This window comes from Rhyacophila brunnea, unplaced genomic scaffold (genome assembly GCF_057557595.1).
Source record: "Rhyacophila brunnea isolate RB1 unplaced genomic scaffold, BYU_Rbru_1.0 scaffold_14, whole genome shotgun sequence".
NCBI lineage: Eukaryota > Metazoa > Arthropoda > Insecta > Trichoptera > Rhyacophilidae > Rhyacophila > Rhyacophila brunnea.
Window position 1 is genome coordinate 23004987 of NW_028232796.1, and position 72089 is coordinate 23077075.

The window sequence follows — 72089 nt, forward strand, 5'->3', positions numbered from 1 at the left end:
GCGATAGCAGGTAACCGTCTCGAGTAAGGAAGAATCCGGGTTAAACTTACACACGTGTCAAGAATACGTTGTACGTCTAATACTGAAAACTGCCCTCGGTGTATGCTTTTACGCTCATTCAATGTTGGTGTAATGACACACACTATTGCACGTGCATAATGCGTGCTTCATTTTCGTAGGACACTCACACATTCAAAAACCCTGCTTCGACGTACGGCGTATTGAATATAGCCAATCGGTATTCTATTTATTATCTGTTCTGTGGCACAGAAATATTCTTTATAATATTATTGTTTAACCTAACTTTGAACCAACCTTTTTAATGTCATATGTTTGATATCCAAACAAATCAAACGTATTTAGCTACATATTTTTAAAAAAATACTGAGCTTGTAAATAAAATTATTTTTAATATAAATTATAATGTATAATTCTAGAATTATGGAATGTTGAAAACAGTTATCTAGATAGAATAATTTACAATCGTGTATTTACTGTAGATTATGTCGACTTCTATACTTACTAATGTAAATGGAGCATTTTGATCATTAGCTATTAAATTATGTATCATATAAATCATAATGTTATTGTCTTCAGATATTTATAACACACATTCGTTCATTTAATTCGAAAAAAATGTAAATAATAAAATATTCTTCCCAATTCAAGATGTAAATACTACAAATTGACCGGTTAAGGTGCAGTTATCCACTGCTAGAATTTATGGCAATTCAAAATTTAAATGAAGATTGTTTTCTTAATATTCCATTTCCAAATTTTAAATTAAAATATATTAAATGGCGATAGGTGTCTACCCAAATTGGCGGTAATTCATAATTTAAATATATGTCGAATTTCTATAATGATACTTACAGTCGTCGATGGTCTGATTCCCGCCAAAACGGTCGCGAACAATACAATAAATCTGATCTTCATGGTATACCGACTTGTCTAGTTCATGGACAATCGTACAAGAATGGACTTAAGGACAACTTTTTATTTGCTTCAACCCAATGCTAACGGGCAGCACAAAATTGTGTTTTTGCTAATTGCTTTTCAAATGCAAATTAACACGTTAATTAAAAAATTAATTAAAAGAGCCCGTAAATATTGGGTTAATATACCCTCGGCCGAAACAAAACAACCGCTAAGTGGGATTACATTAGCCTATATACATACTAAGTATACATATTTATAAAATAGTTATCTGCACTTCACCTTCACCTCGGCATCTTCAAATTTTTCATCATTCTACACGTGTTCCCTAACTAAAAATTCCCAAAAAAAAATCAATCTAAAAAAATCGTTTTATCAAACAACTATCCAGAATAATTATATTCTATAACATAATATCGTATAGTGCGATAACAATGTTAACCTATTTTCAAATGACGATTAATAAATCAAAAAAATCAGGACACACTTATTAGAAAGAATATAATTTAAAATATTTACAGCAAATGGGACTTGAACCAATGCATCACGATGGCTGTGATTTACAGTTTAAGCTACTCACTAATTACGACGAAATTCATTTTCGATTTCATTTACATACATTTTCGATTTTCGACAAGACAATTTCATTTCAAATTCCATTTATATTGACGATTATCATTTTTTGTAATTTTTCAACCATAGAATTAAGAATATGTACCTTAATTCTTTGCCAAATTTAAGTTGCAGCATACTTTTCACTTGGCTTGAATTGAGATAATGATAATTACAAAATAATGAATTGAGTTGTCAGTAATGAGCATTTTAACATAACGGTATTGTAACTCCTATATAAAAATTCTAAATAAGCAAAACAAAAAAATCTAAAATAGGTCCTTCTACGACTATTGTTAACACATGAAAATTATAAGAATCGGTTCAGTGACGTCCCGAGACAAAATGCCGCCCCTAGGCAATGCCAAAATGCCGCCACCTTTTTTTTATATTGTACTTTATTATCTTCCTTTCATGACTCCAATATCTAAGAAATGTGTTGTATGGATACATTACTAACAATATATATACAACTAAATCCAATTTAAACGCCATATCTGCTTCAATAGACAAAATTGCGAGTCTACGGTTTCAGATAGGTACATTTAAAAATACACTTGACAACTTCCAAAACTCGCGAGTGACTGGCAAACATATATGGATAAATTTTAAATTAGATATACACATGTTATTGCTGTTCACCAAGAACGTGACGTCCAAGGACGACGGAAGTAAACTAGACATCGCGAACCAGATAAAAAAATCCTGTTAAAACTTTTATAGTACCTACCTAATTAATACATTTTGTTTCCAACCAGTTAGCTAAATATTTTAATGGAAGATATTTCCGTTATCACCAAGTTTATGTAGCTATTTCTATATATACTTAGAGATTCTCTTCGATTTGCCACTCTTTGGGTAACTGCCGCCCCCAGGCGACGCTAAATCTGCCTACCCCCACGGGACATCACTGAATCGGTTACAGCAGAGTTGTAATGGGACCGGACTAGGTCAGTCGGCGACCCGGGTCTTTTTCTAGGCTGGAATGCCGCAGCACAGCCATCGTCAATATTATTATGTTTTACACAATATTTTTGCATGACTTCAATTTAAAAAAACTTAATAAACTATATTTTAATAATAAATATGACCATAAAATATATGTTATAATAAGATGGTGACATAAATAAAATTCACGTTTTATATATTTTTTTTTAAATTGAAGGTTTATCTTTGAATTAATGAAATAAAAAAATCTTTTGAATGTTTTCAGCTACATATTTAATTAATAGAGTTGAAATTGTAAATTATCAAAAACATGTCTCAAATTGCAAACTTCACATTTCTCCGCTAGGTGCCTCTGGTAGAAAGGCTGAGTAAAGACATCACCTTAAGCCGCGCCGCCATTGAGAGTGAAAGCAAAACATATGCTACCATAATAAATATACCCATAGCATGCACAAAATTTTATAACAGGAGCCGCCACGCTTCGACGTTATAACCAGGACTACGAACCGTTATTTATTTTTGTTTCAGTTTTCGTTTCGGTTCAAGTAAAAAAAATATATCGGTTTAGTTCCGGTTTTCGTTCCGACAAAAATAAAGGTTGTTTTTTATTAGGCGGCCTTAGTATTTACGTAAACTAATGGATAAAAATGTGGTATGAGCCATACGTCAAAAATTTTGTTCAAAATGAAAGTCAAGATCTTTTGAAATCTTCATGGAAAAAAATCCGTTGTCGAATTACTTAACAAATTCCACCTAGAATCAAGATCTATATTTGTTTGTATATTTTCCGCTCTTCCGGTTAAAGTTTTCTCGGGCATACCACTCTCAAACGTTAGATCCTTGCAAGAAAAACACCAAGGTGGGACCGTTAGTTCCGAATATCAATTTTATCTATATATTCCTAGTGAAAAAATCTCTACTTCTCGAGATTGTCATTAGATAAATTTTCGAAAAACGTGAACTCGAGATATCTCGATCACAATGCCTAAAGTTTAAACGGGTGTAAGTAGGTACTCATCGCTTCAACCACCAAAATACAGTACCAATAATTTCTTAGGACTTCAATTTATTACAACGTTTTTAGTAGGTCGTATTCTTATTTATCTGGTGGTTGTTTATCCAATACAACTCTTGCAATCGAATTGTAACTAACTTCCCGACTGGCTAGACATTTAAAACTTTTAGAATATATCAGAACATGATGCCAATGCATTTTTAAATGCTTTTAGCCATCTTTAAGTAGAATTGAATTCATTTTCAGTTAATTATGTTTTGTATGAAAAGTTATTTCGGAAGAAATCCGTAATCCAATCCACTATTATTGGTTGCTAGGGGTCTGGAGTCCTAGCAACCAAATTATTAATATATACGTGCGTTACTATGGAAATCAACATGAAATGTCAAAATGACATTTCAGTATTATTTCTATCAAGTACCTACAAACTTTTTTGATCGTTTAAGCTAGTCAAGTCAAGTTTATATGATTCAACAGAAAATTTTAAAACGTATGTAAAAAGTTCTTTTTTTCTTGTAATTATTTTTGTATTAGACCAATAAAGTTTACACGTTGCATTTATTTATTTATTTATTTATTTGAAAAAGACACGTTGAGTACATAACAAATTATTAATTCAGGACGTTCACAACATGACATTTAGAATAAAAATTACAAGTAATCAGAAAAAATCAGAAAAAACAAAGTGGAGGAAAAAAAAAAAGCAAAAATAGTTTTATACCAAAGAAATAAAATTTAAGAAAACAAAATTATTCAACCAGAATAAGTTGTGATTTTGGGGCTCCCAGTACATATTACCACAGGGAACATTCAAAAGTAAATCCGGCATTGGCATCGGGCTTTAAAGTCCCTGAACTAGCCACTGTCTGTTGTATACTTGGATGCCAAAAATAATCTAGTGCTATCTAGTGTTCCATAGTAACGCACGTATATATTTATTAATAATTTAGTTGCTAGGACCTAGCAACCGATAATGGTGTCGAAATAACTTTTCGAAATAGAATCAACTGAAAATGAATTCAATTCTACTTAAAGATGGCTAAAAGTATTAAAAAATGCATTGGCATCGTGTTCTGATATATTCTAAAAGTTTCAAATGTCTAGCTAGTCGGGAAGTTAGTTAAAAATCGATTGCAAGATTTGTACCGGACAAAGAACCACCAGACAAATAAGAATACGAGCTAAGAAAAACGTTGTAACAATGATTCAATTGATGCATGCCATTAAATTATTATATTAAATGGTAGTTTTTATTATGCTTGCTTACGTTCCAAAAATAAACAAATCGAAATGCAACACGAGTACTCCTCAATTATAAAGTTATTTGATTCAATCACAAAAACCTAATTGTAGGGAAAACGTAAAAGGGGGGGGGGGATTGAAAAAAAGAACATTTAAATTTTATGTTTCTAAAAAAAACGTTTTATTAAAAAACAACATTCAATTTAATTTTTTATTGAATTGTTTTATTAAAAAAATTATTTAAGTATATTAGTTTGTTGCATTTTTGTTTTTTTGTTATGTAATTCTCTTTTAAGACTATATAAACATTTAAAAGTGTCATCTTGAATATCAGCAAAGCTTGTAAAGTAGGTTTTTAAACCCTCGATGAACCTCATTGCTTCTTCTTTTGTTGAAATATCTACCTCTTCTTCATCAGACAAGTCTGCTGGTGTTAAATGACTGTCAACAATGTCATCAACTCAATAATCGAACCGAAAGCAATATGAAATAAATAAACCGCGAACTTGTAACTTGTAAGACTGATGACAGAATAATGACAGAAGGAGTCAGTGTTGCCATATTTTAAAAGTGGAATTATAGTACAGAGCCTCCAAAATTATAGTATTTGGAGATAAAATATAGTACGCGTTGTCATCTGTTGAAAATGAAAATTTTCCCAATTTTTCATAGTCGGCTCGTTTTTATTAGGAAATATATTTCGCCGCGGGCCGCAGGTTCCCAAATTTTCATGGTCGGCTTGTTTTTTTTAGGAAAAATATTTCGTCGCGGGCCGCAGGTTCCCGATTTTTCATAGTCGACTTGTTTTTTTTGGGAAAAATTTCGCCGCGGGCCGCAGATTTCCAAATTTTCGAAGACCACTCGATTGCGAAATGGCAAATGCAGAATTATAGTACTTTTATATAAAATTATAGTACGATTTTCAAAATTAAAGTATTTTGGGCGTACTATACCTATTTTATATCGTACATAGTACGCAGACCAAAATTATAGTACAAATACTATAATTATAGTACGGTTGGCAACACTGGACGGAGTGTATACAAAACACAAACACGATGCCAAAAGAAAAGATGGCGACCAATGGACCAATCACCTTGTAATGCGCCGAACTCGGGCCAATCACAGCGTCGCTCGCCGACCAATCACCGTGCGCCGTTCTAAAGACACGGAGTTTTCCCTCTAAACACCATACGCCGTTCGAATTTCACGACCCAATTATTGTCAAGCGCGCGTAACTCGCATATTTTGAATATTTCCGACGTAAATCGCGGGAAAGAAAAACGTAAATGCGGGTATTAAATGTACTGAAATACATCGGGACTGAAAAAAATACACGCAATTGCCGGGAAAACGTGAATTCCGGGCACGTAAAAACGAGATTATACTGTATAATATGTTATCTGTGTGACATAATTTTAACAGGGGAAGCGTCTGATATATTTTTGTGTATTGTATATAATATTATGTCTAAAGGTGGCATAATATATTTTGTTACAATTGATGTCAATAATACTATATTTTAATGAAATTATCTTTCTTCTTTTGGCACGGGAGCTGCTTTCTACGGCTCAAGATTATTTCAAGGGATAAAAATAAATAAAAGCTTTCCAACTACCATCGCAAGTTAAGTAAAAATATCATAGGTATAATATAATAAAATATAAATATCTTCCCTAGAATACTCTATCAAAAATAATTATTATTTAAGATTCGAGATGACACATTATCATATTAATGGCTTATTTTTTATGTACAAGTACGTATCTGTTTGAATGTATAAGAGATAAGCATATTGTTTTAAGATTTTTGTATAATTAACAATGTGTGAATGTTTTGTGGTAATTGATACAAAATGTGTGCATACGTGCATTTTCGGGATAATAGAGAAATGAAAACACATTAAATATTAACTTTTTTATACTTAAATAAAAATAAATAAATATTATTGTTCGCTTATACTTATAATTATTAGTGAATTGCCATCAATTGGTCTATCGATATTTGGCCTTAACTAAAGAAGCGGCGTGCTTCGCTTCTGCTTTCATCTGGTCGAATATGTCATCCAGCTTCTCCTTTTTTTTTTTACAGCAGCACGTTGGTATCTCCCCAGATATCCGCAGAATTCCCAGCTAAACATATAAACAATAGTAATTAATAATAGCTTAATTAATTTAAAATCCTAAATCGAGGGTAAAGGCGAAGAGTGCCTTTTGTATAGTGGAAAACTGAAAAGAACAAATAAGAGTGCACACGTAAACGCGGTGACGTTTGATGAGGGTAGACAGATCATGCTTTGCATATGGGTGGTACTTTATAATGGGCGGCAAATACAAATATTGCAACTATTCAATCGCGGTTTTCTAAGAAGCAAAAGATGCAGTTTCTTCATTAGTAGTATCGAAATCTTAGTTTAAAATAGGCTGTAGGTACGATTATTATAAAAAAAATTACAAGATAAAAAGAACTTTTTATATACCTACCACGTTTTCAAATTTTCTGTTGAATCATATAAACTTGACAATCCCATGTATTAACAAAAACTTTTTATTGTACTTGATAGAAATACTGAATAAATATTATGGAATATTGAAATGTCATTTTGACATTTCATATTGATTTTCATAGTAACGCACGTATATATTAATGATTTAGTTGCTAGGACCCACTTAGCAACCGGCAATAATACGAAACAGAATTAACTAAAAATTAATTCGATCCTGCTTAAAAATGGCTAAAAGTATTAAAAGAATGCATTGTCGCCGTCTTCTGATATATTCTAAATGTTTCAAATGTCTAGCTAGTCGGGAAGTTAGTTAAAAATCTTCAATCGTCCAATACAAATCTTGGACAAACAAGAAAAAAAATGTACTGGACACACAAGAAAAAATCTGTATCGGACAAACAAGAATACGAGCTAATAAAAACGTGGTAAAATAATTGAAGCGTAAAAAATTGTAATACAAATTTTAAGGGCGGTTTATCGCACTGGAACATTTTTTACAAAGGTACTTCCAAGCCTGTAAGCCCCACAGACATCTACGTATTTAAAATCACCACTTTTTGAGAGTAGGTTTCGTAGAAAATAATGCTCTAATCTTCCGTAGATGGCGTATTATGTCAATTTTAAGATTTTTGGTGAATTTGTCGTTTTAAGATAGCCGAAAATAAATATTAAAATAGATACTTATATCAATGGCAAAGGGTGAAGATATGATTCGACATTAATAGTTTACACTAGACTTTGTCAGTTGAACGTATTTGTTTTCTTTGAACTAAAACTACAATCTGTAGATGGTGTTCATTAGTTTTTAAATTTCAATTAAACCCTGCCTAATACAAGCCATAGTAAATAATAGTCAAAAATTTTCATTATCTATAAAATATCTAAAATGATGTATAGTTTAATGGCATATAGAAGAATATTTTTTATCGATTATGGCTTGAAGTAGGCATGGCTTAATGAATTTTAAAAAAACTGACCAACACCATCTGTATACTATGTATTCTTAATTCAACGAAAGTATGACTGAAAATATGTGCATTATTTTTGTCGGATCGCCCATAGCATACCTAAACTATTATGGTTTGGTTTAGGCAGGGTTTAGTTGAATTTTAAAATCTAACCAGCACTGGCTGCATACTGTATGCGTAGTTCAATAAAAACAAATATGTGTGACTGACAAAGTTTAATGTGCACTATTTATGTAAAATATTAACAGCTTACATCCACCCCTCGCCACTGATATATATTTGAGTTCCCTAGAGTAAAAACTCACATATTTCAAAAATCGAATTTTGAGACAATCCCAAAAAAATACCAAATCAATATTTTTTTGTAATTAGAAGAAAAACATTGAACTCCTTTGAATATTAATGAGTGAGTGAATCGATTTATATTCTTTTTAAATTTACATATATATAATACTCCTAAGGCTGCAAACACACAGCACACTATGAGAAATAGAGCTCCCTAATTGGTTAGAAAGGCTTTGATCATTGAAAAATGTGAATTATGACACCAACAGTGAATTTTGTCAACGATTTTCACATTGTTTAAATGATTTTTGATAGCCACTATTTTTCTTTATTATAGATTATTAATGCCTTTAGAATCACTTGGTATATTTAACTCAAAAATAACAAAATGTGAGTTATGACTCAATGCGACTCATTTATACTAGATCGTACTAAGTAGGTATGTACCTTACAAATTTACAGACAGATGGTTTGAGACTAAAAATTAAATGGGATAGTATTTTACCTAGGGACGACATTGCTTGAACGGTTACAATTTTGGAATTTAAATACGTAAATAATAATGTGACTTTACTATTGCCGAATATGTACACAAAAATTAAAAATAGTAGTAAAAATAAAACGATCACATATACCTACATATAAATACAGACGCTTTAAAAATCACATAATTGTACTGTGATCAAACCGGGAATCGAACCCGAAGCTTCTAGATGACAATTATTTACTAAAAGGATCTTCTCACCTCATAAATCAAACTCTTGTCGAAGTTCTCCAAGAAATCGATGAATGGCTCAGATAAGCTGCACGTGGCTATCGCGGACATCAGCTTATCGGAGTATGAGGGCGATTTATACAGATTCTTTGCGGCCATCTCATAAGCACATGGGAAATCATCACCTTCTAGCTGCCATAGCTCACCGGCAGGATAGACGATTCCTTTATCACGGCATTTGCGTGATTTGAACTGTAAGCGAAACCATTTTTATTATTATATTATATATGCATAGTTTTCATGAAATATTGGTGCGTCCTACACATAATTTTCTGAGCATTATTTTCATAAAATAAATCATAATTAAAACATTTCTCCAAAAGATTTTATGACTTACTTCCAAAAATTTTAAGGACGTAAATTTGGCCCTGGACCAGCCAAGAAATCACAAAAATAATGGGAAATATGCAAAGACGGGAACAGATTGTACAGACATCATATTTTACCATTTTCTAGTATATTGTGTATGCATACATATTATTTATATACTTCAACATAATGCTATGCATGTGGCGGAGAAAAATACAGGATGGAAACCACATCAGCTGGGATTTTTTTTAAATGTGTATTGAAAGGAAAAAGTCGGTTCAACCAGCTCTTAGGCTGATCGCTTCGTCCGACCTGGTCGCCACAAAGGCCAAATATATTGTTGCGTTAAAAAATGCGGCATTTTGTTGCGGACGTGAAGATCTCTTCATATAGTTATATTATATTAAGTCCATATTGTTTTAGCTTTATTTTTTGTACAATATATTTGCATCATGTGTACTCCGCCATCCGACCATCATAGTCGAGTGACAAGTCCAAACTCAAAGATCTTGGCAGCGAATCCACCGTGGACAGTCAAAAAAATGCTGATAATTAAATTCAATGATGTATATAGTGCAACTTACGCGTGGGAAATCGGCAGAGCATCCAGATTCATAGAGTGCTGTGTAACCAGCAGCCATCACTGCTTCCACGAATACCTCGGCAATTTCGTCAACAGCTTCTGCTATACCCTTTGAGTCTTTTTTTCTCTCCCATGCTAGTGTTGCTGACACCATCTGTTAATGATTTGATATTATATAAAAAAAATCCTTATTCTCCAAAATATTAAAGAGAAACCTTTCTATGTGAAGATTAAACTATTAAGTTTTTATTGGTAGAGTTAGTGGTAGTGTACTTTGACAAATATATTTGATTATACAATCTATCTTTACGCACATTTAAACAATTTCCAACTCGATGGTATCGGTTGGGGTACCTACACCAATTCAGAGCTTCAAGAATTAATGTTAGTATTAAAAAAAATGTCATTTGGTAGCTAGAAAAGAATTGATATTTGTAAGATAGCAGATTTGAGCTCAAAAAATAGTAGATTATTTTCAATACGAATGGGAGACCTATGGATTTAACATTTTCGGGATTGTTCATCTAAATATCTTGTCAAAATTTGAACAAGTTAACCGAATAAGTTTAAAAAAATCCATGACGACGTACGTATTATGTAGATAGTTTACGTTGTAAATACCTTGGAGAACGGACATAAGGAGGGCATACGTTCGGCGAATGGTAGAATATTCCAGAGCCATATACTCATGGCGAATGATTGACGCTGCCAAGTCTCCGAATCACTGTCAGACATGCGAAGTACAATTTCCTTCATCTTCAATGCATCACTACTCAATTCCAGGTCATGGGTTTCCCACATCGCGTTCACAGCCTTACTGCAAAAATCGAAAACAGATAATCTTATAAGAGGCCATTTTTCCATACTCAAGTTATGGCAATTCACAGAAATATACAATGACGATTAATACAACATTATTATTTTCGATAATGTGTTATCAATGACATATGGATATTCTCTTAGACTGCAGTGGAAGATTGCAATTAGATAGTTATATACATAATACTTAAATTTATAATACACAATCGGGGTTTCTTACTTTTTTATGACACCCAAGATATAATCATCTTCCAGGTCATCAGCGATTCCTTTGCAAGTTTCTGGACACATGCATTGTGGTGGTGGTGGCGGTGGTGGCGGTGGTGGTGGTGGTGGCGGTGGCGGCGGTGGAGGCGGCGGTGGAGGCGGCGGTGGAGGCGGCGGTGGAGGCGGCGGTGGAGGCGGCGGTGGAGGCGGCGGTGGAGGCGGCGGTGGAGGCGGCGGTGGAGGCGGCGGTGGAGGCGGCGGTGGAGGCGGCGGCGGTGGAGGTGGTGGAGGTGGTGGAGGTGGTGGAGGTGGTGGAGGCGGCGGTGGTGGCGGCGGTGGAGGCGGCGGTGGAGGCGGCGGTGGAGGTGGCGGCGGTGGAGGCGGCGGTGGAGGCGGCGGTGGAGGCGGCGGTGGAGGCGGCGGTGGAGGTGGCGGTGGAGGCGGCGGTGGAGGCGGCGGCGGTGGAGGTGGTGGAGGTGGTGGAGGTGGTGGAGGCGGCGGTGGTGGCGGCGGTGGAGGCGGTGGTGGAGGTGGCGGTGGTGGAGGCGGCGGTGGAGGCGGCGGTGGAGGCGGCGGTGGAGGCGGCGGTGGAGGCGGCGGTGGAGGCGGCGGTGGAGGCGGCGGTGGAGGTGGTGGAGGTGGTGGAGGTGGAGGCGGCGGTGGAGGCGGCGGTGGAGGCGGCGGTGGAGGCGGCGGCGGTGGAGGTGGTGGAGGTGGTGGAGGTGGTGGAGGTGGTGGAGGTGGTGGAGGTGGTGGAGGTGGTGGAGGTGGTGGAGGTGGTGGAGGTGGTGGAGGTGGTGGAGGTGGTGGAGGTGGTGGAGGCGGCGGTGGAGGCGGCGGTGGAGGCGGCGGTGGAGGCGGCGGTGGAGGCGGCGGTGGAGGCGGCGGTGGAGGCGGCGGTGGAGGCGGCGGTGGAGGCGGCGGTGGAGGCGGCGGTGGAGGCGGCGGTGGAGGCGGCGGTGGAGGCGGCGGTGGAGGCGGCGGTGGAGGCGGCGGTGGAGGCGGCGGTGGAGGCGGCGGTGGAGGCGGCGGTGGAGGCGGCGGTGGAGGCGGCGGTGGAGGCGGCGGTGGAGGCGGCGGTGGAGGCGGCGGTGGAGGCGGCGGTGGAGGCGGCGGCGGTGGAGGCGGTGGTGGCGGTGGAGGCGGTGGTGGAGGCGGTACCTATATTAAATTTTAATTTTAATTATCATGGTGTATTTAAGTTTTCCTTTGTTTCCAACGTTATATACTCAAATATTCATTTGATCCGAAACCAAAACCGGTATCTTCCAAATGTAAAATGTAAGCACAACAAATTATTGTATTGCAAAAGACGGCCAGATCCACATGAGTCGGCGGCAATTCATATTTAATGTCATTCATGTTTTTTTTAATATCTGTAATAATTGTACTCACTGCAGTCGATAATGCGATTCCCGCCAAAACCGTCGCGAACAATAAAATAAATCTGGTCTTCATGGTTTACCCACTTGTCTAATGCATGGGCATTCGCGTGCGAATGGACGCAAGGGCAACTTTTTATTTGCTTAAATATATCCTCAATCATAATAAAAATACCGCTAATTCGATGGCAGTAACCCACATTCATACTAATTAAGCAACTTTTCTATTCGATTGCCACTTAAAAAATCTACAAATCACGCTATTTTAATAGTATTTTTTCCTTATTCTACACGTGCTTTTTTATCAACGGAAAAAACATTATAAAACAAAAATTAATATCCAATATAACTTACCTAAATTTAGTTATATAATAATAAAAATAATTATAATAATGGTAAATGTAATTACGCAATATTTTATCAATCAGCCGATCGATAGGAATTTCAAAATAAGTTAAATCAAGAGCGCGCCATGAATAGATAGGGGTTTCTTATTTGCTTTTTAGTAGTCGAAAGTGAATGCGCCTGAAAAATAATATGTTCATAGAAATGTTATATAATATATACATAATATATATAATAATACATATTATGCCTTTATGATGCACAACGTGTCTCATGATATGATGAATAAACATTGAATCGTTACGTAAAATAGCTTTTTACCATAAAATCTAATTATTTTTAAACTTTATTTTTAAAATTAAGAGTAAAGATAATTTCATTGCATAAATGTATCCGTGGTTATAGCAGGATTGACCCAAAACTTCACAGAAATTGTAACAGTTTCTTAAATAATATGTTCTTTGATAATATGTTACAATACCTAATAATTATATTATGCTGCGAATAATAATCTTTCAAGATTTTTTCAGAGACTTATTGGCAGATATTGACATTAGCAAACCTAAAATTTACGAGAATATTGTGGAACCTAACATAAATCGAAGCATCCGATTTTTAAACTAAGATGGGCTGTGGCTATCTAACGATTGACTATTTGAAGAATGTAAAATGTAACCTACGGTGACGTTGATCATGACGGTGATAGATCCAATGCGGTAATATGATCCTGGTTACATCCATCAAATAAATACTTTATCAAGCAAACTCCTGAAGTCCTCTATATTTTGCGTATTGGTGACTGGTAAATATGCATAGTACCTAAAGATACCTAAACATGAAACCCAGCTTGTAAAAAATATTCAAATGGACTACAACCTAAATCATTTGAAATTTCAATTGAAATTTCATCAAGCACGTACCCTTAGTTGATAGTATTAAGTCAGGTAATTAATATCTAGTTTATCAAAACAAAAATGGTAAGGTAAATAGTATTCTACGTCCAAAATTCATACCAAATATCCTGAATCTTCTTCCAATTACACCTTTCTGTGATTTTTTTTATAAAAATTACTTTTGCAAATTTCAGATTAACGTAAGTCACATTTTTGTAAGGAAGAAAGAAACAACAACCAATCCTGAGTAATCCTGAGAGTGTGTATGAAAATTAGACGTCTCAGAGGACCTTTTTGCCTCAGTTTCTTACTTTTAGAACCCATTTCTATACAACAAGGTTTTTCAACATCTTTATTAGTATTTATCATCATCATCAGCCGGGGTCAATCCACTGCTGGATGAAGGCCTCCCCAAGCTTTCTCCAACTCTCTCGGTCCTGTGTCGTTCGCTGCCACGTATTTCCGCCGAACTTTACCAGTTCGTCAATCCAGCGACTTTTAGGGCGACCCTGTGGCCGTTTCGTACCCCTTGGGTACCATTGGATGACGGCATTCGTCCAGCGGCCGTCCTTTCGGCGAGCAATGTCCCCCGCCCATCTCCATTTCAGCTGTTTGGCAACGTCTATTACATCGCGTACTCTTGTCTGCTTCCTAACCCATTCGTTTCTCTTACGGTCCTTTCGCGTGATGCCCAACATGCACCTCTCCATGCCTCGCTGTGTGACTCTTAGCCTTTGGACATCTCTCGTGTTGAGGGTCCACGTCTCGCAGCCATACGTGAGCACGGGTAGCACACATTGGTTGAACACCCTACGCTTAAGACACACTCAGAACAGACACAGACAGAAAGCACTCCATCCCAGCTTTGTTCTTCGAGCAATTTCATCGTGCATGCTTCCGTCTATGGACACCTGCTGTCCGAGATAGACGTAGCTGCTGACTTGCTCGAGTTGGGTGCCAGAAAAACAGATAATCGCAGGGTCCGAAAAACAGTTACTCATCACTTTTGTCTTTGAGACATTTATCTTTAGACCGACCGCGACCGTTTGACTGACATCCGCGAGTTCTTGCATTCTACCTTGGAGGTCTTTCGGGTCTTGTGAGAGTATAACAATATCATCTGCAAAGCGCAGGTGACTGAGGTGCTCTCCATTAATTGGAACACCTTTTTCTTCCCAATCAAGTTTCCTAAATAAGTCCTCAAAAGTAGCGGTGAATAGTTTAGGTGAAATGGTATCACCTTGCCGGACGCCTTTGTTAATGGGGAATTTACACAACCGTTTGTGGAGTTTCACGCATGCTGTAGCATCACTGTATATACTGTTCAATATGTTTATGTAGCGTCTGGAAATCCCTTGGTTGCTAAGGGCGTCTATAATTGAGAATTTTTTGATGGAATCAAACGCCTTTTCATAATCTATAAAACCAAGATATAATGGCAGTTTGTATTCCTGGTAGCGCTCTATGATTTCCCTGACGACCTGTATATGATCCATAGTACTGTAGCCTCTTCTGAATCCGGCTTGCTCTCTTGGTTGGTTCTCGTCTAGAACTGTTTCGAGACGGTTTGAGAGTATTTTCGTGAAAACCTTATACAGAATTGGCAGTAGACTAATTGGTCGATAGTTTTTCAGATCTTCAGTGTCTCCTTTCTTATGAAGAATAATAATGGAGGCATTTTTCCATGACTCTGGGATGTTCTCTTCGTGCAGACAAGACGTGAACAGACGTGCGAGCACTTCGCTCACCGTCCTCCCGGCCCGTTTGAGAACATCGATAGTCAGCCCATCTTCTCCCGGGGCTTTCCCACTCTTCATGCACATTATAGCATATTCCACCTCTGTGGTAGTAACCTCGGGAAGAGGATCTCCATATTCTCCGTTCACCGGAAGATCTGAGTTGATGTCAGTGTCATCTTTGTATAGAGCGCTGTAAAACTCTACAACGGTGTCCAGTAGATGATCCCAGTTACGCACGATACTTCCATCTTGCGCTTTTAGTGTCGTGATCTGCCGTCTTCCTATTGACAGATGCTGCTTGTTCTTATGTAAGCTCCTTCCTGACGCAACAATTGATTCTACAAGGTTCATATTGAACTTACGAAGATCTTCTCGTATGTTTTAGCGTGGAGTACTCGAGATCATTTACAACTTGTTGCTCGCTTTTCGTACTCCTACGCAGCTTCATAAAATCCAACGTTTCCTTTGAAAGTTTGCTTCTTCGCTCAACCACAGCAGCATCTGTCTCTTCCGAAGATTCTACAATGATTTTCGTTATTGTCTCGGTGTTTTGTAGGGAGATGGGGTCATTTTCAGCCTGGAAAGCCGCTAGCCTGTTCTCCAGTTCTTGTTGGAACTCTGGGGTTCTGCATCAGTTTGGATCTCTCCCGTTTGATGTTAAATCGTACTTTACACCTTACCATTCGGTGATCGCTGCCAGTATTAAATCTGTTAATGACTGTGCAGTCTAGAAAAATATCCTTCTTGTCGGTGAGGATGTAGTCGATTTCGCTGGTTCGTTTTGCTGGGCTTCGCCATGTCCATTTTCGGGAAGGCTTCTTTTTGAAGAATGAGTTCATGATGTAGAGATTGTGGTTTTCCGCAAACTCCACTAACATGTCTCCTCGGCCATCCTTGGTGCCATGTCCGAAATGCCCGACCGCTACATCATCCTGGTGTTGAGATCCGATTTGTGCATTAAAGTCCCCCATGATGATAGTGAATTGACATTTCCGTTTATTTTTCAACGTACTGATTTCTTCATATACCTCCTCCACTTCTTCATCAGGTGAGTTTTGAGTGGGCGCATAAACTTGCAAAAGCAGAGTCTGGTATCTTTTGCTGAGCTGAAGTGTTAAACTTGCTACTCTATCTGAGGAGAAATCAAATTCAACTATGCGATCTTTCCAGAGTCTGTGGATTAAAAATCCGACACCGCTTGTGCGTCCGGTCTTAGTCCCATTATAACAGAGTACATGCCCGCTGTGGAGATTAACGATATCGTCTCCTTGTCGTCTTACCTCGCTGAGCCCGACCACATCCCAATGGATTTTTTCGAGTTCTTCTTCGAGCTCTAGAAGTTTGGCGTTGCTGGATAATGTACTCGCGTTATAGGTGACAATGGTCATCGGTAGGCAGCCGTTACCGTCTTTTCGGGGATTCTTAGCACCCTCTGCCTTCCCTTGCTGATTGCTGCCGTGATCAGTGTCAGGTTGGCCTCCGGAGAATAAGGGCCGAGATTTTTGTTCTTGTTCCATGGGGGTATTTGGACATAACACACCACGCTGTCCAAACGGGTTGGTGTGTTGTTTTCTGTCTGGGTTTTTCTTCCCATAGCCAAGGGGTCTCTCGTTTTAAGGCGCCAGAGTTTCGCCTTTCACCCTTCTCTATTAGCTACAGATGAGTTATACTGTCACAAGACACACCACATCTGCATTACCCAGGGGACGCCGCGTGGAGGCTAGATATAGGATTTGTTGGCCATCTGTAGAGTAGCGTCTCAACACTTTATAGAAATGCACCTATTGGCATTAGTGCATTTCTTTGAGGCCCTAGCCAACCATTAATGCCCTAGCCAACCTAAATAACTAATAATGACCTATTATTAGGTTTGACGATTTATTATAATATTATGCTATCCAATGTAATGTTATTAATAAGATATGGTTTTTACTAATTAGGTTTTTACTGACAATTCAACTATTCATAATTTGTTTGTTGTATTTTTTCTCTTTTTTTTTTGTAACTTCTGACTAGATAGGTAGGTAATGGAGTTTTTACCTACTATATTGTATTGATTTACTATATAAGGTAGAGTTAAGAGTTTTCGTTGACAGTGTGTGTTTGCCTTTGGTGAGTGTACACGACGCCTGAAGATGCCGAAAGGCGAAACCCGGGTCGCGAGAAACGAATTAAATGGAATAGTACAGAACAGGAATCCATTAGAATTTAAATTCAAATTCCATCAAGTACCTTCGGTCGAAAGTATTAATATAATTAATTGTATGTTGAATATAAGTTATAAGTTATTAATAAAATTTAGCCGACGAAAGTATTTTGTGACGAGTGATTTCCAGTTTTCAATAGGCACACTATAAAAATAATAAAAACATTCGACACATTTCTAACATTGTTGTCAGTCAAATAATTATATGCTAATATATATTTTGCTAAAAAGTTCAATCAAGTTTTGCGCGTTTATTATAATTTTTTACCGTTTTTTCAGTAGAATCATAATTTATTGGCTGTTATAAAATGTAGGTATTGAAATATTATATGTATTTAAAAACAAAACTGTAAAATTAAAAATATATCTCTATATATATAAAAATCTCGTGTCACGATGTTTGTGGTCGAACTCCTCCGAAACGGCTCGACCGATTTTTATGAAATTTTTTATGTATAATTGTTAGGTATGAGAATAGGTCAACAAGTATATTTCATACCGCTAGGTGATTCGGGTATCTCTATCCAGAAAAAATTTTCTTTTATTTTTTTGACAATTTTTTTTTTGTATTTTTTTTATTTGGCATCAAAAAATACCTATAACCCAAAATTTTCACCTTGCTACCTCCACTCTCCCATTTTTTAATCGCGATTTTAGTATTTTTGTATGAACAAATGAACCGTCGTTCGTATTTCAAACAGAACGAAATTATTTATGTTGTTGAATGACAGATGGCGGTACGTCCGAGAAGAATTCACGAGAAGCGTCACGTTATTTTGACAATTCATTCGGCATATCACAAGGCAGTGTGTGCAAAATGTTGTACGATTTATTTTAATTTATCTATTTGTGTGTGTGTGTGTTGTGTTACAGTGTACAATGCCAGCAAGACGTAAGGGGGCCTATTTGAGCCGTCAAACGAATAAAGCAACAAACATGCGAAACATTAGAGCAGAAATCACAGACGAACAAATCCAACAAGATAACGAAAATGTGCGTGTGAGCATGTCGCGATTGCGTGAATCTCAATCACAAGAGGCACAAGCTGAACGAAATCAACAACAACAATTGGAACGGAGACAAGCGCGCCGGTTTGCAGTTAACACGCGCAGAGCAAATGACCGACAACGCCAACAAGTACATCGAGCATTATCCGCTTCGTTCCTTCGTCTTGCATTCGAATACGAGCCAGATATTGAATATTCCGCTCATCCGAAAGTGCTGATTGGTGCTATGGACAAAGAATGTCCCCATTGTCATGCGCTAAAATTCAAACATGAGTCAGCCGGTATGTGTTGCGCATCAGGAAAAGTGCAACTACCAGAAATTGAGACACCACCAGAACCATTGAACGGCTTGCTCATCGGCACGGATCCAGATTCAAACCTGTTCCTGAAATCCATTCGCACATTCAATTCATGCTTCCAAATGACTTCGTTCGGAGCTACAGAAATAGTTCACAATACTGCGGAAAATGGTCAACAATTCCATTCAACGTTCAAAATCAAAGGCCAAGTGTACCACAAAGTAGGCTCATTGCTGCCAATGCCAAACGAACCACATAATTTTTTACAAATTTACTTCATGGGCGGTGAGGACATCAATCGCGTAGATGCACGTTGCGGCTACAATAACCTCAATTCGCCTAATGCTAGGCGCATCGTCGGCGAACTGGACACCCTATTGAATGAGCACAACGAATTATTGAAATTCTTCAAATCATACATGCACGAATTGCAAAGTGACAACCACGCTATTGTCATCAATCCTGATAAAACACCAGCTGGAGAGCACGTGCGTCGATTCAATGCGCCTGTTGTTGACGACGTTGCTGGAATCATGGTTGGCGACCGCACATCGCCGCGAGAAATCGTGATTCGAAGAAGAAACAATAATCTGGAGTTCATCGCTGACACACACCGTTCATACGACGCTCTCCAATATCCGCTAATTTTCTGGAAGGGACAAGACGGATATTGCATAAACATTAAACAACGAGATCCCGCCACAGGTAATTCATTCATTATAAACATCATTATTCATTTTGAATTAATATTTATGAATGAATTAATATTTTTGAATATGTTGTTACAGGAGCCGAAGCAAACAAGAAAGTGAGCTCGATGGATTTTTATGCGTATCGTATGATGATTCGACGCGGTCAGGACAACGTCATTCTGCGATGTCGTGAGCTGTGCCAACAATTCATGGTTGACATGTACGCGAAGGTAGAGAGCGAACGACTGCGATTCCTACGACACAATCAACAGAAGCTGCGTGCGGAAGAATACATTCACTTGCGAGACGCTATCATGAGCGACGCCGACACCGCCGAAATTGGTAACTCTATCATTCTACCATCATCCTACGTAGGCAGTCCACGTCATATCCAAGAATACATACAGGATGCTATGACTTTCGTGCGCGAGTACGGACGACCGTGTTTATTTATAACGTTTACATGTAATCCAAAGTGGCAGGAGATTACATCTTTGCTATTGCCAGGCCAAAATGCAATACATCGTCATGATATTACAGCACGTATGTTCAAACAAAAATTGAAGTCTTTAATGAGCTTCATTACAAAATTACACGTATTCGGTCCCACACGTTGCTGGATGTATTCGGTAGAATGGCAAAAGCGAGGATTACCTCATGCACACATTTTGATTTGGTTAGTCGACAAAATACGCCCTGAAGAAATCGATAGTGTAATTTCCGCGGAAATTATAGATCCGTCTACTGATCAACTACTGTTCGATATTGTTACCACAAACATGATTCATGGCCCATGCGGTGATCTGAATCGTTTATCGCCTTGCATGGCAGATGGAAAATGTACAAAGCGTTTTCCTAAACATTTCACCAACGACACGATCACAAATGTCGACGGATATCCAATGTATCGTCGAAGAAATACTGATAATGGCGGACAATCATTTACACTAAATATCAACAACGCAGACATTGACATTGACAATCGTTGGGTGGTACCATATTCGCCTCTGCTGAGCAAAACATTCAATGCTCATATCAATGTTGAGTTCTGCAGTTCGGTGAAGAGCATCAAATACATTTGCAAGTATGTGAATAAAGGCAGCGATATGGCTGTATTACAGAAAGAGGAATGGAGCACTGTAGACGATGACCGCCGATAACATATTCATTGTTTGATCTCTTAAAAGTTAAATGTAAAGTGAAAAAAAATTATAATTTTTTTATCCTAAAGTAGGAAAATGAAATAAAGAAAATCAATATTAATTTTGAAGAGCAATTGAGTGTACAATATTTTTTGTCAGTCCGTCTTTAGCTAACACGAATAAGCTCGATGGTTTGCCCACGCGAGAACATGCCACGTACAATTGTCCGTGTGAAAAACATGGTGTGCCCAGATCTAAGCCGCAAACAGACATAGTTTGGCCTTGCGACTTATTGATTGTCATTGTGAATGCCAATCTAATAGGAAATTGAACGCGTTTGAATTCAATTGGCTTGTCTGTAAGAATCATTGGAATTCGTGGCAGCAAAACATATTTGGCTTGGAATTTGCCATTCAAAATGGTGGCTTCGATAATGTTTTTCATCAATTTTTTAATGACCAATCGCGTGCCATTGCACAGCCGTGGTGGGTTCAAATTCCGAAGTAAAATAACCGGAGATCCAACTTTCAGTCGTAGAAGGTGTGTTGACATGCCTGGTAAATCCAGTGAGTTCAAAAACTCTGTTGGATAATTTACAGCTTCGTTGACATCGCAAACTGTATCGATCGATTTGTATGATACCAAATCGCCTGGCAATGACTGCTGTATCTTGAAGTTTAAATCGTCAACGTCCACATTTTTTGCTGCCAAAATGGCTCTTTCTGCTAGCCACGCATGATTTATGTATTGTGTGCGTACATCGGGAAATATGCGGTCAATGAGAGCATTTTGCGAATCAACGATTCTGCAGAAATTAGTGGGCAATTTTATGCATCCAGTATTTTCATAGACAGCAACTTTTCCATCGCCGATATCTAACAATTGGTTCGAGAATGTGTTAGCAGATGGGTCTTGTAACATTTGCACGCGCATGTTTATTTTTAGCTGGACCTTTTCAACATTACGCCACAGTGGCGATGATTTCAAGCAAGCGTTGATCTCATCAGCGTACGTTGAACGTGGAATGATGGGAAGTGTTTGTCTGAAATCACCTGAAAGGAATAATAGAGTGCCGCCGAATAGTTTGTCGTTGTTTTTTATATCTTTAAGTGTTCTGTTCAACGCCTCAAGAGAATGTTTGTGTGCCATAGTGCATTCATCCCAGATGATAATTTTGCATTGTTTCAGCACTGTGGCCATGGACGATTGTTTTTTTATATTGCACATTGCGTCTGGGTTATTATGAATATTCAGTGGCAGCTTAAATGCTGAATGAGCTGTTCTGCCTCCATCCAATAAAGTTGCTGCAATGCCAGATGATGCAACAGCCAATGCAATGCCATTATTTGATCGTATTTTGGCGAGAATTAGCGAAATGAGAAATGTTTTGCCAGTTCCACCTGGTGCATCCAAAAAAAAGAATCCACCTTGTCCCGCCAAAACTGCCAGCATAATGCGGTCGTAAATGATTTTTTGTTCATGAGTCAGTAGTGGGACATTGCGAGTAACAATCGCTGCCATTTCTGCAGTATCGTACTGCAGTTCACGATTCATTTCGGTGTCCATTAAATCAGAAGTACTTCGATTTGGCGAACTCATACCGAAATGACTGAGTGGTAAATTGGCAATGACAACGCAAAGATCCTCGATAGTAATCAATGCTTCATTGTACTCGTACATAGCGTCACTGAATGTAATCGTTAGATCGTTGCACCGTGTACGAATTCGATGCAATATATCGTCAGTCATTGAATCTTTGTGCTTATCCCACAACGTGTCTGCTCGTCCCGGGAAACATGTAGTCAACACTATAGCGAATAGTAGACGAATTTGTGTTGCTGTACAGCCCAATGCTGCTTCAGCAAGCATATCGTCCCAGTGATTGTCGTCTTCGAGCAAGCCGAGTGCAAGGCATGCATCTTTATATGTTGGATACTGTTGCCCATTCACTTTGCGTATATCTTGAAATGATAATGAGCCGGTGACATTAACCAACAACAGTCGCAGATAGAAACACTCAATCTGCCTTGGATTGACTGTATATACTCGGCCCAAAGTGTTTGATTTGAATAGGCCGGGGCACGCAACAATTGGTGTGCCTTGCTTGCGGGGCATCCATTTTTTTGTTTGATTCCATGTGAAATAGCGAGGTACTTCGGAATAGAGTAATGTTCGTGCAAAGGCACCGAAAGTATCCGCACGATTACACAATTCGAAAAATTCGGTGAGTGTAGTTTTTGGTGGATTTATGGCACGCTCAATTGCTGTCTCGTTGGTGAAAAATACGCGCTGGCCGTTTTCAAGATGGACGGCTAAATGTATAACTGCTGGGTCCCGTTCATGAATTGGGAAACCAAAGATACGCCAGACAGCTTCATTGGAGCTGATGTACCGGCCAATTTGGTAGCGCATTATTTCGTCGTTGTCATTCAATCGAGGAGCATTCACATCGGTATTTTGAATTTGAAATACAGCCGTATCGCTGCCTTTATTCACATACTTGCAAATGTATTTGATGCTCTTCACCGAACTGCAGAACTCAACATTGATATGAGCATTGAATGTTTTGCTCAGCAGAGGCGAATATGGTACCACCCAACGATTGTCAATTTCAATGTCTGCGTTGTTGATATTTAGTGTAAATGATTGTCCGCCATTATCAGTATTTCTTCGACGATACATTGGATATCCGTCGACATTTGTGATCGTGTCATTGGTGAAATGTTTAGGAAAACGCTTTGTACATTTTCCATCTGCCATGCAAGGCGATAAACGATTCAGATCACCGCATGGGCCATGAATCATGTTTGTGGTAACAATATCGAACAGTAGTTGATCAGTAGACGGATCTATAATTTCCGCGGAAATTACACTATCGATTTCTTCAGGGCGTATTTTGTCGACTAACCAAATCAAAATGTGTGCATGAGGTAATCCTCGCTTTTGCCATTCTACCGAATACATCCAGCAACGTGTGGGACCGAATACGTGTAATTTTGTAATGAAGCTCATTAAAGACTTCAATTTTTGTTTGAACATACGTGCTGTAATATCATGACGATGTATTGCATTTTGGCCTGGCAATAGCAAAGATGTAATCTCCTGCCACTTTGGATTACATGTAAACGTTATAAATAAACACGGTCGTCCGTACTCGCGCACGAAAGTCATAGCATCCTGTATGTATTCTTGGATATGACGTGGACTGCCTACGTAGGATGATGGTAGAATGATAGAGTTACCAATTTCGGCGGTGTCGGCGTCGCTCATGATAGCGTCTCGCAAGTGAATGTATTCTTCCGCACGCAGCTTCTGTTGATTGTGTCGTAGGAATCGCAGTCGTTCGCTCTCTACCTTCGCGTACATGTCAACCATGAATTGTTGGCACAGCTCACGACATCGCAGAATGACGTTGTCCTGACCGCGTCGAATCATCATACGATACGCATAAAAATCCATCGAGCTCACTTTCTTGTTTGCTTCGGCTCCTGTAACAACATATTCAAAAATATTAATTCATTCATAAATATTAATTCAAAATGAATAATGATGTTTATAATGAATGAATTACCTGTGGCGGGATCTCGTTGTTTAATGTTTATGCAATATCCGTCTTGTCCCTTCCAGAAAATTAGCGGATATTGGAGAGCGTCGTATGAACGGTGTGTGTCAGCGATGAACTCCAGATTATTGTTTCTTCTTCGAATCACGATTTCTCGCGGCGATGTGCGGTCGCCAACCATGATTCCAGCAACGTCGTCAACAACAGGCGCATTGAATCGACGCACGTGCTCTCCAGCTGGTGTTTTATTAGGATTGATGACAATAGCGTGGTTGTCACTTTGCAATTCGTGCATGTATGATTTGAAGAATTTCAATAATTCGTTGTGCTCATTCAATAGGGTGTCCAGTTCGCCGACGATGCGCCTAGCATTAGGCGAATTGAGGTTATTGTAGCCGCAACGTGCATCTACGCGATTGATGTCCTCACCGCCCATGAAGTAAATTTGTAAAAAATTATGTGGTTCGTTTGGCATTGGCAGCAATGAGCCTACTTTGTGGTACACTTGGCCTTTGATTTTGAACGTTGAATGGAATTGTTGACCATTTGCCGCAGTATTGTGAACTATTTCTGTAGCTCCGAACGAAGTCATTTGGAAGCATGAATTGAATGTGCGAATGGATTTCAGGAACAGGTTTGAATCTGGATCCGTGCCGATGAGCAAGCCGTTCAATGGTTCTGGTGGTGTCTCAATTTCTGGTAGTTGCACTTTTCCTGATGCGCAACACATACCGGCTGACTCATGTTTGAATTTTAGCGCATGACAATGGGGACATTCTTTGTCCATAGCACCAATCAGCACTTTCGGATGAGCGGAATATTCAATATCTGGCTCGTATTCGAATGCAAGACGAAGGAACGAAGCGGATAATGCTCGATGTACTTGTTGGCGTTGTCGGTCATTTGCTCTGCGCGTGTTAACTGCAAACCGGCGCGCTTGTCTCCGTTCCAATTGTTGTTGTTGATTTCGTTCAGCTTGTGCCTCTTGTGATTGAGATTCACGCAATCGCGACATGCTCACACGCACATTTTCGTTATCTTGTTGGATTTGTTCGTCTGTGATTTCTGCTCTAATGTTTCGCATGTTTGTTGCTTTATTCGTTTGACGGCTCAAATAGGCCCCCTTACGTCTTGCTGGCATTGTACACTGTAACACAACACACACACACACAAATAGATAAATTAAAATAAATCGTACAACATTTTGCACACACTGCCTTGTGATATGCCGAATGAATTGTCAAAATAACGTGACGCTTCTCGTGAATTCTTCTCGGACGTACCGCCATCTGTCATTCAACAACATAAATAATTTCGTTCTGTTTGAAATACGAACGACGGTTCATTTGTTCATACAAAAATACTAAAATCGCGATTAAAAAATGGGAGAGTGGAGGTAGCAAGGTGAAAATTTTGGGTTATAGGTATTTTTTGATGCCAAATAAAAAAAATACAAAAAAAAAATTGTCAAAAAAATAAAAGAAAATTTTTTCTGGATAGAGATACCCGAATCACCTAGCGGTATGAAATATACTTGTTGACCTATTCTCATACCTAACAATTATACATAAAAAATTTCATAAAAATCGGTCGAGCCGTTTCGGAGGAGTTCGACCACAAACATCGTGACACGAGATTTTTATATATATAGAGATTTTATGATTATACGTGACATTCAAATTTAGTTTAATAATATTAGTTTCTCTTATGTACCTATATAATACTTTTTGAATAATTCAGTATTTTATATTTATTTAAAAAAAAAAAAACTTCGATATTTTCAGATGATAAAAACGTGTATTGCTTTTCATCACTAACGAAGACTGTTGTATGATTACAATGACGTCCTGTAGAGGTAGGCAGGCCATGCATTGCACAGAGGCGGCACATTATAAAGGGCGATTTGAGTTTTCCACGATGCAGACGATACGGTGGTTTCATTATAAAACACCTATTGACATACTTTAAAAAATAATAGAACCATAAATAATTCTGAAAACATAGCTATTATTCAATTTGTATTGTAATACATATTGTAATGGCGACTTATCGCTCAAGCAATTTTTTACGAAGGTGCCTCCGAACCTGTCAGCGCAACAGCCTTCCACGTACCTTAAACCTCAACTGTTTGGGAGTAGGTTTCGTGGAAATTGCACTAATTTTCAGTAGACCGTGTCTGTCATTTTAAAGATTTTTGGTGTAAATAGTTTTTAAGGCAGCCGAAAATAAATAATAAAATAGGTACCAAACTAATTTTCAGAAAATTTAAACTAAAAATGAAAAGCATTCTATGTCTGTTTAATGGCAATACCTACTAAAGACTTGCCTAAGAACGTCACTCTATGATTAGCAGCTAAGGTCTTGTTCAGATGGCGCGAGTACCAACAATGTGCTGCGCCCATATAACGCGTTTCATTTGGCAGTGAACAAGCTAGGTGACGTAATTCATTTTAAATGGGCATAAAAAACAAGCGCAGGTTCGAGAAGAAAGACTGACAACTCAGTCGGGACACACGACTCCTTTGAGATTTAATATGTCGCGATATATTGGCAAGATATATTCTTGGCAGTGTACATGCTAGGTGACGTAATTCATTTTTGAATTGGCAATAAACAACGTCGCCTTGAGGCAGTCGACATCACAGTCTGTTCGAAGCGGAATACGCGCGTACCCAGTACCTGGAATGCGCGCGAGTGAAATCGTGCCATATGGATATGGCTTTATGGTGACGAATTGGAATGTAGCCAGTTTGGTAGAAAGAGGTATTGGAGGAAACTAACACCCACCGTAAGTTATCGCCGTCCTCATTATGATGATAAATAATCGATAAATTATATCAATGACCTACCATGATAATAATACATGCATAAAGTCTACTCTAAACAAAATTATTTAACAATAAATTAACATATTAGGTTAATGGGAATATTATTTATACGCGCTGAAGTTCCGCATAACTTATTTAAGCAGAATCATATGAAAGAAACAATCATTTGATTGTGAACTTTCCGGATGGAAAGCTAAAAATGAAGTTCATATTGATTATTTTTATCTTATCTGTCACAAAGAATTCGGTAAAATGCAGGAAAACACCGACAGCGCCCATAGCGGTGCCACTATACCCAGAAACGGTAAGGAAACAATGTTATTGCTAACTTAATCTTATTTTTAATTTCATTATACTCATATTTAAGAGACGTCAAAAAAGTGGACCTATTCATGAATTTAATAAAATTTTAGCTTGTGAATGCAGACTACATGACGTCCTTGAATCAAGCTGACTCAATTGATGACAAAATATCTAATAATTACCTGAGACTATCTTGCAATTGTCCTGAAAATTCTGACGTCCCAATCGAAGAATGTGCACTGGAATCTATGATCAAGTAAATATTCCTCTTTGATATACTCCTAAAGACTACTCTACAAATTACTAGTGCATAGATTTATCTCACGTAAATATTTTTATAGTAAGCTATTTATTAATATACATACTTGATAATCGATCAAACTATGATAGTTTTGGTATATATTTCACACATTTTTAAAATATCCAATGAAAATCTAATAATTCACAAGGTTTGAAAATGTAACATTCCTTTAACGAACATACATAACGTAATTTTAAAACACCCACTATAAAGAATATTTTTGAAAAAATACCACGCCCAGCGGGATTCAAACCCGCGTCTATTGGATTCAAGTACATTATAACAAAATTTGGAGATAGTCTGACGCGCCGGTTAGTACTTAATGTACCGGTGCACGGTTACAGTATCAGTATTGTGCGACTCCGCCTCGGGACGGAATGAGCACTTAAAATCACTTCTTTCAGACACGTTTATAGCGTCATGGAAGGCGTCCGTGCATAATCCACGGCTGTACATACATGGTGGGTGGCGGTCGGAACCTAAACAGTGCGACTTTCATTTCGAGTCTTCCACATCACGGTGGTCGTTTCTGAAACTAAAACGTTCGCCCCGTATTTACTTTCACCGGTACTACATTCCCCACGCCCGTTATTGAGTGTGTGCTTGATATCGCGTGGAGTTTTATTAACATCAAAATGTCTAAACCTTTGTGGAAGCAGACGAAGGGCATTATATCAAATGCAAAAGTATTTTCACGAGGAGGAACGGAAAAGAAAGCTTTTAATTTGTCTCAATATTGCCAGAGAATTCTGCTATGAAAAGTCAACACGTAAACACCACGTGACATAACAGTGTTAGTGCATATGTTACATTGAATGTGCGAAATTGACTATTACATGAAATGGGCAAAATTTTGGCTAATTCATGTAACAGTCAAGCCTGTTGCCTTATTCATGAATTAGGTAAATTTTCTCCTGAGTACATGAATTCGCCAGGGTATGGAATTCTTGAATTATTAGGTTAGGTTAGGTTAGGTTAGGTTTTATAATTCTGAATTAAATTATTCAACTGAATGTCCATTTTGAGGTTAGCTATCAAGTGTCAACAAACTATCACAAACATTCAATCGACCATTGCATGTTACATTCTTCCGTTATCATATTATAGTTCTAGATTTTTTTGCGCATAGTAAATGGATATAAACGTCATTGCAGTTATTGATTGGTATATTTATTATAATCAATGGCATTTGAGACATTTGTTTAGTTTGATTAGTTGCAAAAAATACCACCGGAGCGCGATCATCTATTTTGACCATAGATAATATAAATGTACATTTTGACCAATGCATGAGCATTTCGATACATTTAGTTTAGTTGCAAAAAATACCACCGTAGCGCTACTACCTAATTTGTCCATGACATGAACTAGGCAGAAAAATTACTGCCGAATTCACGCACTCTCCAGATATTTGTCTAATTCATGAATAAGGTAACGGGCTTGCATTTTTCATGATTTAGGCAAAATTTTGCCCATTTCATGTAATATTCAGGTTCGCACATTCGGCGTAACACATACAGCGCTGTGACATGTGACGAAGAAAACTTGATATAGAAGTAAAATCACTAAAACCGGTGCTAACATGTAACGTAGTTTTTAAGCGTTTCAAGATTTAAAACTACCGGTTAATTTAATCGTAATTGGATAAGACGCACATTTCTCAATTGCGCTCACAGTGGCGCGAATTCAATGGATGCGGTTTCGTTTCCCGCTGAGGGAGGTATTTTATTCAAAAATTGTTTCTATTATGTTTATATCTGAGATTTAATCAAAGTAGGCATGTATTTTTATATAAGTTTTATCTTTTATCTAAAACATAATAATAATATGTCACGAGAAAAAGTTAAGGCCCATCAATTTTATTCCTCATATTTTTATCTTTGTCACCCACGGTGGCCGCGCGGCTTAAGCGTTGGACTATAACGCCGTGGGTCCCAGGTTCGAATCCTGGGTCTAGAAAGTACACATATTAGCTTCATTATTTTGTTTTATATACACTAGAATCATTTTTATTTTCATAATTTCCCTGTGCTCTTCTCTCCCCGGCACTTTGCATTAGAAAGTAACTTTAAACTCTGTCAGAGCTCACTTTGAGCGTAGCAACCTTAGTCCTGGGTATCTCCTCCTAGGGCATTCCCGGCCTAAAACTTAACTAGATGCTTCACATCGCCAATGTAGGGCCACATGATACGCTCGATTAAGACCGGGTGTGGTGCGTGGCGGGTTTTGGTTTGGAAGGATTAACTTCAATGTGTCTGTCAGGGTATGGACCTAATAGGTTGAGCATGTGGCTGACATCCATTTCTCGTAAAAAACCAAAATCTGTTAATTCAAACCTCTACTCTGTGGAGGCCCATATGATCCTATTAGGATCGGACATGGTCGAAAGAAGAAAGAAGAAGAATTTTATTCCTGATGGAAACACATTATATTAATATTAATAAAACACCATACTTCGATATTATTCAATATTTTGTTATTTTTAAATCTGTCATTAACATATTGAATTATATTGTAACCTAATGACATCAGATTACCTTCGTAAGGGGGTGGTAGAGGATCTAACGGAAGTGTATTTTTATGACCCTGTTTACATTCGTGCATTTTTTTCGTTTGCTAGATGAACGCATCCAGTGCATGCGCATTGCCTACTTCAAACCGGTTTCAAAATGGCCGCTTTTCGTGAGAAAAGTGCGAGTGCACGTAAATCCATCACTAGTGGACTTTTTTTCAACATCTATAGTATTACCAACCGAATGATTCCGCGAAAATGTATAGTGTAAAATTTTACTATAATTCTACTCCAAATTAACCAAAAATACTACTATAATTTTGATGGATTTTGAATTTAATTTGGAAGGAACGATAAATGTTCTGTGTACCTACTATAGTTTTTTTTTCAAAATACAATAATAATTTATAATAAATTTTAATATAATATTATATTTTATTTTATTTATTTTTATCTTTACTTTATTTTAATTTTAATTTTTATTATAACAAATTATAATTTAATTTAAATATGATGTTGTGAAGTTTTTGAATTGATAATTTGTTGTGTTGACCTCCACTGGATAAATGCCGTAATACAGTGTTGCACAAGGGCCACTAAATGACCGCAGGGACTTCCAAAAACCTGCCGGATTGACAAACTCATAATGTTCTGTAGATTTACGTGGTAGTAGATCTCAAAATTGAAAATTTTACGAACCGAAGCGCTCGATAATTTTTCGTAATAATGTTAATATATTTATCTAATTTTACGTAGGTATATTCGACAAAATAAATGAATAGATAATAATATATAAAATTAATTGAATCTAATTGCTTTATAATAAGTCACGAATCGGAATGCATTATTTAATATTTCCACAATCTTAGGAATTTCACGAACCGGAACTACGCTTCTGTCCATTTCGACCACTGAGTGGCAGAGAAGAACTAGGGGCCAATAAGTGTGGAAGAAGCTATAGGGGACCTACATCCATCGGTGAATGATGATGATAAAGGGCATTTATTTTTCTTTTTCAGTCGAGTTTCTAAAACTGCGTGGTCCAGAGCATCAAATGACCTTTCTGGGGTAGAGATTGATATGAAAAATGTAATCCAGAGTATGATGGACAGCGACGCTTCAATTTGGAGCCAAACAGCATTAGTGACCACTCTCAGTGCCGTTAACTACTTTCCATACTTCAGTAAACTGCCAAACATGTGTGTTTGCGCGCAAGTAAGTTATTCACTGACCATATCCCTTTACTGCATAGTGTCGCAAATTTGCGACATTTCAAACTATTTCGATATAGCCAATGCCATCTGTGTAAATTATCAAATAATATCCTTTTTCGATGCCTAGAAAACTGTTTTACCACAAACATCCTACTTTACCGATTTTGTTTGGACATTTCAAGAAATAAAGCATTTCTGCATTATAGTCTCTGCATTTCTGCTTTGGCAGTTGACGAATTCGTATGTACGCAAAAATCCGCATTTGGAAATAAATAAAAAAAAATATACAGAAGATTGAAATTATTGGTTGAATAAAAATTTCTACACATCAAATAAGGTGTGCACATTAGTTTTTTATAATTGTTTTTGTTTGGTTTTGTATTTTGTCATACTAAAATGTAAGATTTCCAAATGTCGTAAATCTGCGACACCACGCAGTAACATATAAAATTTAATGAAATTTTCGAACAATATTTTTTTATTATTTTTCCTTCATTCTCACAAGGCATTTTGACACCAAGAAAAAATATTTTTTTTCAAAAAAAAAAAATCATGCAGTAAAGGGATATTTATGAAAACTAAACGATTTCTTTAACGCCCCATATGCTCAGCGTACGTCAAAATGGAGCTTTTATGCTATTTTCAAAGCTTGATCCTGGACATTCCTTAAACGTTGTATATAATCTATTTACATTATTTTGAATCCTTATTATCCTTTATATTTATTTTAAACATTTGATGACTGCATAAAGTATTTTTATTATTTAAAATAGTATTCTTTTAAACCTCTCGCTCTAATATTTTAATTTTAGAATATGGTCATATTTCAGTACGTCCATGTGAAGCGGTGTTAAGATTTTTTTATATTTATTAATTTTTAAAAGCATTTATGAAACCATTAGTAAAATGTATGTCGACATTATTATACTTAGTGAAATATTTACAATAAAAAATTATATTGATAATCTCTGTGATCCCAAACTTGACAAGAAGTAGGCATTTTATTATTCCAAAAAATGGGCAAGATTTACACACTTTAAAATAATTCTAAAGATACTAATTATAAGCTATGTTTTTGACCATCCAAATATGATAAACATTCTACGAATAATGTTTGCTTTATAATAATTATTGACCTAAGAATAAGGTAGTATTTTTTTGAAATACGCCATTTCTATTGGCATTCCCATCCCATAAATGAAGTAGGGAGTAAGATCATGTTAACGCGCGTGTTTGAACATGTACATAACCGAAAAAAAAATTCAAAAACGGTCAAAATTATGTAAATAGATTATCTACAACGTTTAAGGAATGTCCAGGATCATGCTTTGAAAATAGCATAAAATCTCCATTTTGACCTACGCGGCACACGTCCCCCCTTTTGAAGATTCATGTAGATAAGACCGCGAATAGAGTGGTCGGAATTTAAATGTCGAGTTACGTTAAAATCTAAGCAACGCTAATCTGACCAGTGTTACCAACTGTCGTTCACAAACATATTATTCCAGATGGAATAACAAAAAAATATGCCAGACGACAAGAAAAATTCAATTTAAATCAAAAATTTTAAATTACGACTAATTAATAATTGGTGTTTGAAAGAATTATTTTTACAAAACAATATTTTTTTTAAATTCCGTTCAGAATGTGAATAATTTAATGGATGCTTTATTAGTGGTTAACTGAACCAATTAATGCATTGCGGATACAGTATATAACCTGGTAAGACACTGGTATATTCGATCGTATTTTTATTATCATGGCAATAAAAAAATATTTTATCAAAATGGAGTCTGTTTACGTTTTAGATGACTCAAACATAATATTATATCATTATATAAAAAGACGCTAGAAAAAACTTAGTCATAATGGTACAACATTTGCAGAAAAATATATTTATTTAGTTTTATTTAGTTTTTTTCACGGATAGTAAAAAAGTCACCAGCGGCACAATTATTTTTCATCTCAAAAAATGTTTCTTTTCATAAATTATGCTCGATTCAGTTGTTTCAAATTGATGTAGGTTTTAATTCAATATGTTAGGTAGAATTTAAAATGACATTGTTATTTTTAATATTCTTTTATTTCCTTTACATTCCCATTAAAATAATTGTAAGTTGTTTTATATTATTTTGGAGGCTGCAATTTTTGGCTTGCACCTGGACGGCAGATACCTACCCTTGGGGCAGCCCTGACAATAATATATTAAAATTCCACCCATTTGTCACGGCGAATAATCTACTACCTATTTATCGTTTACTACTCCTTGTTTTAGATGATCAATGCTACAGTCGCCTGGGAGAAGGCCAAAGATACACAAGCAGTGGCAGATGCTGTGGATCAAATGGCCGCCATACTTCTTGAATACGTCAAGATAACGGGAAGAAATGCTATCAAGGATGCCGGATGTACACCACCACCAATTAAAGTAAGAATATTATATTATACTCCACACAATAGGTATTAACTTGACAAAACAAAATACCATATTATATCTCAAAATCAACGGTAGAATTTTGATTATAGGTATGTAATCTTTTTTGTGACGTTAAATATTCCAATTTTGAAATACGTTATTTCGATACTCACTTTTTACAAAAATATAATAATAGCGCATGTACACATGCATGGAATTACTGTCGGCAATAGTGCTTATTTTAAACTATCATGACAATAACTGTTTATAAGGAAAAGTGCTGACTGTCTCTCCAATCTCATTCTTCGAGAGTAAGCGAGACGCGATGTTGTCATTTTATACTACTATCTGACATGTCGTATTGAAAATCGGTTAAGCTCAAAATGAGTAATTCGTTTTTTTCCAACATGTCGCTCTACTGCGCAGGCGCAGATCGAAAACAATCTTACTTGCGCGCAATAAATCATTATAATTTGGAATCTTTCAATCTTGTTTGAATTATGCACGCAATCTTGCCAACTGCAGTATAATACATATTTCTCCATACATTTTCTTACTGTGTACAGTACATCCATGCACGTGTAAACGGGGTATTACTGTCAGTCGCATTATTCACTGGCGTAGAGTGGGCAACCTAAAGTGTAGTAACTTAGTGGTATATGATAATTTTTTAATAATATACTTATATATAATACTAATGTAAATAATATTTTCATATCACAATTTATATGTTATATGTGTGTGTGTAACATTTTTTGCCATGCCAAATTCCAAATTTGAATTAATATCAATTTGAATCAAATATTTGTCAATACACACTGACAGAATTAAAGAGACACACTGGCATGGAGTGAAGTTAATAAATAATAAGACTATCAAATTTGTTTTACACGCAAGCTTTATAGATGCGTAATTCATAAGTGTGCGTGACAAAAACTAAATGAAAATTTATCGTAATAATAAAATATTCTGATAACACCCAAGCTGTTCTGCTAAGCTTCAATAATAGATACCATCACATCCCTGCATGTCGGTACGAGTACTTCGATGTACTCATATACGCTTCTGTAGGGCATCTGAATCTTTTAAACAGCTGTTCTAGATATTTTGCTGTAGTCACACGAATAAATAAAAATGCTGCACTTTTTGAGGAGAGTACCAAACCTGGCATTTATGATGTCTGCACCCATTGTGGACGTTTAAGAAAGGGAACTACTTACCTGAAATATTATATTCCTTCAACGAAATTCCGGTTGTATTTCCCAAATTAATCCTCATAAAATTTAAAATATATAAATATATGCAAGTTAGATGTTAAGTCATATGTTTTTGTGTATGCTGTACCTATTCAAAAAAATAAATATTGGAAATTCGTCATGTGATCTGCCCATGCAACCTGAAAACGGAAGGCGGCTCTCGTGTTGCAGTGTGTAAGGCGCTGGCCTTCCACCCAAGAGTTCTGGGTTCGATTCCCGGTGAGGACAAAATATTTATATGATTTTCTCAAAGTCTGGGTGTTTGTGATTGTTCAAAGTCGCTATCACCTTGTGCGAAAACGCAAGGACATGGTTATTAATAATTCTAAAAAAAAACCTGAAAAAAGAAATGTTCACCATGGGAGCATTATATGACTCTATATATATATATCATAATCTTACTAGCATTATGTTAAAACAAGGGAAAAAACTTTTGAAATACAGAACTGGAACAAGATCAGTAAAACAAGGTGCATGAAACCTGAATTTTGAATTAAGAAGATAAATTAGCAGTTTTTGATAGAAAAATATTGTGGAAAATCTTTGTAGACATACTAGAAACACTAGTGCTTAAAAATAAAAATGATCCAAAAACTGGACAACATAGTTGAACTCTTCGGCCTGCTAAGTCCGAGGCTTATTTCGTTCTTTTTGGGAGATGTTGGCTCCCAAGTCATACTCAAAACAGAGGTGCTTTCGATATCGAATTACTCACCAAAATGATTTTTGGGTGTCTATTCTTCTTCTTCTTCTTCGGCTTTCTCAAATAATTGGTCATCTCGATGGATACTGTAGGTTTATTTGCATCGTCACATCCTCTAAAACAGTGGTCCTCAACCCCCGGTTCGCGGACTGGTACCGGTCCGTGGATCAAATGGTACCGGATCGCCCAAGGAACATTAAATTATTTCCATAGTTTGGATATCAGGGAAGATGAATATCCATCTTTAAGCTGTAAAGCTATAAATTTATTAATGTCATTTTCAACAACCTATTCATGCGAAAAAGCATTTTCGTCCATGTTGTCAATAAAATCAAAACAAAGGAATAGACTGGACGTGAATGCAGCACTTCGTGTGTCAGAGACAGCACTGAAGCCAAGAATATCCAATATATTAGCAAAGATGCAACAGCAGGTTTCGCATTAGTTTGTTGGAAAAAACCCCATTGTTTTGATCAGACTATTATAAATATGTAAAAAATATTACTTAAAAAAACCATTTTTATTTCAGTATTAGTGGTCCGCGAAAAAATTTTCCCTTTTTTACCGGTCCGCAGGTGTAAAAAGATTAGGGACCACTGCTCTAGAAGAGTGAAAATATCAATCAATGAAAATCATGGTCTGTAAAATATTGTTTGTTGCAATGTAAAATGTGTTTTTTTTTTCAGTTTAAAAATGACACATGCTACGAAGATGGTTCGGTCTATCTCATAGATGAAATGTGGAGAATCGACGAAGGAATAATGCCGTGTGATTTCGAGAAAGCAACGAAAACGTTGTATAACTCTAAATCTAAAATTGGTCGATTGCTGGCTGCGATTGCAACAGTTAGCATATCTGATGTATATAAGAATATGTTCTTTGAGATGGGACCTCGCTTTCTATACTTGGTAAGTAAATGTCATTAATACTACTTATATTATTTACCTCGTAAATAAGATAATGCATAGAGTAAGAACGTATCTTTTTCCAAATACAGCTCACGTGATATACGGTTGGTAAGGTGTACGCTGTTGAAGCAATACGCCTCGAATTCATATCCCTGGCTTATTTTCCAATGTGTGGTTAGCAATGACATATTAAATGGACGACTCATTTCATACCCGGCGCGCACGAGAAATTGTGCATGAAAGTCATTCACAGATGTATATGTAGATGTCACGTGACCATTGACGTATCCGTTTCCATTATGCGATACAAGCTTCGAGAATTTATAGTAATATAACCTTTATTCTAATGGCGTATTAGTGTCATGACTCATTGCGTTAGAAACAGATTCTCGGTTACTTACGACTTCTCGGAGATTAGACGCAAGTGAGCCCAGCGTTCACAGGCGACTGACTGTGCAATGGTTCCTGTCATTCAATTGCATTGAATAAACATTCATCAATATCTTAAAATGGCATTTTATAAATAATAAATAATACTAATACATGAAAAGTGATATCCCATCTTTCTTGGAGTGTTTAGTAGATTTTTTTACAATTTTTAACTAGGCACATTGGCATTTTGTAACACAATAATAACGGTGGAGTCGAAACCTGACAGTCAGAAATTTTGTATGGACAGACCCAGCGGTGTCGCCAGACCGCTTGCAAGCAGAATGTTCATTTGAGCGTAGGATACCGATATTAAAATATGAATTTCGCCATCCGGCAGACCCGACACAAAGTGAGTGTCATTTTATTTTCTAGATGCTTCGTCAATATTAATGTCATTGGTGGTTAGTCACAGATTATGGAAATCATAGGTTGATATGCCCAACATGTTATAATATATTTTTCATTCGTATGAATTATTGTTTACTCACTCTACTGACTTTTACATACCATTTCGGTAGGCAGGTCGTACGATGCTTACGGCAAGACATTATAAGAAAGAAGGAGTACAAATAATTTTACTTTTGATTGTAGATTATATTTAGATTACGAAATTTATGCCTGCGGACTTGATATTTAGTAAATATTTCTGTCAAATAATCACATTCAAAGATGTTCTATGCATATATAATATGTTTAAGACAACGAAACAGAAATTGCAGTAAGTAATGAATTTAGAAAAATATTTCAGATTAAAATAGTAAAAAGCGGCACTTTGAGAATGTTTAAGTCACTCCCTACACTCCATAGCATGCGTATTTTGAAATTTATCATCGTATACTTTAATACAATATGTCTGTCAATTAGGAGTTTCGCAAGATTTAACAAAAAAATGTCTCAAGGTTTCCTCCAAACAAAAAAGGTTGGGAATTTATGATCTAAACAATATAGTCAAAATACCACCAACCATACCCACTCAATTTGTCTTTAATTGCGAGGAACTGAATGAGATTTTGAACTCACTAACGTTATCCGCTTCTGAATCCTGAAGGCCGTGACACGAAACTGTAAATTTCGATCGAAGTGCTAGTTACGGGTCTGGGACGATTTGGCACCGGACAACTGGACGCTACGGAATTCGAAAATAAATAGACGTTAGGTACTTATAGGTACTTAAAAAAATATATTCAATATTATTATTTATATTTAAATGATTAGATTATGATTTAATAGTTGGTGAGAATGTAAATATGCAGACGTAAACAATGATTTAATCGTGCATATGTTTAAGTTCCAAAGAAAAAAGAGTTTTTTATTTTATATGAAGCCTTAGGCATGGTAATTCTCAATCCGCGATAAAGAATACTTTATGTTAAGAGTAAAATGAATTCAAACTACTAAGTAGTAGATAGAAACTGATTAAAATACCTCGTCTACATTGTGTATACGTGTATACGACAGTGCGGCGTCCAATTGTCCGGAGGCCAGTCGTCCCATTCCCCTAGTTACTGATCATACTTAAAATGCAATATAGTAAACTATTTGTAAAACATAATGATTGTTTCATATTACTCGTATCAAAATACACGGTAGTACGTTAATTATTTAGAACGAAATAGAAAATTTAAAATTTTCAGGTTACCAATGCATTCGAAGATGCGCAATTACCTTATATACTAACATGACTATCGGAATTCTCAATTCAGTGCCGCGGCATGAATATGGTGGACCTTACGCATATGTATTAGCCCCCTTACTTACGTTTAAGTATAACTATGCATAGATTCCTTAAATAATTATAGGTCACACATTTTGGCAGAAACCGCCTTCCTACTGAAAGTTTTGATAATCGAATATTATAAAAAATGTTTTTTGTTTTATTTCAACAGTTCGTACAATACACAAACATGTCTCCAATGCCGACATGCTGCTGTGCTGCATTTATTGATAAGGTTACTAAGAGCTATACAGATTTTGAAAATGAAATTAACAGAGTTGCACGTGACATCAGAGCAAAATATCACAAGGGCTGGGAGAAGAAGGTGAAATTACGTCGATTTGGCCGAAAATAAATTGCTGGACACCTCCAGAAAATATTATTTATTGTAATATTATAAGTAGATATTTGTTTTTTTAAACCTTAAGCACCACTTAATACACAATAAATACAAACATTAATAATCATTTTTAAAAATATAAATTATTCCCACACCCACTTGTCTAGATAGTATGTTTACAACGGTGTCATATTCACACTAAATCGTCGATCCACTGTTGGATGAAGGCTCCTCGGTCCTAAGTTACTTGCTGCCACCTACATCCACCGAACTTTATGAGTATGATGATGCAGGAGCTTGTAAATATGAAAGCAAAGTAAAATATTTATGACGTGTCGTAAACTCCATTTTTCGCCAGCGGCGCTGACAACAATTGCATATCACAAGTATTGAAAATGAGATGAGAATGACTGTGCATAAAGCCCTTACAAATTCCACAATTGAGCGTAAACTATTTCTAATAAAATATAGATGCTCTTCAAATAATTATATAATATATCCACTGGATAAAGGAAAAATGATGTAAATCCACACAAATCAAATTTTACAGGGGACACAATAATGTTTTGTTATGGTTTTCGGTCAAAGCTAAAACACAATAATTACAAGATAAAAACGATGTATATAAAAAGAACTTTATAAACTTGACTAGACTAGCTTACACGATCAAAAAATTTTGTACTTGACATGTCATATTGATTTCCATAGTAACGCACGTATATATCAATAATTTTGTTGCTAGGACCCCAGACCCTTAGCAACCAATAATTGTGTCGAAATAACTTTTCATACAAAACAGAATTAACTGAAAATGAATTCAATTCTACTTAAAGATGGCTAAAAGCATTTAAAAAATGCAATGGCATCGTGTTCTGATATATCCTAAAAGTTTCAAATGTCTAGCTAGTCGGGAAGTTAGTTAAACATCGATTGCAAGATTTGTACCGCACAAAGAACCATCAAACAAATAAGAATACGAGCTAAGAAAAACGTTGTAATAATGATTCAATTGATGCATGCCATTAAATTATTATATTAAATGGTAGTTTTTATTATGCTTGCATGAAAAACGTTGTAAAATAGACCTAACCGCGGAGTGCATGATAGTTAATAATTTGGTTTTTATAATTATTCTTATTTTGATATTAATTATTGAGTTGATTAAAGAAAAACCAACAAAAATTATAGTTAAGTCGTTTTTCCCACTTCACCTTCTTTTTTTTAAAAGTGTATTTATTTGGAGTAATAATTACGCTCAAATACAAGAGGCGTATTTCTTCATCTGTATACTTTATCTTTACTGTTAACTATCCATTTTTGACTATGAAGAAAGTTTTCGTTCCTGGAAACGTGTTTTAAATTATTCAACACGTGAAGCTATTTTATGTATACCTAATGCAAATCTTTAGAATTCTATTATAATATATTATACACACACAATTCTACATTACGCTAGATACCAATGGCGTAGGGTGGAGATAAGCTGTAAAGATCTGACCTAAATAGTGCACACCATACTTTGTCAGTCATACGTATTTGTTTTCATTTAACTAAGACTACATATCATTGCAGATACTATTCGTTAGTTTTCAAAATTCATTAAATATTAATAAAATAAATAATATAAATAAAATTAAATAAATATTCGTCTAACTATATAATATCTAAAATTATGCCATTAAATCATACATAAATTTAGATATTTTATAGATAGAAGAATATTTCGTATCGATTATGGTTTGGTTTATTCTGGGCTTCTAAAAAATCTAACTAACAAAATCTGTAATAATGTATTTTTAATCCAACGGAGATAAATAAGTATGACTTTAAAAGTTTGCAATGTTTTTGCTGGATTGCTTATCTATACCATTCCTAATCTATTGTGGTTTGGTTTAGACAGAGTTGAATTGAGTTTTAAAAACCAAATAGCACCATTTGCAATTTGTATTATTAATTCAATGAAAACAAATAAGTATGACTGACAAAATTTTGTGTGCACTATTAATGTCGGATCTTAACAGCCTACCTCCACCCCTCGCCACGGGTCTAGGACGATTTGGCACCGCAAACTGGCCTCCGGTTATTGGCCGCCGGTACAATCGGACACCGACCCAATTGGCCTCCGGGACGATCGGACGCCGGTACAATCGGGCGCCGGCCCAATTTGACACCGGCCCAACTGGCCGCCGGGAGATTGGACGCCGCACCGCTGAATAAAATGCGCAAAGGAAAAGACCTACGTAACGACTTCGTAGAGAAAGTAGACACGACACTTTAATAAATGCTTCTATCTACTTAGTGGTTGTACCTAATACATTTTGCGCTTAATATATTTTTTTTATGATAGATAATAATTATTATTCATGCTTTATGCTGTTTGTAAAAGAAAAGAATTCTTTTCTCGCCAGAACTTGAAGATGTGCATAATTAAGTAATTTTTGTGTATACCTACCTATTCATATTAAAAACAACAAATATTAATAATGAATTATTAGTTAAAATATTGTCTTTCGGCGTTTTCTCGATGTCATGTTATTATTATTGAACTTTATATGTGTACCTATATCACCCGTAAATAATTATTTTGAAGTTTATGAAACTACTGGAAAGGTATATAAATATTACATTAGATATTATGGTGACAAAGCGAATTTGTAACTTTATTGGAAGTTTTAGTCACTTTTATTTAAGTATGGTATATATATGATGTTTATAAAAATAATGGAATTCTTTCCTCGTCTTTTAAAGATGTGCACAATTAAATTTACGTATTTTTATTTATATTTACGAATCTGTAGGTGTCCCTATAAAGGGGATAATTAAGTATATGTTATGCGAAACTCAACTTTACAGAAAGCGAGGAAAAACACAAAAAAAAAACAGTAACCAAAATATATGTATTTGTATATGGTATTTTTTTTAAGTTTATAATATGTATATGATTTAAAATACAACCATAAAACACTAAAGCTATTGTTATTTATTTCGTCGTGTGTTTTTTTATTTTTTTGCCTGTTTCTAGTTTATTAGTTAAATTGAGCCAGTTTGAATGAAAATAATATTCTTTCAGACTTTTCTTAAATTAAAACAATACATTTTAAAGTGTGTTTTAGTGTAAATAAAAATATCTTTAAATATATAAAAAAATAATCTGCTGTAAATATTTCAGTAGGTTGATGGATAAATATGTAAAGTAACCTTATAGTAATTAATAATATTCACTATTTGCTAAGTCATATTTTTATAATAATACTTACATATGAATTTCTTTAACGGTATTAACTCACAGTGAAGCCTTGATGAAAAGACAGTACCTATATTAAATAATAAAATAAAACACAATATTATGCAGTGCTAAGCAAAATTGATAAATAAAACGACAATTATATTAATACATTTATTTTCAATGACAACCTATTTTAGACAATACATTTTAAAAATATAAAAACAAAATGCAGTTCATAAATACACATCGTATGGGTATTTTATAGTCCTACTTATGATATTTAAATAACATAATATACGTACATATTCATCTCAAAAAACCTCATAACAAAATAACATACGAAAACTACACAAAATATTTATTACTTTCCATAAAAATAAAGGAATAAATGGAGGAACCTAATAATACAATATTAGGTACCTTCCTACCTATCTACCTAAAACTTGTAATGTAAATACACTTTTAATATATTCTACCTAACCGAATATTTTACTACTTTTCTTAATAACCTCTCAAAAATTCAACATACCTATATATTTGAATGTATGTAAACTAAACGAATAAATTTTAATGGATTGAAGTTTTGTACTTTTCCATTTGAGTCGTTTTTTGCGACCCGAGTTTCGCCTTTCGGCACCTTCGGGCACTATGTGCATTTACCAAAAGGTAAATACACACTCTCGATGAATACAGTTAATAATTCTAACTTATATAATAAAGTAATACAATAAATTAGGTGAAACTTTATCACCTACCATTAAGTTCACAATAAAAATATAACAAACAAATTATGAATAGTTGAAGTGTTTGTAAAAAAAAACCCTACTTTCTAACTAATAATACATTCGATATGAGTATTAATCGTCAAAACATAATAATAGATCATTAGTAAATGTAATCAATAAAAATACTTACTACACTCAAGAGGTGTAAAATTGTCAATTCTGGGAACATAGCAACGTATTGAGAATTTAACGGAGTTTACTAATGAGATACCTATATCAATGATATCAATCTTGTGAAACAAATATTCGATATTATTCTTACATGCTACTTTTTTCCAGTTCACTTCAAATACTTCAACTAATCATAATTTATTTGTTAATTTTTTATTATTATTTATTGTTATATTTTTTATTGTGATAATTGACTTAATAGGTAGGTGATAAAGTTTTTACCTACTTTATTGTATGAATTTGTTATATAAGTTAAAATTGACTGCATTCGTTGTCAGTGTGTGTGTCACACTCTAACTTTCCATGCCCGCGTTCGCTCATAATCTGCCCTTCCATTGCAAATATGGTATTTGTCACTAATTATTGTCACTTGAGTTTATTTATTTTGCATATAATTTCACTAAAAATAACACTTTTAATTGTCAATGTCACTTATTATCAAATAAACGATTATATCGTAATACGAATTAATATTATTAATAGTTTAATTATTAATTTCACTTCAAACAATGCACTAATTTCTTTGTCAATACTATAAAATTCCTAAATTATTTTGTACTAATTGTTCACAATTATCATTTTACTGGAATGCCTACGATACTGAATAAGATGTCTTTTTTCTTAAACACGATTTTGAATACTGGATAAGTCAATCCTCCCAAGTAATCCTTTTATACCTTATCATATTATAGGTTACACAGTTTGAGGGTCTCCATAATTTTACAAATGACATGTTTTTATTTGATATAAAGTTAAAAATCATACCTATATAATAATTAGTTAGTGGATACCTACAGTTTTTTTTAAATTATTTTATTTATAAAAAAATTGACAATTAGGCACCTTTTTATTGTTAAAGGTTTGTAAAATCAAATTAACTCTCGCATAGAATTCTTAAATCATTGGTTTTGTATGGCAAATAATTAAATAATATAATGTATATTATTAACTGTATCTAATACCTCGTAAGTAATGTATTTATATTCTTATAAATATATAGGTTATTCAGTAGTAGGCCTACTTGGAGTAATACAAAAACCATCGGACGTATTGAGACATTTTGTAGTTGTGAAAGAGTCCATTTTAATATGCAATTGGATTTCTACAACCATAATCCTGTATATTTTTTTAATTCGGTTATCAGCACCTTTAAATGATTGTATTTCTGAGGCCTTTCTTTGTTCATTGCATTAGAATCTACTAAATATATAATATCTATACCTTAGAAGCAGATGGGTGCAACTGCCATATTCTCAATTTTTTTCAAAGAGCAAAAAAACAATTTATATTTTTGATGAATATCTATAACTAATAAGAACTAAAAACATAAACAAAAGGCGATCATCTTTTCTGTAAATTTAATTCATTAAAGCACTGTTAAAAAAAATTAAACGTTTAATTAAATTTAGAATATAAACTAAATTATTAATAAAATAAGCAGTAAGGATTTGCATCATATTGCACTTACAATGATCAAAGAAAATGTCTATGACGAGGATTATACATTTTTTTATTTTACCATATTTAGCTGTTATGAAAATTTGTCCCGAAAATATACTCCGAAATTATGGTCTATGTATACAAAGGTAAATAATCATTAGGTATTTTTTAAACATCTCAAAATACTAATACTAAGTAGATAATGCAAAAGTTAAAAGCATTAACCCTACAGCTGAATGAATCTAGATCAGTGATGGCGAACCTGTGACACTAGTGTCACGCGAGATAATTTTTCATGGCACGCGAATGTTTTATTTTGAAAAGAGAAAATAACCTACAATAATTTAATAATATATAAGAAAGTCTTGCAAATAAATTAATGTTCTTATAAGTAAGTATATAATATTAAAAAATGATGACGACAGAGCAATGTTTTCTTCGGTTTTTAATATTATTTTTATCAATCAACGAAAGTCAGGCAAAAATGACAGATTAAAAATAAAAATATTTATCCAACAATGATGACAACTTGGTGAAATTTATCGGCAGTCATTCAAATATAAACTGCTGCTTATTATTTTACCTCAAATATAATCGCTAAAAACGGAAAACCGCTTAGTTAGTGATAGGGAATATAATAATATGAAAGAAGCGTTGCTAAAATGCTTCCAAGATCTCCTTGAAATTTTGAAAACAAGGAAAAAATTATTGAACAAATCAAAGATTAGCCTTCGGCTAGAAACACAGTGAAAATAGAATCTCAAGAACTCAATTATAATCTTTAAACTTTTTCAATAGCATTCTTAAAAACTGTTTTTCATTTTTTTCTCATGAATATCGGTATGTCAGACAGTCGAACAATTATAATAGGGAAATTTTGGCCCACGTACGTAAAAAGGTTTGCCAACCCTGATCGAAATAATACTATTAAACCTATTTTTTCTCAAAAAAAGGGGTTTTCAAACTGTGTTCACTCGTATAATTCTGTTTAATATAATATTTCTTTTATTAATTATGTTAACTGTAAATTCATGGTAGAAATGAATTCTATTATTGATTTAATTTAATAAAACGCAATTTTTATCGCTGTGACTAGACTAGCCTCTGGGTAGACGAAACCGGTTGCAGTTAAAAAAGGTTCATGTGATTGGGTCATCGATATATTTAATAATATGTTTACTGTTCAATTCTACTTATTAAGTCATAATTTGTGTTATACTAATTATTTAATTTATAAATACGTGCTGCAATATAATCAGTCAAGGTCGATTTAATGATTTATTTTCTTCCAAACTCAATAATTACCCAGTATTATTAAATTTAACCTAACTAAAAAAAACGACATCCAACAGGATTCGCGCCCAGATGCGTGCTCTGGCCACTAAGCTATACGAGTCCTATCTACTTGTATCGAAGTGAGCTAATGCTTTTATAATTCTCTCTGAAGCACTTTCTAAATTGCGTTACTTATTGGCAATCGGCTTTTGTATTTTAAATCAAAGTAGGTATTGAATTATCGATTTCAGGATCACTCCAATGTTTTATATTATATTTTGCTGATATTTTTGGACGAATTCACTGGACAGCCGGCTCTTAGACTGTTAGCCGATGAGTTAGACATTTTTCGAAATTCTTGTCCTATTAAAAATATTTTTAACGCTATTATAATATTTTGTATAATTCTCATGACAAAGGCCAATCATTTTTTAACCCCTGATCGAGCTAATGAGGTAGTTAGATCAGATTATTTTAAAATATCTGGGGCTTTCCCACGTACCCAGGTATTTCCACAGATAAATTAAAAATAATTCCCTATCACAAACATCGGCTTCCTAGTGATTAATATAATAGGTATTATATATTTCGACGTAGTTACACAAAACAATACAACTCATAAAATATAAATCCATGCTTGGTGAAATGTTTCACCAGTCAATATAATTTTTTTTCCTAGATTATTTATTTTTTTATTATCTTCCCAAGTCATGTCACCATTCTGTATCCACCATATATATAATGTGTGGATGGTTTTTAGTAGCCTTGGTCAGGTGACAGGTGTTGGTATTGACTTTTGTTGTCAAAGAGGATATATATTTATTAAGTTTACACTGCTACTTATTACTATTTTGTTTTACTGTTTTTGTTATATTATACGTATTCATATTCCAACAGTGAATTTTCCATTTGTGAGATTTTCTTCAGAAATAAATATTTATCTTTTTCTTCTTATTGTGCCATCCCCTAGCGGAGGTCGGACACCATCAAGGCAATATTAGCTTTGTCGTCTGCTCCCTGGAATAGTTCAGTGGAGATGCACTCGTACTAATCACGGAGGTTTTTAAGCCACGATATGCGGCGCCGTCCACTGCTACGCTTACCATTGATCTTTCCTTGAATGATAAGTTGGGGAATACTGTACTTTTGTCCTCTCATAATGTAGTCGAGGTACTGTAGTTTCCTGGTTTTAATACTACGTAGAACTTCTTGGTCCTTTCCCATTCGATTGAGAATTTCAACATTTGTCACTCTGTCAGTTCAAGAAATTTTGAGGATGCATCTATGCAGCCACATCTCGAAAGCTTCAAGTCTCCGTAACATCTCTTGGTTTAGCGTCCATAATAATGTTAATAATAATGTATTAATGTTAGCCATACTATTTATCTTTCAGCAAAAATATGTGTACACATTTTAAATTAAAGGTGAAATTTTTAACACATGAACATTTCGACTTAAATTAATATCTAGTACACTCTACTCCAGTTATTTTAAAAATAATGTAAAAAAATATACCACACTATGAAAAAATATTCATTTACCTATGCACCGTGCTGAATTTTTTGAGTCAACTTTTCTTGCAATTTATCTAATGCGCGCGTTTTTTATAAAATACGTTTAGTAATAAAAATAGAATAAGCAATTTTAAGCCGAAGATACCTAACACCTATTTCAAACGATAGTCTATTGACAATAATATGCACCTACATACAAATTCGCTTTGTCTACATAATAACAACAAATAATGTAGGTACAGAATACATGTAGGTACTGAATACGGTATAGTTTGTTAATTATTATAGACTTATTTTATTTATTACGTAAACGCCTTGATTAATATAAATTGTACCTAATTATTAAAGATCGATTGACCAACACATTTCAAACAATAATATAATATATAATGTAATTTGTAGGTACTTTTCAAGTATTTTACTTACTTATATTGTTTGTAATTACATAAACTTCAAAATACTTATTTACGGATGATGAATAAATATAAAGTTCAATTATAATAACATAAAATCGAGAAAACGCCGAAAAATATTATTTTCACTAACCAATTCATTATTAATATATATATATTTTTAATATGAATAGGTAGGTATACACAATAAATTACTTACTTAATTATGCATATCTTCAAGTTCTGACGAGGAAAGAATTCTTCTCTTTTTATAAACAGCATAAAGCATAAGTAATAATTATTATCAATCATAAGCGAAAAATGTATAAGGTACAACCACTTAGTAGATAGAAGCATATTAAAGTGTCGTGTCTACTTTCTCTACCAAGTCCTTACATAGGTCTTTTCCTTTGCGCATTTAATTCAGCCGTGCGGCGTCCAATCTTCCGGCAGCCAGTTGGGCCGGTGTCCAAATGGGTCGGCGCCCGATTGTACTGGCGTCCGATCGTCCCGGAGGCCAATTGGGTCGGTGTCCGATTGTACCGGCGGCCAATAACCGGAGGCCAATCGGCGGAGGCCAGTTCGCGGTGTCAAATCGTCCCATTCCCCCTCGCCACTGCTTGATACTACAACAACCCATGAGGCCCAATGATTGTATTGTAGTGGTAATGAAATATTAGTAAGTATATAAGTACCAATTAAAAATCACAGAAACACCCTTAACAGATGTGTGACTGGGTAGTTTTACCATGGAAAGGGTACGGTTGTTCTGATTTACTCAGTGGTCCTAATTAAAAATCCAAGTTTTCTACCTTGGCGCACGTCGAAAGACGCCGCCACCTTTGAAAAATGGCGCACAAAACCGTTTCTTTCACAATGTCTTCACCAGTAGGTACAGTGATAAAAATAGTTTATATTAATTTTGTAGAATTCATAATTCTATACAACTTTTGTCTGAAATATTTTTTCATATTATATTTAAGTACCAAAACATATAAATACTGATGGCTAGTCCCCTCATGGAGTACCAACCAACACCAGTAATAATAAACAAATGTCGCAAGAGAAGCAGAAATCCTGAAAAATGACTGGCAAAAATCGACAAAGTTGGCAGGCCAGTGCGTGTAAAATCCATAGGCGTACCTACATCAAATGTTTTGAAAATATTACTTATTAAATATTTTAATTTTATTTTGTTTATCCAAGTTTAAACTATTTCAAAAACATACTGCTAATTCTTTCTCATCCTCGGAAGAATGAAACCTCAGTTGAAAATTTTCCTATAAGGATAAACCGCTCCTGATTCATTAAATAAAGTGGATTTTAGTACAATTGTTTTTATGAAATTTTATTTATATTATTAAAACTAGATTATAACAATGTCCCCCCTCTCCACCAACAAGAATAGTTTCTATAATTATTTGGATTGTTTTTGTTCACTTTTTATTTGTGTTCTTAAATCTTTTATTTATTTTCTGTGAACTGCTTATTTCATTCCTTTTTTCTTATCGATGACATATTAAGTTTTCTGGGTCCAAAAGAAATATGAAGCGTTCAAAATGTTAGGGGAATGTTTTGGTCCAGGTAGAGAATTTATATCGATCAGACTACGGGAAACTAAAGAATATTATATAAGAAAAATAATAACATTGATACGATTCGTCCATTTACAGTTGCAAAAAGGTTGCCAAGTGAAAGAAGTTTTTGAATAAATTATTAACTAAGCGTTATGGGCCACAATGGTAAACTTTACCTAGGTACTCTCCAATTCTATAAAAAAAAACATTTGATGTAAATAACTCCCAGAATAATTTACGAGATTCGGCGGACGTGAACTTAGGTGAAATACAAGATGACATTCTAAAAGTATTATAAATTTAATGTAGGTACCTATTAAAATTTAAATCAATAAATAAAAAAATACATTATTTTTATTATAATGATGTACTGCACTGGTAAATTTTAACTACTTCTTAGTGACGTCATTCACAATTGTTTGGGATCAAATACAGAACGTTACACAACCTTGGTAACAAAGACAGAACTGTATACTATGTGAGTATCAAATGTAGCACTCTTCACTTTTAAAACATGTATATTTAATTATTTACAACAATCAGAATTCTGACATACGTAAATTCTGTTGTGTATTTCTAATTTCTAAAAGTAGAAAAATATTTTATGCTTTTATAAAACTCAAAAATCCAACAAAGCGTTTTTCGTCATTTTCTCGAAACGATGAATAGTGCACAGTTCTACATATGATTCTATACGACTCAAATACTATAATTTTGCATCTTTGCATCGTATTTCTGTTGGAAATATTTTATTATTTTAAATGAGAAAAATGAATAAGATACATATGCCCAGCCAAAGCGATTCGACAAATTAGAGTTTGGAGGTTGCCATATGATGATAATGCGTATAGTTAAATTTGTAAAAAAAGTTCTCATACGATACTACAACTCAAAAAAGCAAAATATGTATCGCAATTTAGTTTTGAAGGATAATTTTCGATTGTCTGCTTGGAAAAGTTTAAAAACGACGCGGTATAATTACAGAAATATGCCGGAAAATGCACTATAATTGTGTTAAAAAGATGGTATCAATATGTCATACGCGAATATGTCTCAAAAATATTTGTCAACCTTATTTTTATTGGAGGTAAGACCGTCAGATTGAAAGATAGTATCGCATAAAAGTATTGGTAGGTATCAATAATGATGCTTATCCGAGAGTAGGGATTGCAATACCGAATGAATATATCAATACCGGTATTTCAGTATTTTCAATCGGATACCGGTATTAATACCGGTATTCATTATAACACATAAAAAAGAAGTAGGTACTTCGTCAATAAATATAGCTATTTAAAACATTATTTTATAGCAATATAAAGTACCTAACTACTTACATTTATAACGTTGACCTTTATAAATAATATTATGTGTAGATGATAATATGGTTGAACTGTGCAGGACAATCTCTCTCAAATTCTACGTTTGTTGGATGTACTTATTTCAACGTTTGATCAATAGTTATAGAAAAAAATGGAAATATGTTGACAATTCTCTAAGTATATTTGAGGGATTTTGTTTTATCGTTATTTAATTTTTGTTAGTTTCCGTCAATATATTTGCGCTTTGGCGTCATAACATTTATACACTAAATTTAATATAAGTACAATATAACGTGTTACATTACAGTAGTAAGTATTGAAAATATAACATTAAATTTATTTTCGGAAAATATAAGCGTGTATACTTTCTTAATACCGAAATTACCGGTTTTTCGGTATCATTAAATAATTGAATACAGGTATTGCAATCCCTATCTGTAAGGGATTTTTTCCGATAAAAAATTACAAAATATGCTAAAAGGAGTATTATGTAAAAATGTTTATTAAACCGCGACACTTGGTCAATTTATTTGAAATTAAAAATACGAAATACGATTAAGTAATAGCATTGTTTCCTTATCATTTCTGGATATAGTGGTGCTGTTAGGGGCTCTGTCGGTGTTTTCCGACATATTACCGAAGTCTTGATGACAGCAAAGACAAAAATAATAAATATGAACTTCATTTTAGCTTTCCATTCAGAAAGTTCACGATCAAATGATTGTTTCTTTCATATCATCATCATCAGCCGGGGTCAATCCACTGCTGGATGAAGGCCTCTCCAAGCTTTCTCCAACTCTCTCGGTCCTGTGTCGTTCGCTGCCACGTATTTCCGCCGAACTTTACCAGTTCGTCAATCCAGCGGCTTTTAAGGCTACCCTGTGGCCGTTTCGTACCCCTTGGGTACCACTGGATGACAGCATTTGTCCAGCGTCCGTCCTTTCGGCGAGCAATGTGCCCCGCCCATCTCCATTTCAGCTGTTTGGCAACGTCTATTATATCGCGTACTCTTGTCTGCTTCCTAACCCATTCGTTCCTCTTACGGTCCTTTCGCGTGATGCCCAACATGCACCTCTCCATGCCTCGCTGTGTGACTCTTAGCCTTTGGACATCTCTCGTGTTGAGGGTCCACGTCTCGCAGCCATACGTGAGCACGGGTAGCACACATTGGTTGAACACCCTACGCTTAAGACATAATGGTAGGTCACTCATGAAGATAATATTCAAGAAAGCACTCCATCCCAGCTTTGTTCTTCGAGCAATTTCATCGTGCATGCTTCCGTCTATGGACAACTGTTGTCCGAGATAGACGTAGCTGCTGACTTGCTCGAGTTGGGTGCCAAAAATACAGATAGTCGCAGGGTCCGAAAAACAGTTCCTCATCACTTTTGTCTTTGAGACATTTATCTTTAGACCGACCGTTTGACTGACATCCGCGAGTTCTTGCATTCTACCTTGGAGGTCTTTCGGGTCTTGTGAGAGTATAACAATATCATCTGCAAAGCGCAGGTGACTAAGGTGCTCCCCATTAATTGGAACACCTTTTTCCTCCCAATCAAGTTTCCTAAATAAGTCCTCAAGAGTAGCGGTGAATAGTTTAGGTGAAATGGTATCACCTTGCCGGACACCTTTGTTAATGGGGAATTTACACGACCGTTTGTGGAGTTTCACGCATGCTGTGGCATCACTGTATATACTGTTAAATATGTTTATATAGCGTTTGGAAATTCCTTGGTTGTTAAGGGCGTCTATAATTGAGAATTTTTTGATGGAATCAAACGCCTTTTCATAATCTATAAAACCAAGATATAATGGCAGTTTGTATTCCTGGTAGCGCTCTATGATTTCCCTGACAACCTGTATATGATCCATAGTACTGTAGCCTCGTCTGAATCCGGCTTGCTCTCTTGGTTGGTTCTCGTCTAGAACTGTTTCGAGACGGTTTGAGAGTATTTTCGTGAAAACCTTATACAGAATTGGCAGAAGACTAATTGGTCGATAGTTTTTCAGATCTTCAGTGTCTCCTTTCTTATGAAGAATAATAATGGAGGCATTTTTCCATGACTCTGGGATGTTCTCTTCGTGCAGACAAGACGTGAACAGACGTGCGAGCACATCGCTCACCGTCCTCCCGGCCCGTTTGAGAACATCGATAGTCAGCCCATCTTCTCCCGGGGCTTTCCCACTCTTCATGCACATTATAGCATATTTTACCTCTGTGGTAGTAACCTCGGGAAGAGGATCTCCATATTCTCCGTTCACCGGAAGATCTGAGTTGATCTCAGTGTCATCTTTGTATAGAGCGCTGTAAAACTATACAACAGTGTCCAGTAGATGATCCCAGTTACGCACGATACTTCCATCTTGCGCTTTTAGTGTCGTGATCTGCCGTCTTCCTATTGACAGATGCTGCTTGTTCTTATGTAAGCTCCTTCCTGATGCAACAATTGATTCTACAAGGTTCGTATTGAACTTACGAAGATCTTCTCGTATGTTTTTACGTAGAGTTTTGCACAGCGTGGAGTATTCGAGATCATTTGCAACTTGTTGCTCGTTTTTTGTACTCCTACGCAGCTTCATAAAATCCAACGTTTCCTTTGAAAGTTTGTTTACTTGTTCAACCACAGCAGCAACTGTCTCTTCCGAAGATTCTATAATGATGTTTGTTACTGCCTCAGTGTTTTGTAGGGAGATGGGGTCATTTTCAGCTTGGAAAGCCGCTAGCCTGTTCTCCAGCTCTTGTTGGAATTCGACTCTGCTTCTCAAGCCTCTGCGGACTCTGGGCTTCTGCATCAGTTTGGATCTCTCACGTTTGATGTTAAATCGTACTTTACACCTTACCATTCGGTGGTCGCTGCCAGTATTAAATTTGTTAATGACTGTGCAGTCTAGAAAAATATCCTTCTTGTCGGTGAGGATGTAGTCGATTTCGCTGGTTCGTTTTGCTGGGCTTCGCCATGTCCATTTTTGAGAAGGCTTCTTTTTGAAGAATGAGTTCATGATGTAGAGATTGTGGTCTTCCGCAAACTCCACTAACATGTCTCCTCGGCCATCCCTGGTGCCATGTCCGAAGTGCCCGACCGCTACATCATCCTGGTGTTGAGATCCGATTCGTGCATTAAAGTCTCCCATGATGATAGTGAAGTGACATTTCCGTTTATTTTTCAACGTACTAATTTCTTCATATAGCTCCTCCACTTTTTCATCAGGTGAGTTTTGAGTGGGCGCATAAACTTGCAAAAGCAGAATCTGGTATCTTTTGCTGAGCTGAAGTGTTAAACTTGCTACTCTATCTGAGGAGAAATCAAATTCAACTATGCGATCTTTCCAGAGTCTGTGGATTAAAAATCCGACACCGCTTGTGCGTCCGGTCTTAGTCCCATTATAACAGAGTACATGTCCGCTGTGGAGATTGACGATATCGTCTCCTTGTCGTCTTACCTCGCTGAGCCCGACAACATCCCAATGGATTTTTTCGAGTTCTTCTTCGAGCTCTAGAAGTTTGGCGTTGCTGGATAATGTTCTCGCGTTATAGGTGGCAATGGTCATCGGTAGGCAGCCGTTACCGTCTTTCCGGGGATTCTTAGCACCCTCTGCCTTCCCTTGCTGATTGCTGCTGTGATCAGTGTCAGGTTGGCCTCCGGAGAATGAGGGCCGAGATTTTTGTTTATGTTCCATGGGGGTATTTGGACATAACACACCACGCTGTCCAAACGGGTTGGTGTGTGGTTTTCTGTCTGGGTTTTCCTTCCCGTAGCCAAGGGGTCTCTCGTTTTAAGGCGCCAGAGTTTCGCCTTTCACCCTTCTCTATTAGCTACAGATGAGTTATACTGTCACAAGACACCACATCTGCATTGCCCAGGGGACGCCGCGTGGAGGCTAGAGATAGGATTTGTTGGCCATCTGTAGAGTAGCGTCTCAAAACTTTATAGAAATGTACCTATTGGCATTAGTGCATTTCATTGAAGCCCTAGCCAACCATTTGCCCCCTCTTTCTTTCATATGATTCTGTTTAAATATATTAAGCCAGGACTTCAGCGCGAATAATACTGCTATAATATTCTCATTAACCCGATATGGTCAAGCTATTAATCATACAATGACGTTCCTAGGCAAAGTATCGCCATAAAGAATACGTAAAATGCCGTCCCTTTCATTTTAATTTCAAATTTCCTGCAAATTCGTTATTCTTCTAATTGTGCCATCCCCTAGCGGAGATCGGCCACCATCAAGGTGATCTTAGATTTGTCATCTGCTACCCGGAACAGTTCAGTGGAGTTGCACTCTTACGAATCACGGAAGTTTTTAAGCCACAACATGCGACGTCGTCCTCTGCTACGCTTACCATTGATCTTTCCTTGAATGACAAGTTGGGGAATGCTGTAGTTTTGTTCTCTCATAATGTGGCCGAGGTATTGTAGTTTCCTGGTTTTGATACTACGCAGAACTTCTCGGTCCTTTCCCATTCGATTGAGAACTTCAACATTTGTCACCCGATCAGTCCAAGGAATGTTGAGGATGCGTCTATACGGTAGTGTACCTAACTATTTATTATTTTCGGCTGCCTTATGCGAATAAACAAAAAAATACACAGTCTAACTAAGATTAGAGCATTTCCACGAAACCTACTCTCAAACATTCGTGGTTTTAAGTACGTGGATGCCTGTGGCGCTGACAGGTTTGGAAGCACCCTCTAAACTCTAAGAGCACACATTTTTTGAGATAAATGGCAGTAATTCCGTCCGTTGCTTATTGATTATCACATCGATTGTTGGAAAGAGATGGTGTTGAAAAGATCAATCAATCAATTTCTTCAATTCTTGTCTTTTGTTTGATCTTCAGATTTTCTTGCATATTATGTATACTATATAGCTATATTATCAGTATCTACTAAATAGTTGTAAGGTAAGGTTGTATATTATATTGTATGAGTTAACAATATCACATTGAAGTGGGCGAAATCGGTCCTAGTGGTTTGAAAAATATGTGGAATAAATATTATATACCTGGTGTCTTTTTTTAAAATTTGTAATTAATAAACAATAATTATCATAAAAAATGCGCAAACCAGTTCGTTTTGTAAATTTTTAATATTTTACTCCTCTTTGCTATCTACTTAAATATAATATGAAAAAAATATTTCAGACAAAAGTTGTATAGAATTATGAATTCTACAAAATTAATATAAACTATTTTTATCACTGTACCTACTGGTGAAGACATTGTGAAAGAAACGGTTTTGTGCGCCATTTTTCAAAGGTGGCGGCGTCTTTCGACGTGCGCCAAGGTAGAAAACTTGGATTTTTAATTAGGACCACTGAGTAAATCAGAACAACCGTACCCTTTCCATGGTAAAACTACCCAGTCACACATCTGTTAAGGGTGTTTCTGTGATTTTTAATTGGTACTTATATACTTACTAATATTTCATTACCACTACAATACAATCATTGGGCCTCATGGGTTGTTGTAGTATCAAGCAGTGGCGAGGGGGAATGGGACGATTTGACACCGCGAACTGGCCTCCACCGATTGGCCTCCGGTTATTGGCCGCCGGTACAATCGGACACCGACCCAATTGGCCTCCGGGACGATCGGACGCCAGTACAATCGGGCGCCGACCCATTTGGACACCGGCCCAACTGGCTGCCGGAAGATTGGACGCCGCACGACTGAATTAAATGCGCAAAGGAAAAGACCTATGTAACGACTTGGTAGAGAAAGTAGACACGACACTTTAATATGCTTCTATCTACTAAGTGGTTGTACCTTATACATTTTTCGCTTATGATTGATAATAATTATTACTTATGCTTTATGCTGTTTATAAAAAGAGAAGAATTCTTTCCTCGTCAGAACTTGAAGATATGCATAATTAAGTAAGTAATTTATTGTGTATACCTACCTATTCATATTAAAAAAATATATATATTAATAATGAATTGGTTAGTGAAAATAATATTTTTCGGCGTTTTCTCGATTTTATGTTATTATAATTGAACTTTATATTTATTCATCATCCGTAAATAAGTATTTTGAAGTTTATGTAATTACAAACAATATAAGTAAGTAAAATACTTGAAAAGTACCTACAAATTACATTATATATTATATTATTGTTTGAAATGTGTTGGTCAATCGATCTTTAATAATTAGGTACAATTTATATTAATCAAGGCGTTTACGTAATAAATAAAATAAGTCTATAATAATTAACAAACTATACCGTATTCAGTACCTACATGTATTCTGTACCTACATTATTTGTTGTTATTATGTAGACAAAGCGAATTTGTATGTAGGTGCATATTATTGTCAATAGACTATCGTTTGAAATAGGTGTTAGGTATCTTCGGCTTAAAATTGCTTATTCTATTTTTATTACTAAACGTATTTTATAAAAAACGCGCGCATTAGATAAATTGCAAGAAAAGTTGACTCAAAAAATTCAGCACGGTGCATAGGTAAATGAATATTTTTTCATAGTGTGGTATATTTTTTTACATTATTTTTAAAATAACTGGAGTAGAGTGTACTAGATATTAATTTAAGTCGAAATGTTCATATGTTAAAAATTTCACCTTTAATTTAAAATGTGTACACATATTTTTGCTGAAAGATAAATAGTATGGCTAACATTAATACATTATTATTAACATTATTATGGACGCTAAACCAAGAGATGTTACGGAGACTTGAAGCTTTCGAGATGTGGCTGCATAGATGCATCCTCAAAATTTCTTGAACTGACAGAGTGACAAATGTTGAAATTCTCAATCGAATGGGAAAGGACCAAGAAGTTCTACGTAGTATTAAAACCAGGAAACTACAGTACCTCGACTACATTATGAGAGGACAAAAGTACAGTATTCCCCAACTTATCATTCAAGGAAAGATCAATGGTAAGCGTAGCAGTGGACGGCGCCGCATATCGTGGCTTAAAAACCTCCGTGATTAGTACGAGTGCATCTCCACTGAACTATTCCAGGGAGCAGACGACAAAGCTAATATTGCCTTGATGGTGTCCGACCTCCGCTAGGGGATGGCACAATAAGAAGAAAAAGATAAATATTTATTTCTGAAGAAAATCTCACAAATGGAAAATTCACTGTTGGAATATGAATACGTATAATATAACAAAAACAGTAAAACAAAATAGTAATAAGTAGCAGTGTAAACTTAATAAATATATATCCTCTTTGACAACAAAAGTCAATACCAACACCTGTCACCTGACCAAGGCTACTAAAAACCATCCACACATTATATATATGGTGGATACAGAATGGTGACATGACTTGGGAAGATAATAAAAAAATAAATAATCTAGGAAAAAAAATTATATTGACTGGTGAAACATTTCACCAAGCATGGATTTATATTTTATGAGTTGTATTGTTTTGTGTAACTACGTCGAAATATATAATACCTATTATATTAATCACTAGGAAGCCGATGTTTGTGATAGGGAATTATTTTTAATTTATCTGTGGAAATACCTGGGTACGTGGGAAAGCCCCAGATATTTTAAAATAATCTGATCTAACTACCTCATTAGCTCGATCAGGGGTTAAAAAATGATTGGCCTTTGTCATGAGAATTATACAAAATATTATAATAGCGTTAAAAATATTTTTAATAGGACAAGAATTTCGAAAAATGTCTAACTCATCGGCTAACAGTCTAAGAGCCGGCTGTCCAGTGAATTCGTCCAAAAATATCAGCAAAATATAATATAAAACATTGGAGTGATCCTGAAATCGATAATTCAATACCTACTTTGATTTAAAATACAAAAGCCGATTGCCAATAAGTAACGCAATTTAGAAAGTGCTTCAGAGAGAATTATAAAAGCATTAGCTCACTTCGATACAAGTAGATAGGACTCGTATAGCTTAGTGGCCAGAGCACGCATCTGGGCGCGAATCCTGTTGGATGTCGTTTTTTTTAGTTAGGTTAAATTTAATAATACTGGGTAATTATTGAGTTTGGAAGAAAATAAATCATTAAATCGACCTTGACTGATTATATTGCAGCACGTATTTATAAATTAAATAATTAGTATAACACAAATTATGACTTAATAAGTAGAATTGAACAGTAAACATATTATTAAATATATCGATGACCCAATCACATGAACCTTTTTTAACTGCAACCGGTTTCGTCTACCCAGAGGCTAGTCTAGTCACAGCGATAAAAATTGCGTTTTATTAAATTAAATCAATAATAGAATTCATTTCTACCATGAATTTACAGTTAACATAATTAATAAAAGAAATATTATATTAAACAGAATTATACGAGTGAACACAGTTTGAAAACCCCTTTTTTTGAGAAAAAATAGGTTTAATAGTATTATTTCGATCAGGGTTGGCAAACCTTTTTACGTACGTGGGCCAAAATTTCCCTATTATAATTGTTCGACTGTCTGACATACCGATATTCATGAGAAAAAAATGAAAAACAGTTTTTAAGAATGCTATTGAAAAAGTTTAAAGATTATAATTGAGTTCTTGAGATTCTATTTTCACTGTGTTTCTAGCCGAAGGCTAATCTTTGATTTGTTCAATAATTTTTTCCTTGTTTTCAAAATTTCAAGGAGATCTTGGAAGCATTTTAGCAACGCTTCTTTCATATTATTATATTCCCTATCACTAACTAAGCGGTTTTCCGTTTTTAGCGATTATATTTGAGGTAAAATAATAAGCAGCAGTTTATATTTGAATGACTGCCGATAAATTTCACCAAGTTGTCATCATTGTTGGATAAATATTTTTATTTTTAATCTGTCATTTTTGCCTGACTTTCGTTGATTGATAAAAATAATATTAAAAACCGAAGAAAACATTGCTCTGTCGTCATCATTTTTTAATATTATATACTTACTTATAAGAACATTAATTTATTTGCAAGACTTTCTTATATATTATTAAATTATTGTAGGTTATTTTCTCTTTTCAAAATAAAACATTCGCGTGCCATGAAAAATTATCTCGCGTGACACTAGTGTCACAGGTTCGCCATCACTGATCTAGATTCATTCAGCTGTAGGGTTAATGCTTTTAACTTTTGCATTATCTACTTAGTATTAGTATTTTGAGATGTTTAAAAAATACCTAATGATTATTTACCTTTGTATACATAGACCATAATTTCGGAGTATATTTTCGGGACAAATTTTCATAACAGCTAAATATGGTAAAATAAAAAAATGTATAATCCTCGTCATAGACATTTTCTTTGATCATTGTAAGTGCAATATGATGCAAATCCTTACTGCTTATTTTATTAATAATTTAGTTTATATTCTAAATTTAATTAAACGTTTAATTTTTTTTAACAGTGCTTTAATGAATTAAATTTACAGAAAAGATGATCGCCTTTTGTTTATGTTTTTAGTTCTTATTAGTTATAGATATTCATCAAAAATATAAATTGTTTTTTTGCTCTTTGAAAAAAATTGAGAATATGGCAGTTGCACCCATCTGCTTCTAAGGTATAGATATTATATATTTAGTAGATTCTAATGCAATGAACAAAGAAAGGCCTCAGAAATACAATCATTTAAAGGTGCTGATAACCGAATTAAAAAAATATACAGGATTATGGTTGTAGAAATCCAATTGCATATTAAAATGGACTCTTTCACAACTACAAAATGTCTCAATACGTCCGATGGTTTTTGTATTACTCCAAGTAGGCCTACTACTGAATAACCTATATATTTATAAGAATATAAATACATTACTTACGAGGTATTAGATACAGTTAATAATATACATTATATTATTTAATTATTTGCCATACAAAACCAATGATTTAAGAATTCTATGCGAGAGTTAATTTGATTTTACAAACCTTTAACAATAAAAAGGTGCCTAATTGTCAATTTTTTTATAAATAAAATAATTTAAAAAAAACTGTAGGTATCCACTAACTAATTATTATATAGGTATGATTTTTAACTTTATATCAAATAAAAACATGTCATTTGTAAAATTATGGAGACCCTCAAACTGTGTAACCTATAATATGATAAGGTATAAAAGGATTACTTGGGAGGATTGACTTATCCAGTATTCAAAATCGTGTTTAAGAAAAAAGACATCTTATTCAGTATCGTAGGCATTCCAGTAAAATGATAATTGTGAACAATTAGTACAAAATAATTTAGGAATTTTATAGTATTGACAAAGAAATTAGTGCATTGTTTGAAGTGAAATTAATAATTAAACTATTAATAATATTAATTCGTATTACGATATAATCGTTTATTTGATAATAAGTGACATTGACAATTAAAAGTGTTATTTTTAGTGAAATTATATGCAAAATAAATAAACTCAAGTGACAATAATTAGTGACAAATACCATATTTGCAATGGAAGGGCAGATTATGAGCGAACGCGGGCATGGAAAGTTAGAGTGTGACACACACACTGACAACGAATGCAGTCAATTTTAACTTATATAACAAATTCATACAATAAAGTAGGTAAAAACTTTATCACCTACCTATTAAGTCAATTATCACAATAAAAAATATAACAATAAATAATAATAAAAAATTAACAAATAAATTATGATTAGTTGAAGTATTTGAAGTGAACTGGAAAAAAGTAGCATGTAAGAATAATATCGAATATTTGTTTCACAAGATTGATATCATTGATATAGGTATCTCATTAGTAAACTCCGTTAAATTCTCAATACGTTGCTATGTTCCCAGAATTGACAATTTTACACCTCTTGAGTGTAGTAAGTATTTTTATTGAAACCTACCTGAATTTACAGAAAATACCACACTATTATATTGGTATATAATATTAAAAAATGATGACGACAGAGCAATGTTTTCTTCGGTTTTTAATATTATTAAGCTGATCCGCTGGATAAGGATGTAAATTGTACGTAAAACATTTCACCGTGAGCTTTCTTATCGGAAAGAGATGGCCGTTTACCACACGGTCTCCAATTTTAATAGATTCAATATGAACATTAATTCAATTTGCACAGCTTATTTTGGCAAAATTCATGAATTCAAGAATGAAAACCTAACCTAACAAATAATCCAGTATATCGGCTATTTTCAACATTTGTTTGCTGCTGGCTTCCTGTAAAGTGTAAATTGACAAGAACCGTGTTTTATTTAGACATAAATATTTTATGGCAGTACTATACGACCCAAAGAGGTTTAACGGTCTTCAATATACGGCCATATATTTCCGATAAAAATTTCGCGGTGAAGTGTGATACGACGAACTGCATACGTAAAAGTTTCCGGATACGGTCGGATAGACAAACTCATAATGTTCGGTGGATTTACGTGGCAGTCTCGAAATTAAAAAATTTACGAACCGAATCGTTCGATAATTTTTCCAAAATATAAACATATTTATCTAATGTTACGTATATTTTATGAAAAAGTGAATTATAATAAAAATAAAAGTATATTAATTAAATTGGTTTATATTAACGCACGATACAGAATGCATAATTTAATATTTCGACGAGACGGAGCGATAATCTCGGGGGTTTCCGGTACTGCGCTCACATTTCGAGCCCTGCGTGGCAGCAAAAAAACTAGGGACTGGCAAGAATCGAATAATCTATAGCAGACCTTCATCCAACAGTGAATAATAATGATAAAGAGCATTTACTTTTCTTTTTCAGTCGAATTTCTAAAACTCTGTGGTCCAGAGCATCAAATGACTTTGTGGGAGCTGAGATTGATATGAAAAATGAAATCCAACGTATGTTGGACACTGATGCTCCAATTTGGAGTCAAACAGCATTAATAAATAGTCTAAGTGTCGTTAGCTACTTTCCATATAACAGCAAACTGCCAAATATGTGTACGTGCGTGCAAGTAAGTTGACCATTTATGAAAACTAAGTGATTTCTTTAATTATTATTAATAATTAATAACAAATAATTAATAATGAATAATAAATAAGATAATAAATATTTATTCTTTCGACCATGTCCGATTCTAATAGGATCATATGAGCCTCCACGGAGGGAGGTTTGTATTGGCAGATTTTGTTTTTTACGAGAAATGGATGTCAGCCACTTGCTCAACCTATTAGGTCCATACTCTGACTCATACACAAATTGAAAAACAATATGTGTACTTGTCAGACCCAGGATTCGAACCTGGGACCCACGGCGTTATAGTCCAACGCTTAAGCCGCGCGGCCACCGTGGGTTATTAAATCAAAATAATAATAATATAATAAATAAAATTTAAATTTAACAAATAACGATTAAAAATTGATATCATAGATATATCTCATTAGTTAACATCATTAATTCCCAACACGTTACTATTGTTCCCAGAATGGACGATTTTACACCTCTTGAGGTTTTGACGATTGATATATGCTTATCGAGTGTATTGATAAGGTAGGGGGTTTTTTACTCATAATTTGTTTGTTATATATTTTTTTATTGTCTTAATAGGTAGGTGATAAAGTTTTTAGCCATTTTATTGTATTGATTTGTTATATAAGTTAGAATTGATTGTATTCGTTGTCAGTGTATATTTGCCTTTTGGTGAGTGTATATAGTGCCTGAAGACAGTGACGTCCCGTGGGGGTAGGCAGATTGAGCGTCTTTTGGGGGCGGCAGTCACTTGAAGGGCGGCAAATCGAGAAGAATCATTAGGTATATTATATAGAAATAGGTGTCTAAACTTAGTACCTAATAACGAAAATATTCTTCGATTCAAAAAATCAGCTCACTGGTTGGAAATTAAGAATTAACATAAAAGGTTTAACAGGACTCTACTGTTTTCGTCGGTTTCGCGATGTCTAGTTTACTTCTGTTGTCTGTTGTCTGTTGTCCATACAACACATTTCATAAATATATGTGTCATGTAAGGATGATAAAAAACACTGTTTAAAAATGGGGTGGCATTTTAGCACTGCATAGAGGCGGCATTTTGTCTACGGACGTCACTGCCTGAAGATGCCAAAAGGCGAAACCCGGGTCGCAAAAAACGACCCAAATGGAATAGTACAAAACTTAAATCCGTTAGAATTTACTAGTGTTTTGTATTTGCGATATTTAAAACTATTCATTTAATTTCTGGTTAAAAAATACCGATGTTCGATTTTTCATCAGATTAGTGGGATGCGTACTACGTCAGTCACATCTCGAGTGGGCAACACGTCTGTTTACATTTTTTTCGTTATTCGTCAAACAACCGATATACGGTGAAATAGCGTTTAGTGACATTCCATGCATCAAGTTTTAGCATTTTAGTAACACAATATTTCCTAAATAATATGTAGGTACTTTTCAATACTATTGCTTTGCTTCTTTATTATGTAGAGAACGACATATATGATTTTTTTTCGAAAATTACATTAGATAATCTGAATCGGTAACCGAACAAAACAGAACAGCCAGTGGAAAAATAAAACATTCATTCTTGTCGTATCTATTTATTAATTAAATAGTACTTATAAAACTCAAGTTTTTAAAAGAAATATATATAAATATTGAATATATATTATAAACACTGCATGTTGGTTTTTTAGCGTAAAACCCTCAATTCGGGGGCTAAGGGTGACAAGGGCAAAACTACAAAACAATGGTTTTGAGATAAACACAAAGACAGTCTTCTTTTAAGTATTTTGCTCCGTAAGACATATTATTTTTATCAATAAAAAATACAGTTGAGAGTGTAAGGTTTTGCCTTTATAATTATTTTATTTGTAATGATGTAATAAAAGTGATTTTCAGAGCCAGTTCAATGCTTAACTCAAAACCGTGATTATTGTAGTTTCGCCCTTGTCACCATGAGCCCCCAAATTTATCTGCTTGATTTTGATAATCATGAGCACTATTGCCAATCGATTACTCGAGTCCTGTTAAATTGAGGCTTTCCAGCGATTATGAATGCACAAATTAAATAATTGATTTTATTACGGCGTGTTGAAAACCTATGTAATTAAAAATATATACAACATGATTATAGACATACGACAATTTCAATATTAAATGTAATATTTTTTCTGAAATGTCATAGTTCTGTTTATCGCTGTTCTGTTTTGTCACCGTTCTCTTTCTTCGTGTTCTGTTTATTCATGAAAACTCTGAATCGTATGATGAAATATATTAAATACCTACTTATTATTAAATAACTAATTATATATTATATTCTTATTTAAGCACTTAAATCTCCGATTTCAACTAATTTACCACAGTTATATGCAGAAACATCTAAAAGCACTATTTCAAAGTCAGAGAATGGATCAGTGTAATCGCATATTCATTAAAGTATTTCTACAAGTACAAACATATAAATATTTTTATATGACAGGACACTAAAAATAATCTCATTCATAAAGGTACATTTGTAAAAAAAGCAATTTATTTAGTTATATTTAGTTTCTTTCACTAATTATAAAAATGTCGCCTGCGGGACAATTTTTAAAATTCCATTGATGGCCACGGCGAATCATCTATTTAGTTTTTCATTTAATCGTTGTTTTTAGATGATCAATGCTACAGTCGCTTGGGTGAAATCGAAAGATACACAAGCATTGGAAAATGCTATTGATCAAATGGCCAGTATCAATCTCGAATACATCAAGATAACAGGAAGAAATGCTATTAAGGATGCCGGATGTACACCACCACCAATTAAAGTATGAATATCATAATATACTCCACACAGTATGTATTAACTTGACAAAATAAAATACCATATTTATTTATTATAACATCATAATATTGATACCTACACGTTTCTACGTGAATGGAGGACCCCTTTAGGGTAAAGTACGAGCAAATATCAAGTGCTTAAAATCAGACAACGTTATCTACAAAAAAGTGTTTTTTTTTTTTTTTTAGATAACGTTATTTTACATTTATGGCTACATGATAGTCAAACAACGTTATGTCAATCTTTTTTAATTTCTTATTACAACGTAAGTTACCCTTGTTTTCATATTTTTTTAAAACTATTCCTATAAATTTTAACATTATCATAAGCAAGCTAAATGTACAATACACAATATATTATAAAATATTAACATTAGGTTTTAAATAAACATTTCCCTTGTTGAGTTACAAGAATCTATAATAACGATTTTTGGCTCTCCTGTAAAGTTGCACTTTTGTAGATAGTGTTGTTTGACACTAAGCCCTCGATATATGGATGCCACATTCATTATTCTTATAGTCCGCCAAGCCAAAGTCCTTCTATCGCCGCTCTATGAATAAGATGCTTTGTATTAATTAACTATAAATATACTAATTACCACATACGCGAGATAGAGGCTGATCACGCAAGATTGATATGTATAATAATTCGAAACAAAATGTAATGAGTACGTATTTAAAGGACACCTAAAGAAATAATTTTTGTTTTTAAAACAATACCGTAACGCGAAAGAGTAAGTTAGGTAGGTATAATATTTCGACGGCGCGGAAATTTAAATTTAAACTTTTACAAAATTTTGAATCGTAGGTTCTTAGTAAACCTCCCGTCGTTATTAAGGTAAGAGAAAGCAGGTTATTTTGAAAAAAAATACCTGCGGTTAGGTCCAAAGTATGCAAAGTCGATAGCCGTAGGCGCATAGGCGGGTTGGGTTAACCTGCGAAGAGCACTTCTGGGAAATGCGTTGGTGACCGGGCGTCGGACGCATGTAATCTAATTATTGTAGATAAATAGTCCCGACTTTCGATCTATTAATTCTAAACGAATTATCAAAGCAACGTATCCAGCATATTAAATTTTTTTTTTTAAATCGAATGGCGTAAATCCCATTTCGGGAGCCTGCCTACAACTAGTCTAAAATTGATGAACAAGGTTTCTTCGCCTGATCTGATCGGCCAATCAGGGAGGTGCGAGACTCGGGCCTAATCCATCTAAGGATACGAGGAGTCAAAAAAGGGAGAAGGAAGTCAGTAAAACCGAGGCCGTTGGGTAGGATGGACAGGGTGTCTCCGCGTTTCACTCCTAGTGTTTTCGCCGATTGTCAAAAATAATTTCAGAGTTTACGTGTTACGTACGTGGAAGGATTAGATCCTTAAATTTTCGAATTGCCGCAGTCCACGGCGCTCATCACTAACAAATTTAGGGCTGTTGCGAAATTATTAATGTATATTGATATTGTGTTGTGTATGTAACTTTCTGTGAACCTAAACTGTTAGAAATAAAACTTTTTGCTACGAACAACGTGTGTTTCATTGGGAATATCCACCATAATCAACTGTCAAGACCTAACCTTACACTGAGCGTGCTTTACCAACCCAAAAACCAGCTTCTTTTGATCGCCCTAAACAATTTAAATCACTGAGCTAGTCGAAGGGTGGAAGCTGGTCGTGTGACTCCCACGTACCGACCGACAGCACGCTACCAGCGCGTCATTGACGCCCGGTAAACCGGAGAGTTGAGCGCGGAGGTCGGATCGGGCTATACGGCCCCGACTCCCCTCCCTACCCGGACTTCCGGGGTGTCAATAATATATCTTTCAAATTATGTTACGTTATTAGTTACGTATACAATGTACGTAACCTTTTTTGTCACGTCGGATATTCCAATTTTGAAATAAGTACATTATTTCGATACTCATTTTATACAATGTTTTTAATTAAACAAATACATACTTATAGCATTTACTGTTAGTCGCATTATTCATTGGATCAATCATAAGATATATTTTCTGATGTCACAATATATAAATACACGTAACATTTTTTACTCTGCCAAATTTTAATTTTGAAAATAATTAATTTTGCTCAACACGCAATGGCCGAATTACGCACCGGTATGAAGTGGAATTAATAAATAATAAGTGTATCAAAAATAATTTACGCGCAAGTTTATTAGATGCACAATTCTTAGATGTATGACAAACGGAATGAAAATTATCATAATACAAAAATATCCTGAGAACTTCTAAACTGTTCTGCTAAGTTTCAATAATGTGTACCATCACATCCCTGCATGTTGGTCCAAACACTTCGATGTACTCATATACGCTGCTGTAGTACAGATTACTTTTTTGAAGCAGCTGCCCTTGATATAATATTATTACTGTAATCGAACAAATAAAGAAAAATGCTGCACTCTTTGAGGAGAGCACAAAACTAGGCATATTATCATGTCCACATCCATTGTTGGCGTTTAGGAAGAGAAACCACTATAAACTTATCCGGTTAAGGGCCCAGACACACGGCATTACAGTTGGCGTGTGTCTGCACCCTTAAATGGTGGTTTTGTTTTCCAAATTTTTCCCCGTAAAATTAAAATTATTTTTATAAAACATGCAAGTTCGATGTTAAATAATATGTGTTTGAGAATGCTGAATACTAAAAAAGAAATTGTTCACTATGAACCGGACTAGCAAGTTGAATTCTTCAGCCTGATGACAAGTACGAGGTTTATTTTGTTATTTTTTGGGAAATGTTGGCTCCCAAGTCATACTTAAAACAGAGGTGCTTTCAATGTCGAATTACCCACCAAAATGCTTCCTGAGTGCCTATTCATCTTCTTCTTCTTCAGCTTTCTCAAATGCTTAGTAGTCTCGATGGTTATAGTACTCGTAGGTTAATTCGTATCCTCGCATGCTCAAGAAGAGTGAAAATGTAATCAATGAAAATCGTGATCTGTAAAAATATTGTTTTTGCAATCTAAAATGTGTGTTTTTTTTTCAGTTTAAAAATGATAAATGCTACGAAGATGGTTTGGTATATCTCATAGATGAAATGTGGAAAATCGACGAAGGAATAATGCCATGTGATTATGAGAAAACAACAAAAGCGTTGTTTACCTCTAAATCTAAAATTGGTCAAATGCTGGCTGTCATTGCAACAGTCAGCATATCTGATGTATATAAGGGTATGTTATTAGAGATGGGAAGTCGCTTTCTATACTTGGTAAGTAAATGTCAATCATACTTATATTATTCACCTCATAAATAAAATAATGCATAGAGTGAGCACGTATCTTTTTCATTTATAAAATAAAATTCTGTTTATCTTATAGCGCCGCAGGAGACTTTTTTACTATTAGAGCTTATACATTTACGGTGTATTTATCTCACTTAACTGGTTGACCTGCTACGCCAGGCCCCTCCTAAGCCCGGGTTTCCAGGTTAGAGCCCTGTCAGCCCCCCCTTTGTGGGGGCCATATCCTGGGGTCGTGACAAGGCCCACTATACTTGAAGTGCAATATGGTAAACTGTTTGTAGAAGTTAAATATTGGAATACATGGTAACTAATACGTTAATTAATTAGAACAAGATAGTCAATCGAAAATTGTCATTTAACGCGAACACGCTACCGTATTGCATTCGAAGACAAGCAATAAATAGCACAAACGTCGAAATTCTCAATTCAGTGCCGTGGCATGAATATAGTGAACCTTTCCCATACGTATAACCCCCCATTAATTATATAGTTCAACTATGCATAGGAATCCGCCTTCCTACTGAAAGTTTTGATAATCGAATATAAAAAAATGTTTTTGTTTTATTCCAACAGTTCATACAATACACAAACATGCCTCCAATACCAAAGTGCTGCTGTTCTGCATTTATCGATAAGGTTACTAAGAGCTATGCAGACTTTGAAAATGAAATTAACAGAGTGGCCCTTGACGTCAAAGCGAAATATCACAAGGGCTGGGAGAAGAAGGTGAAATTACGTCGATTTGGGGGAAAATAAAATGCTGTACACCTTCAGAAAATATTATTTATTGTAATATTATAATTAGATATTTATAATTTGTCCTTTATACCTTAGCACCACTGAATACACAATAAATATAAACATTTATAATAATAAAAAAAATACAAATTATTTCCACACATAGACCAATGTTAACAATAGCGTCATAATTTAACACTAAAATAAATACTAAAAACTAAAATATCAGTAGCCGCAAAAAGGTCACATAATAATATAATTGCAATATTTTATAAATAGGTACTTAGATCTGTAACTGAGAGGCAGTGTGTATTAAGTTAAAAGTCGGCCCTTGTAGTCCATTTTATAAGACGATGGCCTCTCATCCTGGGGCTCTAGGTTCGAACCCGGTGAGATCACATAATATAATTATGTGATTTTCTCAAAGCCTGTGTGCTTGCGATTGTTTTATTTATATTAATAGCTACACTACTAACATCGAACTTCATGGCCTGTTGTAGTGTTCAAAAATATATAAGTATGTATACTTAGGTAGGTACTTAGATAATTTTTTTTATTAAATTATAATTAAAGTAATAACATTTTCAGATAAATGCAATTTAAGATTTCCATGCTCGTAATGTTAATGTAATTATGGATTTATGGTTTTAAAAAAATGGTCTCTGTCATGAATAGACTAAAAAGATAAATTGGCAATGAAATATAATATGTCAATAAATTTATGTAGCTACACAATCTATACTTTATTAATTTTCGGAAAATTGGATTAGAGACACACAGGCTCTGAGGTAGAGATAAAGATATGTCTGAGATTACCACTGAAGCGTTAAAAATAATATCTTGTAAAGACACGCACCATCCATGGCCGCCACACAGTGACGTCCCGTGGGGGTAGGCAGATTGAGCGTCGCTTGGGGGCGGCAGTTACTCTAAAGGCGGCAAATCAAGGAGAATCATTTGAAATATAAAGAAATAGCTATCTAAACTTGGTAATAACGAAAATATCTTTCCATTAAAAAAATCAGCTCACTGGTTTTGTCGGGTTCGCGATATCTAATTTACTTCCGTTGCCCTTCGACGTCCTTGGTGACCAGAAACGACACGTGCAGATTTGCAAAGTTAAATTAAAATTAAAATCTGATATTTTGTTAGTAATGTCTCCATACAAACACATTTCTTAGATATTGGAAAGCATGATAAAAATACTGTATAAAAAATGGAGCGGCATTTTGGCGCTGCCTAGGGGCGGCATTTTATCTAGGGACGTCACTGCCCCCACATCCTGAAGCGGGCCCCCGATTTGAAGGAAATAATAAATTTAAAAACTGTATATATGTACTGCAAACAGGTTATGGTATTGCATTAAAAAATAATCAACAACTAGCACTACCATTGAAACTGGTAATTCAATCCCCACTTGATCAGGCACGTGCATAGAATACAGGAAGTTATACTAACAAGACGGGCTATGTACGCAATCCCTGAGGGCAAGAGAAGGATTGGACGATGGTAGGTACTGCACCATAGGAGATTTAAGAATGCTCAGTCAAAAAAACTGGAGAGTGTCGGCGCTGCATCTTTTGGAGTTTTTGAAGGAGGCTAAGATCATTTAAGGGTTGTAGTGTCATAAATGATGGTGACTAACACGAGACTTCATCTCCGTGAAATATCGACATATATACAAAATGAAGAAATATACTGGTTTGATATGATTTTTTTAACCCAATGAAATAAATAACGGTTGGATATAGACGCGTACCTACACCTCGCTTCATCGGTGCACCATTACTACTTTGCCTAGATCATTAAATATATGGTTTCATAATGATATAAATGGTTTTCCTTCAAGATGTCCGGTTGATTATCTGTATTGTCTTTATTTTTAGTACCTAATTACACACAAATACAAGAAGCGTATTTTTTATATGCATATTGTAACTGTTAACTAACTATTAATAGAAATTGCCATCTTGGAAACGTGTTTTTAATTATCCAACACGTGAATTTACTTTATTGATAATGCAAATCTTTCGAATATAGATAAGTGCACAGACAACTCTACAACATTCTTGATACTACAACAGCCCAAACGGCCAAATGATCGTGTTGTAGTAGCCATGAAATAGGACTTTAATATAAGTAGCAATGAAACAATGACAGAAATACCCAGGCTTTGAGAAAATAACATCGATGGGTGTTACCTTGTAACCAAATCGAAACTGGAGACTACGCATTACACCTTGATATACTCTCCCATATAGCACATTATCAGAATAAGTGAAAAACATGTTCGCAAATTTACAATAATTGGATGTATTA

General features: G+C 35.1%; 4 protein-coding genes across 5 annotated transcripts; 2 read left to right on the plus strand and 2 right to left on the minus strand.

Moving 5' to 3' along the window:
* Positions 1 to 16136: 16136 nt before the first annotated feature.
* On the minus strand, positions 16137 to 17081 carry LOC147075725 (protein CFDP2-like). The gene has a single exon (XM_085942369.1). It carries the CDS (start codon positions 17079 to 17081, stop codon positions 16137 to 16139), a length of 945 nt encoding a protein of 314 aa, XP_085798495.1.
* Positions 17082 to 18351: 1270 nt separating this feature from the next.
* Positions 18352 to 22375, plus strand: LOC147075726 (uncharacterized). The gene is made up of 4 exons (XM_085942370.1): positions 18352 to 18434; positions 18661 to 19691; positions 19865 to 20110; positions 22305 to 22375. The coding sequence occupies exons 2-4, from the start codon at positions 18707 to 18709 to the stop codon at positions 22373 to 22375; spliced, it is 1302 nt and encodes a 433-aa protein (XP_085798496.1). The 5' UTR covers positions 18352 to 18434; positions 18661 to 18706.
* A 4692-nt stretch (positions 22376 to 27067) lies between these two features.
* Positions 27068 to 39528, plus strand: LOC147075727 (uncharacterized). Of its 2 annotated transcripts, none has more exons than XM_085941887.1 (6): positions 27068 to 27260; positions 27714 to 27859; positions 31436 to 31631; positions 33906 to 34058; positions 36692 to 36913; positions 39232 to 39528. In XM_085941887.1, exons 2-6 carry the CDS (start codon positions 27732 to 27734, stop codon positions 39412 to 39414), a joined length of 882 nt encoding a protein of 293 aa, XP_085798013.1. In that variant the 5' UTR covers positions 27068 to 27260; positions 27714 to 27731; the 3' UTR covers positions 39415 to 39528. The 2 variants fall into 2 exon arrangements, with proteins under 2 accessions (XP_085798013.1, XP_085798012.1); XM_085941886.1 differs by having other exon boundaries at positions 27209 to 27604; positions 39232 to 39525.
* A 13886-nt stretch (positions 39529 to 53414) lies between these two features.
* On the minus strand, positions 53415 to 54779 carry LOC147075728 (protein CFDP2-like). The gene has a single exon (XM_085942371.1). It carries the CDS (start codon positions 54777 to 54779, stop codon positions 53415 to 53417), a length of 1365 nt encoding a protein of 454 aa, XP_085798497.1.
* Positions 54780 to 72089: the final 17310 nt, after the last annotated feature.

What these genes read in the sequence shown, in the direction of transcription:
- LOC147075725 (XM_085942369.1), bottom strand. Translation starts at nt 17,081, where the DNA reads ATGGAACAAGAACAAAAATCTCGGCCCTTATTCTCCGGAGGCCAACCT.
- LOC147075726 (XM_085942370.1), top strand. Translation starts at nt 18,707, where the DNA reads ATGCGAAACATTAGAGCAGAAATCACAGACGAACAAATCCAACAAGAT. An exon ending in GTTCATCGCTGACACACACC is followed by an intron (nt 19,692 to 19,864) that starts GTTCATACGACG and finishes ATGTTGTTACAG; the next exon opens with GAGCCGAAGCAAACAAGAAA. An exon ending in CGCCGACACCGCCGAAATTG is followed by an intron (nt 20,111 to 22,304) that starts GTAACTCTATCA and finishes ATGTTTTGCCAG; the next exon opens with TTCCACCTGGTGCATCCAAA.
- LOC147075727 (XM_085941886.1), top strand. Translation starts at nt 27,500, where the DNA reads ATGAAGTTCATATTGATTATTTTTATCTTATCTGTCACAAAGAATTCG. An exon ending in GCACTGGAATCTATGATCAA is followed by an intron (nt 27,860 to 31,435) that starts GTAAATATTCCT and finishes TTTCTTTTTCAG; the next exon opens with TCGAGTTTCTAAAACTGCGT. An exon ending in GTACACCACCACCAATTAAA is followed by an intron (nt 34,059 to 36,691) that starts GTAAGAATATTA and finishes TTTTTTTTTCAG; the next exon opens with TTTAAAAATGACACATGCTA.
- LOC147075728 (XM_085942371.1), bottom strand. Translation starts at nt 54,779, where the DNA reads ATGGAACATAAACAAAAATCTCGGCCCTCATTCTCCGGAGGCCAACCT.